Below are 71,546 nucleotides of genomic sequence, written 5' to 3'. Positions count from 1 at the left end.
CATTTTAACACGCATGGAATTAAGATGCAGAGCAAAAAGAAAATTATTATTAAAAACCGTGATGGCCATCTTTGGCTCTAAGATTTTAGCCTAGAAAGTCATTCACTGCTGGTGGAGGTTGAATGGCATCTTGCATATTTTTGATGATGCTGGTAATGTTCTCATATTCATCAGAATGGTTGTCTTCAGTTCTAGAGGTCCGCTTGACCGTCTTAAAATCTACCAGCATGTTAAATTGGGAGCCATGTGGGTCGGGTGACCCATTGACTAAAACTGAGTTGTTTGTGTATACCCGAGCTTGGATATTTAATTCCACACCAATACGTGCCATGGTGTAGTTTGTTGAAACACGTCTAGTTGGCGTTTATTGAGTTGATTCCTTGCGTCGTCCTCTCTGGCGTCTGTGCGTCCTTGCACCGTTCGTTCCTGATGTCATCCATCTTCCTTGGCGTCTGTGCGTCCTTGCACCATTCGTCCTCGTGTTGTTCCTCCTCGGCGTGTGTTCCTCCTTGTCGTTCCGGTTGGCAGCTTGGCTCCTCCGTTGGCTCGGGGATCTTCCTTCAGTGGTTGGCGTGAACCCGCGTCGTTTCTCTGCCATCGTCACAGCGGTATGCGTCATCATAAGGTCCTGGGATGGATCTCGTTACCCTTTGGAATGCCGGTGCTTCCTTCTCAGGCCCTCCACCCCCACTCAGTCGTCAGGCTGGAAGTCATGGCGTGAAGTGGAAGCTGGTGGTGATTTTACCTGCTGACACAGAGAGACAGAATAAGTTTTGCAATATTTTAACATATTTCCTTGTGTGAGTGGAATGGAGTGGCCTGGTTACAAACTCCGTGTGTAAAAGAATTGCAAAAGGTCTTATGTGTATGTTAAATGTTTTCCTTATTCTAATATGCATAAGGACAATAGGCTTTTGTCCCTGGCAGTCCTGTTTCCTCACAACACTACGCTAATTTGATTTTAGAGTGTCATTTTCTGGCAGGGTGTTATAAACAATGTTGTTTGAGGTTAATAGCAAGAAATGTATTAATTTGGGTTATTGCAGAATTGACAAAGTGAGCTGGGAATAATCTCTGTTAGCAGAGCCTTTTTGGTATTTTGCTTGGAATACTTCAATTCAGTTCGACCACATGTCGATCTATTTCTAAGCAATTATTAAATCTATCGTCAGGTGTTCAAATGGTCTGTCTGTGGTGGGTGAGTGGGTGTGATCGTTTTGTTTTACCTGTTATGCGTTGCACAAACCATTCATGATTGATGAAACTTGAAGAAAATCTGAAAATCCTTTAGTGAAAACAGTGTTGGGTTATAGCATCCATTATTCCCCCCTTTTGACACATGGTTCAACCCATGTGTCACTTATGCAAAGTGAGGAAAGAAATGTTCAGGCAGGAAAGATTTATCGTCAGGTCCACACCACACAGCTTCCTTTTCTGTGTGGCACTGGAGCGTCTTTTCCTGTGGTGTGGCGAAGGGCTGTGTTGCTGTAAGAAAGTTGGGAATGGTAACAGGAATTGATACAAATAAAGGATCAGTGTGTTGGAATGTCGCTCTGTTTGCAGCCAGCGGCATCCTCGCCTGCATTTCCTAGAGAGAGACAGGATCTGAATGTTGTTAGTGTGAGAATAGAATATCAACATCAGAATAGACCTGCAAAGTGGGATGCAAATCTTTAGGTCATCAGCATATTGTAACAAAGTAGTGTCTGGAGAGAAAACAAAGGATTCAAGACTGTCTGAGCGCTTCATTGGCTTTCACAGTATTCTTGAAACAGACGTGTGAATGTATGGCCTCGTGTGCTGAAGTTGAAAGCAAACCAGAATTAGCTTCCTGTGTAAACCTGGAGCCTCAAATTAGATGTCTGAAAAAGTTGACCATTGAAACAAATATTGTATTAATTGGCTGCATTACCTGCTTGCAGACCCTGAACAACACGCCACTGTGTTAGCTGATCTTTATCTCTGATCTTCTTATCAGGAAATAAATGTGTGTGTTTTGGAGAATCATCATCCGGGACAATGACTCCTGCTGTCTTAAGAGGCTCAAAGAATTGATGGCTTCTTGTTTAACTGAATTACTAAGTTTAAAGTCTGATTTTGGAGTGATGACAACATTTTCACAAACTTTGAAAAACATCATACTTACCGACAGTCCACAGTGACTTGGAGACCTCCTGTAAGGCTGTTTGAGTACAGTGTTTTCTTTGGACAAACAACAAAAGTTTTTTAGAAGTGCTTTAGTTACCAGCTGGATTTTCCTTTGGGTGTGCACACAGATGTCACTTTTCCTTTTTTTTTTTTTTTTTTCTCTAGTAAACTCTTTGAATTTTGTTCTGTCTTATTATTTCCTGTTCTCTATTCTTCAGTTTTTTTTTTCTAACTTTGATATGTCTTTTAAAATAAAGGATCCCCCTATTGGAAACCCAAACTCATTCGTCCAAACATTTAGATATTTTAAACTTCTTTCCCCACATTTCCTTCTCATAACGTCAACAAGTGGCCCTCCCCGGAGGCTGCGCTCCCTCAACGGGGACCCTGCTTCCCACCCCAACTAGGAAGCGTCGTACGACTGATTATTCTCCAAGTAGAACTTTCCTCTGCTTCGTTTTTCTTAAAGTTTACAAGCAGCAAAAAACTACAAACAAACACATTCACCCTTCTGACAAACACATTCATCTTTCTGCTTCGTTTTTCTTAAAGTTTACAAGCAGCAAAAAACTACAAACAAACACATTCACCCTTCTGACAAACACATTCATCTTTCTGCTTCGTTTTTCTTAAAGTTTACAAGCAGCAAAAAACTACAAACAAACACATTCACCCTTCTGACAAACACATTCATCTTTCTGCTTCGTTTTTCTTAAAGTTTACAAGCAGCAAAAAACTACATTAGACAAACGTTTTACGAACATTTAACACCCTCTGCTTCGTCTGTCTTAAGTTCCCAAGCAGTAAAAAAAACTTTGCCACCTGCTAAGATCATGAGAAATGGAAATGTTAAAACCCAAATTTGAAATAATAATTTAGAAGTCAATATTTCAGTACTCACCAGATGGTTTTTCGCTGATCTATGTTCGTTGGACTTCAGCGGCAACGATTCAGGACAAATACACGGTTAAGCCCTCCCGTCTTAAAAACTAAACAGACGTTCAGAGGCTGAATTATATAATTCAGGACGGCCAATCGCTTCCCGTGTTTTGCCCCGGACGATTGCGCGTGAATCCTGCCGACAACGCCAAATTGTTATGGAATTATTGTCTTAACTCCCTATTAAGATTTTGCTTACCATCCTATAACATCTGATGAGAAGTGAAATATAGACTTTCAATGTTTGTGCCGGCCGGCCACGTGTTTATTTTCTTCTGCAAAAGAGGTCAATCCTCACCAGTCAGCGTTCGTGGTAAGAAGAGACCCAGAACAAAGGAAATCAGAAGCATTTATACAGAAAGAGGAGGGTTTGGACTTTCAGGTGACACCTGAAAGAACACACCGTGTGTATTCTCCAACTGTCTCCTTGCCACACCCCCTGGGGGAAAGTCTCGCACTTTGGGGAGATGCAGAATCCGGAGACAATGGTCATTTGAATGATTATTGTCAATGTGTTAATCAACAGACACATGGTCTGCAGACATTGGGTCTACAACAAAGTGTCTTTTAAGAGACAAAAGGTTAGCAGACATCGAATTTACCATAACATTGACAGCACTATAGTTTCAATGCGTACAGCACTGGACAATGTTGCTCCTCTGAAAAGGAAGGTAATCAGTCAGAAGAGGCTGGCTCCTTGGTATAATTCACAGCTGCGTGCTTTAAAGCAGACTGCAAGAAAGCTGGAGAGACAGTGGCGTTCCTCTAATTTGGAAGAGTCTCAGTTAGTCTGGAAAGATAGTTTAACAATGTATAAGAAAGCCCTTCGTAAAGCTAGAACTGCTTATTATTCATCATTAATAGAAGAGAATAAGAACAATCCCAGGTTTCTCTTCAGCGCTGTAGCCAGTCTGACTAAGAGTCTGAGCTCTGCTGAGCCAGTTATTCCTTTAACTCTCAGCAGTGATGATTTCATGAGCTTCTTTATTAATAAAATTGTTTCTGTCAGAGAGAAGATTGATGGAGTCCTTCCCACTATTATCAGTGATGTATCATCAAGTACAGCAGCTTTAGAAGTATCTTTAGAACCTGATTTGTATTTAGACAGCTTCTGCCCAGTTGATCTCTCTGAACTAACAACAGCAATAGTCTCTTCTAAACCATCAACTTGTGTTTTAGACCCAATCCCAACCAGACTGTTCAAGGAGGTTTTCCCATTAATTGACACTTCCATATTGGATCTGATCAATCTGTCTTTGTTGACAGGATATGTACCTCAGACTTTTAAGGTTGCTGTAATTAAACCTTTACTTAAAAAACCTACTCTTGATTCAGAAGTGTTGGCTCATTATAGACCTATATCCAATCTCCCTTTTATGTCTAAAGTTCTTTATAAAATAGTTGCAGCTCAGCTTTGTGATCACTTACACAGTAATAATCTGTTTGAAGAGTTTCAGTCAGGATTCAGAGTGCATCATAGCACAGAAACAGCACTGCTGAAAGTTACCAATGATCTCCTCTTAGCCTCTGATAGCGGACTTGTGTCTGTGCTTGTCCTGTTGGATCTCAGTGCTGCATTTGATACGGTCGATCACAGTATCTTATTACACAGACTTGAACATGTTATTGGGATTAAAGGAACTGCATTAGGCTGGTTTAAGTCATATTTATCTGATAGATTTCAGTTTGTTCTTGTAAATGAAGAATCTTCCTCACACACCAGAGTAAGTCATGGAGTTCCCCAGGGTTCTGTGCTTGGACCGATTCTTTTCACTTTATACATGCTTCCATTAGGGAACATTATTAGACAGCATGGCATAAATTTCCATTGCTATGCTGATGATACTCAGCTGTACTTATCTATAAAACCAGATGAACCCAATAGGTTGGTCAGACTACAAGCATGTCTTAAAGACATAAAGACCTGGATGACTCAGAACTGTCTGCTTCTAAATTCAGACAAAACTGAAGTCGTTATCTTTGGACCTGAGCGCTTCAGGGAGAAATTGTCTAGCTATATAGTTACTCTAGATCGGGGTGGACAATTATTTTTCTCAAGGGGCCACATGAGAAACCAAAATTATGTCAGAGGGCCACGATAAATTTAGGTGGTAATTTCATTGACCAAGCATAACCATCAGTGGCGGCTGGTAAATAACAATATGTCCGGATTACAAAAAAGGGAAAAAAGAAAAATATTTTGACACACATCCTACATTGGCCCTGAGCAACAAATGGCCCACACACTTAACAACTCTTTTTGAAACTCTTGTTGAAACTCAAACACATTTGTTGGAAAGCTGATGTTTTTTTTTAATAGGCACATTGTTCTTAATGACTATCATTTCAATGCAGCTCTTTGTGAGAAATCTTACAGCAAAGTGTTCTGGAATAAGCACAGGAACTGACCTGTGGTGGGGAGTCTAATATAAAGCTGGGTACCACGGTCACACTTAATTCAATCAATCATTATCCAGCACAGTCCGCCACTAGGGGGCGCCAAATCATTAATTATTTACTACTCTTGTTGAAGAGGGATGGTTGTTCTTCCCTACCTTTTTCACCTTTTATTATTATTAGAATCATTAAGGTTTTTTAATATTCTTTATATTCATATCAATACATCTTTAATATTAGTATTATATTTATTCATAGGCTATGTGGAATTGTGGTGTAGGCTATATATAAAGAAGAAAGCAAAAACAGTCATTGAATCAGTGCAATTTATTTATTATTTATTTACCACTTAATTTCAACTCTTCAGTGAGAATAATCCAGTCTGCTCTGGGCCTGAACAAGAGCATTGAAATCTGGCTGAATGTCTGAGGTTGCTATGCGAAGGACAGCAGACAGGTGCTCATCAGTGATGGAGGATCTGTGTTTGGATTTGTTGAACTTCATCACTAAGAATGTCTGTTCACAGACGTAGGTGGATCCAAACAGGACTAGAATCCTCTGAGTATGCCTCCTCAGATGTGGGAAGCTCTCCTCTTTGAGAGAGGAGTAAAAGTGCAGCAGGGAGACTGACCTAGTAGAGTAGAGTAGAGTAGAGTACTTTTATTAATTCTGAAGGAAATTAAGGTGTCTGTCATCTTACATGAATACACACACACACACACACACACACACACAAGCAGCAGTTATTGAATAATACCTGAAGTGGTCTGAAAGGAGTGAATCAGACTGCAGGTCGATTAGTTCCATCTGAACATCACTTGGTGCTTTTTCCACACTGCAGTTGAAGGGAGAGGAGACCAATAGCATCTCACTCTCAAGATTTTTGAAATCTTGAAATCGCCTCGAAAACTCACAATGCAGTGCATCCAACATCTCTGAGTATTTCTGGAGGTGATCGGCCGACTTTGTCGCTGCTTTCAGTGTTGGCAAGTGAGTCAAAACCTTCTCCTTCACCTGGCTTGAGAGAAGCTCTAACTTTCTCATGAAAGCCTTCGCCGCGCTGTACATCTGATGCACAAACACAAACAGACCCTTGCACTGCAGTTTGGCATTTAGTTCGTTCATCAAAGAAGTCACGTCTACTGTGAATCCGAGGTCTGCCACCCACTCGTCATCTGAAAAGTCGGGAATGTCATGTCCTTTCTTGGCACAGAAATCCTGAATCTGCACTCTCAGATCCCAGACATTTTTCAGGACTTTGCCGAGGCTGAGCCACCTGACAGCGCAGTGGTAGCCTACGTCACCATGCCCGCTCTCGCTGTCCTCCAGAAGAGCCACCAATTGCCTGTGGTTTAGTGCTCTCGCTCTGATGAAATGAACTACTTTCGTTACAACATCCACGACATGGTTCATTTTCAACACCGTCTTACGCAGCACCTCTTGGTGGATTATACAGTGCAAAAATGTCAACTTCTGCTCGGGGTTAATTTCGGTTACTTTATCCTGCATTCTTTTCAACAATCCCACATTTTTTCCCGTCAGATTTGGACAACCGTCTGTTGTTACGCCAGCCAATTTGTCCCACTCAAGTTTTAATTTGTCCAAGCATGCATTTACCTCGGTCATCAAGTCCTTGCCGGTGGTTGTGCCTTTCATTGACTGCATCGATGCCAGCTCCTCTGTGATTTGGAAGTCATTCGTTATGCCTCGCAAGAAGATGAGTAGCTGGGCGGTGTCACGTACGTCGCAGCTCTCATCCAAAGCCAGGGAAAAACAGTCGAATTCGGCAGCTTTTTCCTTCAACTGCAGCTCCAAATTTTCTGCAATATCCTCCACCCGCCTCGTTACAGTGCGCCGGGGGAGCGAGACGTTCTCATAAGCACCCTTTTTTTCAGGGCACATCAGTGCAGCAGCGTCCACTAAACATTCCTTGACGAACTCTCTGTCAGAGAACGGTTTGCTTCTCCAGGCGATTTTATGAGCAATTACAAAACTTGTTTTGACGGTAGCGTCTCTGTTGGCATTGGCTAGCAATGCATCAGCTACTCGTGCACGCTCTTCATCCGACAGATTCTTGTATTTCTCCTCATGCTTGGTCACGAAGTGGCAATTCAGATTATAATCTTTCAGCACAGCAACTTGAGTCCCACAAACTAAGCACACAGCATTACCTTGGATGTCAGTAAATAAATACTTGGCAGTCCATATTTTGTTGAAAACGCGACCTTCGATATCAACTTTCCTCTTTTTAGCTGACATGACGGCGATGTGCTGGGAATGGCTATCCTCACTTGTTGCAGACGTTCACCCCAAAGTTCGACTATGCTAGCACGTTAGAACGTAACCACGTGCGCAACAATTTCAAAATAAAAGTCGCACCATTATATTGCACTTGGAATACGAGGGTTTCCCCCATTTATTTTGGTAATTTATAATAGGCCTCGCGGGGCGTACAGGGATGCACGACGGGCTGGATGTGGCCCGCGGGCCGTAGAATGCCCAGGTCTGCTTTAGAGTATTGCCAATTCTAGAGGCAGTGACACCAGGGGAGGGAACGGAGCATCTGGCCAACATATGAGATAGAAGGGAATCCCAGGAAACTTGGTGACCCACTTCTTCCTGGTTTTTCCTTTTAATGTAATGTTGGGACATCAAAAGACACATGGCTGCCATCTTGAAATGGATCTCACGTGAGATCTGAGAAACTGAGTGGATGAACGCGCATCCATATTCTCTTATTTATGCCTTCTGTAATTTTCCTCTGAGTGATCTTCTACCTACAGTATTTCATTGTTATACATTATTTTACATTTCATCCTTTGTCCCTGCCTTTGCTGTGTTTTTAATCCCCTGCCCCTTCTATTCCTCTGTTTTTCTCTTTCCTGTCTAGATTTACTCCCATTAACAAAGCTATGTCTGCTAGTTAATGTTCCTACTGTCCTTATTACACTTTAGGTTTACATCTTCATGTTATTTGGCAAATGGACTGTATTCTCTAGTCTAGCTTACCACTCAATGTGCTTTTACCCTACAAGCCACATTCACTCACCCTCATACAGCTCTTCTTAGAGAAAAAGTGTTGCCTGTAATACTGTGTTGACTATCACACACATCCACACACCAGGCTCTGCTCATTCTTTCACAATACAATGAATTTTACATAACCATCTCATCTGCATCATCCCCCTGCGCTACATTGTGCTGTATGAATGTGGATTTATGCACAGTGTCACTCATCCGCCTAGTTCATACAACATTATTCATTCCTACACTTGCTAGATATATTATATATAATATTATAAATAAGATGATGATGTATGGTTGAGCAAACTTCTGTGTCTGTTTCCTCTTTTATTGCTCTTCTAACTTGGAGAGATGTCCAACGCATCATTGTAAAGACTTCTAGAGCTGGTTACCTTAGTGCTCCTGACTGGAAGACTAATGCTGCTGGTTACAACGGTACACACACACACACACACACACACACACACACACACACACACACACACACACACACACACACACACACACACACACACTACTTGACACAACACATAACTCAAAGATCTATTGTCAGTGGACGCAGATGGTCCTGCAAAGGCTGCAGGTGACGTAAACCTTGAAACAAAAGCAGAAAAACTCACGATGTTGCATCCAAGCATGTATATGCTCATACCATAATTCCAGTGCGACACAACAGAACTAATCAGCTGGACGTGAAAAGTCATTACTTTAGTTCATTTATGTGGACAGCGTCACAGAAATGAACGTATCCGTATTTAGTCATATTTAAGACAAGTCTGGGTAGAAAAGCTTCAGAGGAGTTTGGTTGCATCATTTTCTCTTTAGTCCGGCAAATGGAATCCTAGGATTGCCACAAAAAAAGGAACACATCTTAAAAAAGATGTGAAAACAAACGAAGAAATCTATACAGAAATGAATGAGGAAATAAAAAGACAAAGGAAAAAATGGATGTGGAAATATTAAGACGGCAAAAGACAAAATAACATTGAAAAGCGTTTTCATCTATTTTCAGTTATTTGTTCATTTATTGGTTGTTCATTTATTCATTGATTTGTTTTAATTTTAGACATGAAATCTCTATTTCTTATATGCGAGTTGCTCTATTTTCTTTCCATGTTTTTTTTCTTTTTTAAATCATGTTTTTCATTTATTTTTATCCCTTTAGTTTCATTTTTCTTTTCCATTTGGATTGATTTTAATTGCTCATTGCTTCATTTCGAGTTAGTTTGAACTTTTTCCATCAAGCTTTCACTCTGAGCCAATCGGGTTCGAGCCACAGTCGGCCTCTGCCTCGTCTTGTCAGCCAATTGGGTTTGATCGAGCACTAAACTCCTTTTCTTTTTTAGGAGTTTTTGCATGAGAAGACCAATTAATCTCTCCCTCATTTATCAAACAAAATCTATTTGATAATTGTTTGAGGTGAGAAATAAATGTTAACTTTTACAGCACAATTTACTGTTTTTGTGAAATAATCTGATGGCCGAATTATTTGGTAACGGTACTGTTAATCTCTCCCTTCAAATGTGGTCATAAATGGATTTTGATATACTGTCAAGGTGAAATGGTGACAGATTAATTAGTCCGATTCAACATGATTGCGCTCGTGCTCAAACCCTATTGGCTCTGTGGACGAGGCAACTGTGGCTCAAACCTGACTGGCCCAGAGTAAAAAGCCTGATGAAAACAGGAAAGACTAACTGGAGTTATTTAACGAAAAAGCAATGAGAAATGTATTTTAAAAAAAAAAGAAAGAAAAGAAGAGCAAAATGGAAAATAATGAGGAAATATAAAGGAATAAGTAAATGACATATTTGAAAGTAAAGGAAAATAGAGCAACTTTCATACGAGGGATAGAAATATTTATCTAAAAAAGATTTGAATGTGTAAATATAAAGGAAAATGAACAAATAAATGTGAAAATAAAAATGAAAATACTTTAATTCTTTTATGTTTCGTCTTTTTCTTTTTAAAATATATTTCCATATTTATTCTTTTAGGTATTTGTCTTCATCTTTCCACATTTATTTGATATATTTCTGTATATGTTTCCTCATTTATTTTCTTATTCTTTTACAGAGTTAGTCTTTTTTGTGGCACTCCTATCATTCCATACGGAGGAGGGGTGATGAGCTGTTTCCAAAAATGTTTAGTTCTTGCTTTCTAACTACTGCGCCGCCAGCTGCCATCTGTCAGGGTCCATGTGGTGGGTGCTATTTTGTAACTTTGAGTGTGTTATAAATGCGTGTGTGTTGTGAGTGTGAGTTGGAGAGAAACCAAGAGAGTGAAAACTAAGGGTCAGCCAGGCTGCAGGCTCAGTGTACCTGGAGATCTTCCAAGTGACAAAGCAGAGAATGGGGGTGGAGAAGTATGAAAAGAATTCATTGTTTATTAGCTGTACCCATAAGATAAGTTGTATGGTTTCCAAACTATATTTTTCATAGTGGAGAGTTAATTTTTCAGAGTAATTTCATAATACGCATAATAAAGAATCTGTTTAAGAAGAACAACTCGATCTGGAGTTTTCCTCATAAAGAAACATTTTTAGCCTGGAATTGTGCTGGAATCGCACCAATGCTTAAACTGACCCTTTCATTCACATGATCGATCGACGTGAGTTTAGTCAGTAAATTTCACAATCTGTCCCAGAGCTCTAACAACGGTAAATCCTCATTGGTCTGCAAAACAGTTGAGTCAGCAAAGGAGTGGTCTGATCAGTTGTGACTTTCCACTGTTTGACCGTTTCTGCAGTACCTGTACCTGTACGGCTTTGGCTTGATGGACGCTGAGGCGATGGTGAAGGAGGCAGAGGGATGGAAGCAAGTCCCAGCTCAGCACATCTGCGTGGAGAGCGCTGACCGACAAATCAGGTACAACACAGGCACAAGCTCAAACAAGCTATCCGACTTTCTGACACGCGAGTCAAAAATGTGCGTAAAGTCTGTTTTAGGATAGATCTGCTGACATCGTGCCTCGATGCGAATGCTGCACATCTCAATACAATAACTTTTGGCACTCGTCCGCTACTACACACTTCAAGGAAGACTTTGGTGGAGACTTGGTGGTGCCTAAATGGGAGCAATCCCATTTAGGCACAAGACAAGTCTTGTAGTCTCTGTTCCCGTCCATCCCAGAGATGACCAATAAAGCTGAGGTCAGGGCTCTGTTAAGGCCAGTTAAGTTCTTCCACACTAGATTTGGAGAATCATTTTTGTTCTGCTGAGAAACTCTGGCTCTTTGCATTCATGTGGATTCTGCTCTCTTATGATCCAAAACATTGTTGTGGCTCGCCCTCATGCTAAAACTAAATAAGAACAGCTCAGTGGACATGAAACCAAATACGCAGACCTGGGCTTCTAACTTCCCCAAAAATGAGGATATAGAAAGAGCAATGTGCTGCTAACGGCCACTCTCTGGAATCTACCACAGCACAACCTCTGGGGTCGCGTGTTTAGAGAGGCATGGGGTGCAGTGTAGTTGCAAGACAGAGGTAATGTATTAAGAAACCTTTAGTTTCTGATCAACTTTATCTTTAAAACAAGCAAATTTTTCAAATTCATCAAGCAAGCTGTTTTATTGTTGAAACTAATCTTCCCTGTGCAGACAAATGTTGATTTCAGTCCTCTCTACATTCCATTAGGATGTTTCTTTTGTTGTTGCTTGATCTCTCTCAGATGACAATTCCAGCTGTAATCAGCCTCCACTTTTTTATATCTAGTTTCATTCAAAGTGAGGGCAGCCAATGAGGAAACTTTCTTCACCTCCTGCACAGCGAGTACAATAAAGATTGATAAAGTATATCTGATGTCAGTTAATAGGTGCACAGTAGTAGATAAACCAGGTGGATGATGTTATCCAGATGACCTGCAGGGCCGAATGAAGTTATTCTTTTTCTGCTTGGACCAGGGATGAGCAGGGTTCAGGAGGAGTAGGGTTCAGGAAACTGGGATTCGGAACTAAGAGTGGGTGGTGTCAGTGGGATACCTGGCAACACAATTATCTTTCTTGACAGAGACTGTCATATCGTCACAAGGTCAGGGTAGTCTATAACGGAGGAAAAGTTTTACTCCCCTGAGTGACAGCCTCTCTTTCTTCTTTGCTCCGTCTGGCAGTGTGAGTCCAAAGTGTCTATTTCTGCTGAGTGAAGTTGTGCGGCTTTCTGTCCCCCGAGAGCTTGGCTCGCCGTTTGTTTGTTAGCGCGAGAGGAGGGGAGACAATCTGTGTGTGTGAGGAAGAGTGACGGCGTTTATTCGGGGGCTGTTTGAATGGTTTCAGCAGAGCTCGGCTGAATGGGAAGCCACTGCCTGTTGTGTTTGTACACAAAGAAGCTCTTTTGTTTTTCAAAGACACAATTGAGCTTTTCACAGAAAGCCAGAGAGCACAGACAACCACGCCGGTGCCTTGAAGGATGCTCTTCCACACACACACACACACACACACACACACACACACACACACACACACGCACACACACACACACACACACACACACACACACACAGCTTCATCCTTAGGCTTGAACCAGTGACTGTCACCTTTGTCTAATACCAAAGTGGGATAGTAGACAATGTTTATGCCTCTTTTGTTATGGCTGTTTCAATGCAGCCAAGTGTAAAGCTGAAGGTTGAAGAGACTTTTGGAAACTCAATTCTCTCTCCACAATGGATAAGATGGGTCAAATTTATTTTCTGTGGGAGCAGAGTTTACCCACTCCTGAAAGAGAAAAACGAATTTGGCGAACAGGATTGTTTTGATACACGAGCAATGAGTACATTTCACTGCTACATAGTGTGGAATGAAAAATTACAAATACACCTGGAGTGTGATAATGTTTTCAATCAGTGCAGTGACTCAACAATTACTCCGCCAGGTGTGGAGATTTCTGGCATCCAAAACTCAATTTCCAGACTGCCCACGCACATTTCAGCATTTTCAGCAGTGGAGGATGTGACCATGGAGCTCGAGGAAAGGTGGTGGATGATCCTGCCGATTTCTGCTCCAATTTGCTTCTCCTTCAGAGGCCTGCTGATGCCGCCATTATCTGGTCACAAAAACTAATCATCAGAAGAAAATGCCTCTTTTGTGGTTTCAGTCTAGATGATTTTGTTTATTGCTAAATTCTTAACCATTTGTCCTCTACCTGTCCTAAAATGACTCCAATGCCCTAGAGAAACAGAAAAAACAAACAAAGGGCCAGCTGCAGCGAGGATTTTAGCCTCTGTACATGGGGCGTCTGCTGTACCCACTACGCCACAGACCGCCCCAGGGTAGCATAAAGTTTATATCAACTGTATTTCTTTGTACGATGAAGGGAAACCCCAGAAATGTGAAGTGAAATGGCAAATGACACAAAAAGCCATGACGAACAAAACTTTCTGCAGTGAGTTACCAAATTATCATCAATTTAAGTTTATGTAAGAATTGAGTTTTTATTTTATTTTGTGCTTGTCAAAGATCATTTCTGGTCTCAAAATGATGATAATCTATTTCATCAACCTTTATCTTAGAACTCATAATGGAAAATAGATCAATTTAAAAAACTCAATAAGTCCATCTGAGTGATAGTTTCAAAAGGGATTTTTGATCTGTGAAATTGATTTGCGCCGAACATGATGACAAGACAGATGAAAGATTTAGTCTTTATTTTGCAGGAGGTGTCAGAAACCAGAGGACAATGAGGTGGGCCTGTTATTAAAGTGAAAACAGTGTGTTGGCTGATTGGTTCAACTGAGCAACATCATAGCATCAAATAGGATCACTCAAGTAGATTAAAAAAAAAAAAAGAATGAGCACAAAGAAAGCCAACCTGGTAAACAAATTAAAAAGGCATGAAGCGACCAAAATGCTACCACACAAAAAGTATGCAGCAGGTATAATGCAGTGTTATTCAGTGTGGCTCTCTGTCAGCAGGAGAGTACCTGAGTAAATCAAGAAAGTGCCACCTGTGTGATGCTACCTGTCTGCAGTGCACAGGTCCAGAGAGTGAGGACTGCACCAGCTGCCCTGCAACAAGGTGACCACCACTGACATGCGAGCATCTACTGAGCAGATTGAATGTTTTCCACATCAAATTGATTTTAAAAAGGTTGTGTTTTTTTGGGTTTTTTTGTACCCTGTCGATCTGGACACAGTACTCAGAGACCATCAGTGCTTGATTGAATTTGGTTAGATACGATCTGTTAATGTAACAGTTGATGATGTATTTCTGAGTGAAAACCAAACCTTGAGATTGATAGATTTGTCAGTGTGTTAGACCAGATAAGTCAAGGCAACTTCTCTGGGAAGGATACCGGGCCATTTCTTCAGTGTTTTAAGGAGCCCAAAAGCACTGTGACCTGAATTGCCCTGAAACAGATTTCTTATGTCTGGGTTCCTAGCCAAGCTTAGTAATCTGGTCGGACAGAAAACAAGGTAATGGTCACTACAAATGCAAGTTCTTTTGTGGAAACGGAGAAAGTCAACCAAGTCTTTATGGTGGTGGTAGACAGAAACTATTATTCACTAAAGGCTCATAAAAACCTGCTGGGAATTTGCCAAAAGACATCTAAACGATTCTGAGGCGATGAGAAGCATTGCCCTGATGAAACAAAGATTGAACTACTTGGCCATAATTCTCAGACGAGAGCAAGGAACTAGACACCTCCGGGACACCGTCCTCCATACACTCTACAACAAGGTCTGGAAGATTAGTGAGAAAAGAGAGCAATTCAAGCATCCCATCACGAAAACACAGGAGAAACTTGAGAAAAACTCTGTGAAGGGGTTGAGTGACCAGATTTTAAACCCAGCAGGGCATTGTTGGGGAGACCTGAAGATGGTTGAGTACAAATGCTCCCCGTACAACCTGATTGACCTTTAAGGATTCTGCCAAGAGAAAGGTTTGCCAAAAGGGGCATTTCAGTTTTTCTATTTAAAGAATTTACAAAACACTCGAGAATCTGCTCTTGCTTTGTCTTTTTGCACTGTTGCGTGTAAATGAACGAGGGAGAAAAACAATCTGAATCCACTTTCGCCTCAAACACAAGAAAATGTGGAACTTTTAAGAGGGTTTGAAAACTTTCCATCTGCGCTGCACATACAAAAGATGTAAAGTAACAGTGCATCTGATTACATTTGGTATAAATTGGGCTCTTAATCCATGCAGAGGTCCAGCTTTTGCAAAATCTTGTTCATTTAGGTAGATTAATCAAACTTGTTGTTCTATATGGTGATATGTACATCAGATGCAGCAGCTCAATCTGATTGTGCTCATCAATTGTGAATCGCACCCTGCAGGTTGTTTGATGAAGGACTCTGTGTTATCCACTGCCAAACTGGTCGTTATGCTATGGGAGGGCAATGCAACCTCTGTCACCACACCTGCCAGGCGTGTACTGATGAGGGACCTGACCAGTGCACCAGCTGTGACACAGGTATGCCAGCCAGCTGCCCCAGTTACAGAGCATGGAGTTTCCCTTTTTTTTTTCTCCCCTAGCTCATAAAACATGAACTCTCTCTGTGTTTGAACTGACACAGGTAGCTTTTTGCAGAGGTTCACTGGTGTTCTCTTAAAAATTAATTTATGTAGCTGTAACTGTAATGAAATGAAATCATGCTCTTGGATCAAGCTAAGGCTCATTTGTGTCAGACACCACCAATCCATCTTCTGAAAGTAATTGGATCTAATTAAGCAGTAATTCAGCTATGAACTGTTGATAGATGTGTTGAAAAGAGGAATTATTCACTCGCATGTTGCATCCTGATCTAGAGATCCCTGAACATCTCAAGATTTTATCTAACATCTCATTTGATCTCAGTTAAAGGACAAACTGTGTCTGTGTGCGATGACCTCTTTTATCTTCTTAAACAAAGATGCACACCCTCATAAAACACCCTCGTATTATTATAAAGCTCTGACGTCATTACTGGATCACAGCTGAAGAAATATCGGCCTGTTAATGTCAAGAACGACTGTGTTTATCACACAGTTACAGACAGTATTATGGCTGTAGGAATGAGAGTATTTACACTGGGGATATACTGTTACACTCCTACCTACACACACATTTGCAGATACCAGACAGCCAAGAGAAAATTAGCACCAGATTTTCTCTTTTCACACACACCTTCATTTGTGCACACACACTTTCATTTAGCTGGAAAGTTTATCAAACTCTGTTTGCAAATGTGGTTCCATTTAATTGCAGCTCTGTCTGAGGCTCAATGAGACATAACAATAATAGCATGAACAGACTCTCTATCTATCTCTCTCTATGCTGTTTCTTTCTCAAAACAACCTCTCTTATCTCAGCCCATCTCTCTCACACACACATATACGTGCAGAAGGTGCCGCCACATACTGAGCAGACAATTCTTGATACTAACCCGTAACGCTTTGCTCTACGTCTGTCACTCAAAAGGAAAAAGTAAAGACGGGAGCATGACAGGGAACAAACTCAGATGAAATAACAAAAAAAGAGATGGTCAATCAAAGAGCATGACAGCATCAGAATACTGACTCACACACACACAACTCCAGGCAGGTATGAAATTAAAGTCGCACACAATATTATAGATCTTTCTGTTTCATTCCTGTGGAAGCAACGATACACACGGAGGCCTGAGTTTAATCAGAAACCGAATCCCCGGCTGTGAAATGCAATCACAACAGTGAGTGCGGATCATTGTATGGAAAGTTTCTTTGTGGACAAGGAGAGTCGAGAGTGTGAGCCTTGTCACCGCAACTGTCGCAGCTGCGGAGGGCCACAATATGATGATTGTGACACCTGCGAAGATGGAGTCACTCTGAAAAACGGGGAGTGCTTAGAGGGCAGACAGCTGGAAGCTTGTCCTGAGAAACACTTCAGAAACAGTATGGCACATGTTAATTTTACTTCGGTAATGAATGCCATCAACACTGACCTTCTGTTTTGATTTGTACACAAAGGCATTTGATTAACTGAAGCATGTCTCTGATTTTGAAATTGTGGAGCTGACCCTGTGCTTTCTTCTCTTAACGATAAACTGAAATAAGAATGTGAATCCAGATGTCCATTCAGACATGTTGCCATGAAATATATATGTACACAATAACACATTGTTGAGTCTGTATTCTGTTCCTCTGATGCTTCTCTTTTTGTTTCCTCCTTCCTGTTATGTAGTTCCTGACATAGTTGTTTGTGCTGTTTTCTGTTGTATTTTTCCTGTAGGTCAGGATGAATGTGAGCTGTGTCACTCATCCTGTGAGACGTGCTTTGCTGCAGGGAAGGAGAACTGCAGCAGCTGCCACACAGGTACGCTTATTCCATCTATAGGTTGTGTTGGAGTGCCTTGGAAACTAGGAAAGGTTTAGTCTTGTCATAAGCTACTGGAAAAAATTCCTTCACAGCACAAATATTTTTATCAGGTGGCGGTGTGTGTAAGGGCGATAAAGATCAGCATCTACCTTGATTGCATGTCATGACATGCTTCAAAGGAAACACAAACCTTCACACGGCAGCCGAGATATTAACTGCTGACAACCTTTTTATCCAGCTATTTTTTTTTCTTGAAACGCTGTTTAGATTCTTTTTTTCTCCCCCCCTTTAGGTCGATTTTTGACTGCTCATCAGACTTGTGTGTCTCACTGTCCATCTGGTACATTTGGCAGCAAGACATCTGGCAAGTGTGAGGACTGCTTGAAGGGGTGTATCACATGTCAGGAGGCCCAAGTCTGTCCGCAGTGTGGCCAAGGACTTTATCTGCAAGAGGGAGCGTGTGTGGTTGAATGTCAGAGGTGCTTCTCGTGTTGTCTCATTTCTTAATTTGTACATAAACACACGCCATGCATTAGCACTGACACCTCTCTCTTCCTCATTCAAAGAGGGTTCCCACGAGATGATGTATGCCAACCGTGTGCCCCAGAGTGTGGATCCTGAAAGGAAAGTCCCTCCCACTGTCTGAGCTGTGAGAAACTGTTGCTGCTGCTGGACCACTCCTGCAAGTCCCAATGTCCAGAGGGCTATTATGCCAGCAACACAGAATGCCATCGCTGCTCAGATCACTGTAGCAAGTGCAATGAGGACGGCCTGTGTAAGAGGAAGTGCACTCAGAAGAGTAGTGAAGGGTAGAATGATGGAGGATGTGAGGATGAAGATTAAAGAGATGCGGACTGGAAATGTGATTTAATTTAGAATTGAAGTGGCTGGCTGAAGAGAGGAGGAACATGAAGAGGAGATGCGCAAGAGAGATAATCAGCAAGGACAGCGAGATCCCTCTCTGCTCCCTGCTCTGCGAGTGGTTCAGCCTAAATTTAACAGCAGAAGGGGGGGCCGGTTGTAGGAACCACAGTAAAAACATAGCAGAAATGATTAACATGAATACAGGATATATAAAACCATCATTTGTTAGGATTAGAGTAGTTTCAGTAGTGACACCTTTGTGTGTATTTTAGGCATATTGAATATCATTATGATTGGATTTCATATAATGCACAAGGCTTTAGTGCGTAGCTTCTGGGAATTGGAAGATTGTTTGACTTGATAAAAGGTCAACTGATTAGCTCAATGGACAGGATTGCTTTGAGCAGTTTAGAAATGATTAACACCGAGACAAACTGAAATCGTTCTTCTTGGCTGCATCGTGTTCCAGAAGTGAATCCTGGATAATATAGACAAACCAGTAAGAGGTTATGGGCTGTTTCTTGTTAGCCCAATCTATTTCCCTCCTTAAACCCAACAAGGTGAGATCGTTTTTAGTCATTATACTGCCATCTCCTGGTATTAGCTCCCGCTGGACCTTTGTTTGCTCATGTCTTCACTTTAACATATTTTGTTTTGAAAATGTCTTTTCCGGTGCTATTTTGATTTGCCTTTGAATACTGAATTTATGAAAATTAATTCTAATTCCCAAATCTTTTTTTTTGCAAAAACGTTTATATTTATCCATGAAATTTGTTTCATAAATTTGTCTTGCTTGGAAAATATTATGGGGAAAATATTCAGTTAAAGTGAGAAACGGCTGGTGAACAGGGTCAAAGTTTAACCTGGCAGGTATCAGGAAGCGTCCTCATCTGTGAGTTGATTTCTAGTTTCTGAAACACAAAGTGTGTGAACTAGAATTTTTTTTTTATCTCTTATTGACAGATTTCAATAGAAAATCCTCTTTACAGGTTTACGGAGAACTGACGTAATGGTAATGGAAGCATTTTTCCAACCGTCAACTGCATGTTTCATGTAACAAAATAAACATAAAAATGTGTATTTTAGAGATTTTCTTTCCAAGTGCCTGAAAATGACGAAAAATGTCTGGACAAAAAGCTAAATGATTACAAAGCTTTTGCTGCATTATGTAGAAATTTTAATTTTCAGTGCGATAACAGATCAAATTTCAGCTTTTCAGCAGTGGAACTTTAGAGTTTAAGAAAAAAGAGTGAGTTGCTTGTATATGACAATAGTCTCAATCATATATGCCAAACTGGTCCTGTAGACCAAGTACATGCATATTATGAAAAGCAATAATCATTTATAAATAGACTTTATTTTTAACTTAAACTACCTAACCAAAATTCAAATTGTTGTATTTTCTCGACAGTAAAATAAACGAAACACAAATAAAAGCCCACACTGAGTCAGCTGAGACTTCAGTACAATGTGACAAACACAACCTCTCCTTTATTATCTTGCATATTCTTTTCTTCTATCTCCCAGAGTGTTCGGAATACTACTTCCTCCATGAGGATAAATGTGTGGATGATTGTCCCACTGGATACTTTGCCAGTGAGAAGCAACAGGAGTGTGTGCGGTGTCACGCTGATTGTGCCTCGTGTGACGGACCGGACATTGATGACTGTGAAGTGTGTCACAACCCGAAAGCTGTGCATTACAACGGAGAGTGTCTGTCTGAGTGTCCAAACAACACGTTCTATGAAAAGAACACCAATGAATGCAGAGGTGTGGAACTCCAAAACTGATATCACAGTAATATTCATGATATTAATGCACCTGTAATGTGTTACAGGTGCTTTCCAAAAAAAAAAATGCCTTCTCATTTTTTCACAGACTGTGACAAGTCATGTCTGACCTGCTCAGGACACGGGCCCTCAAACTGCCTCAGCTGTGATACCAACAGACGGAAAGACGCCAGCGGACACTGTGCGTGGTACAGTCAGTGCGCCCCGGACACATACGTGAATCAGAATGGGGAATGCCAACAGTGCCACGCACTCTGCAATCGCTGCTCCGGGCCTGGAAAAGACCTCTGCCTCAGCTGCAAGGAGCCATGCTTCCTGCTGAGTGAGTCCTCAAAATGCCAGAGTTGTAGTTTGTGCTCATTCAGGTGTGCTTCCAATCTTTTTAACTTTAAAGTTCTTGACTTTGTGTGTGCGTCCATCAGACATCACCTGTGTGAAAGAGTGTCTTGTGGGTTACTATGCTGAGGACAAGGATGAGCGTGTGTGTGAGCGCTGCCACCTAAGCTGTCAGTCCTGTGTTGGTCATCATAGCGTGCAGTGCGTCACCTGTAAACCTGGATTTTTCAAGCTGGGTAGCAGCTGTGTTGAAACCTGCTCAGAGAGGTTAGAGGACACGCGACAGACTGAACGAAAGCCTTCCCACTAGTCTACTGACACCTATCAATTGTTCTTCCTCTCTTTTAGTCACTTTGGCAACATGGCCACCATGGTCTGTGAGCGATATGACCCCTCCTGCAGCCAGTGTTCAGGTAGTAGTAACAGAAACTGCCTGAGTTGCCGGGAGGGCTACGTCTACCTGGGGCAGTGGGGCCAGTACCTGAAGAGCTGCCCTCCAGGCTACTACAAAGGCAGGAGGTCTACTACCTGTCACAAGTGTCACCCTACCTGCAAGACCTGCAGCGGTAAAAGAAGCCCGTTGTGGCTTTCTGTATTATTATTATTATTTACCCAGCTTTTTTGTATTTTTGGGATATGAGATGTGGTGAGAAGTTAACACATGTTGATTATAAAGACGGGGCAAAGACAGGGCAACATACCCATCATATGATATACTTCGGCTGGGCTTTTTGATTCAGTTGTTGTGCTTCTTTGTTTGTAAATTCCAGCTCAGTCATGTGTTTACGCGTTCTTCTTTGTGTTATATCCCTCTCCTAACAGGTGAGGGTGCTCTTGCCTGCCTATCCTGTTATGATGGCTTTGACTTTAAGAGAGGCATCCGTTACAACCCTTGTTTCGTAGGCTTCTATGCTGCCTCACAGGTGACAGACAGCTTTTGTGTTACTTTATGTACAAAAGGGTGTTTTGCTTCATGAAAAAATAAAAACAACATCCTGGCTTTGTGTCAAGATTTGGTGAAGTATCCGCAGGTCAAATTCACTCACAAGAGTGTGGCGCTGCAGTCTAATCTGTATTCTGTTGTTGCTCCAGGATTCAGAGAGTGAGAAACCAAATTGCAAAGCTTGCGACCTGTCTTGCGAGGGCTGCCATGGTCCCAGCATGAGGGACTGCACTCTGTGCCCTGCGAGCCAGATCTTGTCTGATGATGGCCATTGCTTGAGCTGCTGTGGAAATGAGACCCTGCACGATAATAAACCGATACCCAGGGAGTGCTGTGATTGCAAGTCATCAAAAGGTAAACAAGATGAACACTGAAGGTGCAACAAGACATCTTGTGACATTCATTAGTGCAAACTCCTGAGGAAGTTCCAGTATTTGTGCACAAAAACAGTACGCATACTTATTCATGGAAACATGTTGAATATAAGTGAATGTACAAAGAATTGAATCGTCTTTCTTTTTTTTTTTTTTTTGTTAGATAAGTTTACAATAACGACATTTTTTGATATGGGGAACTGGCCGATGAAATTCCCCACATAAGAAGTGCAAAATTAATCAAGGAAGACGGATGTCATGCATACTGATCCAACAACAACAATTTAAGATAAGCTGGTCACACCCAGCAATGTACTGTAAGCTCTTCTTTTTCTTCTTCCCAGTGGAGTGCATGCTCAGTGTCAACTTTGTGATGGTGACGACTGACGATTTGGACGGCACGGCTAAGCTCTTTGTCACTGTTTGTGTTGTGGTCATCCTGTCTTTGGGCGGAGGGATCTTCCTCTTCCTCAGTGCTCGATCTAAAACTGCCGCCATGACTCACAAAACCAGAGCGGGAGGGTATGAGAAACTGGACACCAGTGAAAGACAGGTGCCACAAGCCACCACCTCTATGTTTGGGGAGTACGGTGACAAAATAATTGAGTGTGAAGATAAAGAGGAAGAAGACGATGATGAGGATATTGTGTACATGACAAAAGATGGCATGGTGTATCGTAAATTTAAGTATGGACTGTTGGATGAGGATGACATGGAGCTAGAGTATGACGATGAGAGCTACTCATTTAGGTGAAAAGAAAACAAAAAAGACCTTCAGTGGACGGACACAGTTCTTCGCCTATTTCTGCAGTTGAATTTGTTGTGAATGTATTACTTGTTTGGAAACCAAACATCAATGTAATAAACCGTCTTGATCTTTAATGAATCCTTTTTTTTAACCTGTATTCCTTCCGACTTTTAGCACATTTCTAGGTTAAAGCAGGGCGATTTGTATTCATCTAGGAATTCTGGCTATAACTAACAAGTTAAATGTGTTCCTCACTGAATGTGACCTGAAACTTCATCAGATGATCACACAAGTCTTTGTCATAGCTGTAGAGAACCCAGTACAACAAGAGACACAATTATACACCTTTATTGAGGAAAATTATTCAATTTAACGAGTAGCAGAGTTCCTCGGCGGATGCAGATTGTGAGCCTTGGCTGAAGAACTCTTGAGCAGTTGTTAATACAACTCTGCGATGTTGGTGACTTTCCTCAAATGAATTCCTACTTTATGCCCTGCAACAACATGCCTTTTTGGATCAGGACTTTGACTTGGCCATGTTATTACATTGACTTTATTCTTGTTAAGCTGGTTAGGCTTTGGTAAAACCTCTTGTATGCAGTTCAGATGCCGTAAAAAAACAAAACTAAAAATGCCTGAAGCATGACAGCACCACCACCGCAATGTTTCAAATATACAACAGTGCTTCCTTTCTCCACCAACGTAGTACAGCTAAGTTAGATCAAATTGAATTGAACTTTTCTTTGAATTGAACATTTTGTGAAGTTTTCAGTTCTTTGAATAAAAAAGGTTTGCCAAGTCACACTGAATTTACCTCCTCCTGAAGGCAAAGGTCCCACAAGCTTTTGCCACTAAGATACAGTATGTAACGCCACTTTCCTCAGTAGAGAAACGACTTGTCTAAGTCTAGTCTATGTCTAAATAAATTTAGTGTTTGTTAATCTTTAAAAAGTCTAAAGATCCAGTGGTGTTCCACAACGCATCTTTGCTCAAATGTAGAAAATTTGATAGTATTCACAAAATTTTAAACAACCCTGCTGTTGCATGCCACATATCCATGAACATATTTGAAAGGGACACAGAAAAGAGAGGTTTTTACAGCCCAGACAATATCTGACCCAGAAGTTGGAGTCTGCAAATAAAGTCACTGTGAAAGTCACCGAGTCATCTGAGAAATCCGACATAACGCTGCGAGGTCAAGCTGGACGTGAGCTTACCGATGGCCTTCAGCCTCACAACAAACAATAAAAAGGTTTAGTGTTGGATTAAGCAGACTGGTCCTCTGATTGGGCTTCTTACTTACTTTGTAAATCACAAACATGATATCAAATGCCAGACTTAACCGCAGCTCAGAGTGTTGCAATGTCATCATTTTGCTGGTACCTTTATTAAACTTGACTGTGTATCACACACAAAATGTGAACTTCGAAGCTCTTAATTAAGGATGATTTGTGCAACCTTTTCCTTTAGTTTCACAAGAACAGAAAGTTATGTGAAGCGTCATCACTCCATAATCCCTGCCTCACCCCATTCCCTGGTGAAACACACCCCAACCTGTTTTTTGAGCACATTTCCACCGTTAAAAAAGATTATTTCTTCATTCTTACTTACAGCTGTTGTGGAAATTTTAGTAAGGCACAGAGTCAGTTATTTTCTGAGGAGATAAGATGCTTTTAATAATATCGCAAGAGAGAACAACACAGAACAGAGTTCAGAGTTGCTCTAACTCTTAGATGAAAACAAGTCAGTTAATATACAGGTTAATACGTAGTCACTCCTTTGATATGTTCAAGACTTTGTTATCTATCTTTCCTCCCTTTCTCCAGCCAAGGCGCCTCAGTATCGTGCCATCTTCCCTGTCAAACTCCTTAAAGTTGTTAAATCATAAGAGCACAATACCCTCATTGAAAGAGGGAGAAAAGAGAAAAACAAGTGTCTGAAATGAGTTATTACCGGGTGATACAGAGTAACACTCATACAATGTATATAGGAATTAATTTTTCCCTTACACTCCACCCTTTTGATTATAATAATACCATTATTTTAATCAACCCAAAAGAAGCAAGAAAAATAATAACTTTATCAGTAAACATCAGTCTGCATTCACACACAACGTGAGTTTAAAACGCAGGCATCATAGTGATAAAGGGTCCAATGATGAACAATAAAAACATCAACAATTAAACAGAAACATCGTCATCCATGTCCAAATCAGAGTCACTAAAAGGACAACCTGAAAGCAAAGGAGTTTGCTGAGTCAGTTGAATCATTTGGTAAGACACAGACTTATCAATGGCGCGCACAATGAGGCCTCGCACACAGGGAATAATACAACAGCCACAAAGAGCTAATAGACACAATCCAATAATTAACCCTGTGAGGAGGGAGAGAATAAGAGTCTTCCATTTGCCAAACATTGAATCAAGCCAACCAGTAAGGGAGGTGTCAACGCCAGAGTTTTCAGCCAGTTCTTCTCTAAGGGAGCGGAGGCCATCCAGAGCTCTGGTTACAGAGCCATCCGGAGCCGTATTATTAGGAATAAAAGTGCAACATGAATCACCCATCAAAGCACACACCCCTCCGCGTTCAGCTAGCAACATATCTAAAGCAATTCTGTTTTGCCAAGCCATAAGAGAAGTGGGGCCTAGCTGTTCAGCCAGTCCTTCAATAGCATCATGAGTGTAATTAATAAAACGCTGTTGGTTATAAAAAAGATAATTGATCCAGTCCACATTTTTGTTAATGGTAGGCCATAAGAAAATGGACTCAAAACCAGCAGCTATCTGATTTCTGGCTTTGTATTCATCAGGGACACCTCTGGGAACTCCAATTGCATCAACATAGACACGATCATCAAAACTGCCAGGAATAGAGCGTTTGCGTACTGAGCGGGTGGGTTGAGGAGCAAAAGGATCAACAGCAATACGGACATTATACACCAACATCACATGGGCACACCTACCAGTCCAATTGGCAGGCAAACTAGAATGTAGCTTACTGTGACGGCCACACAGCCAAAACATGTCGGGGACAGGGCGAGTGGAATGCAAAGTATCATTAAAAATCCAATGAGACATGGAGGGAGAATCAAATAGGCAATAAGTAAAAATACAATGAAAAGCTACTGAATTCTGAGTACTACTTCTTCCCCATGTGACAGGGACAGTAACATTACACATGTCAGGTGGGACACTGCCCAGGGCATGTCTGTTGAATTCATTTGCAGGTTCAGGTTGGGATTCATAGCAAACTATATAAGTATTTCGTGCTCTAGATAACTTAAAATGTGGCGGTGGTGGAATAATGCCACCGGTGAGTGGCGGACATTCAGTACTCCAAGGATAATGGTCTCCCTTACTATGATATTTGCCATCCACGCCCTTAAAATAACTTCCTCTCATCAGCCAACAATGTGTCAAACACAGGTGATAAGTACAATTCATACCACGGAATGGAGATGTTGTCATCTCAGGGTCAACTTCAGGCAGGTACAGCGTCACATTACGAATGCCTTTAGAGCAGATGGCATAGGAAGTACAAGTTAAAGGATGAACTTCCCCAGGCACTCCTGTAAAAGCAACAGGCTGTGCATCTTTCATACAAACCACACAAGAAGCATCGGTGACAGATTTAATAATTCGCCAATTGATACCAAACGTTGCGTGTCACCCATGGTTCTTGTAAAACATTTCTGGACTTGCCACCAGGAGAGGCATCTTTAACATGATCTGCATTATTGCTGCCTGTGAAATCAAGATAAAATGTACACATGCTGGTTACAAATAGTAAAATACAAACAACAAACAGTTTCTGCCATTGTTCGCACGTGTGATGATCACGTCGCTTCATCGCAGGTCTCGGTGAGGATGTCTCAATCTTCGGTGTCAGAGGTTACTAGCACTTAACACACCGGTGGAGTACAGCTTTTACTGCTGACTCTTTTCTTTGTCCTTCAGGGCGAGTTGGTTAGGCTGATGTATGTCAGGGTGGAAGTCATCTACTGGTTCTGGCACCTTCTTACAGTGACTGGCGTGAATCCAGGTTGCTCTTTCTGCGACTTTAACAGCTGTGTGAGTGACCAGTAGCACCTGGAACGGGCCTTGCCAGCGTTTGGACTTCCAGTGTTTTCTGCGAAATTCCTTCACCACTATCCAATCACCTGGTTGGAGTGGGTGCAGGGGTGTGTCCGCTGAGGCTGGAAGTGCCGCTTTCACTGTCTGTGAAACTTGAGAGAGGACAGTGGAAAGGTTTTGACAGTAACACAACATTGCATCATCACAAACAGTTGTGGAGGGGAGGGGTCTGGTTACAGGTCCCACTCCCAGGTTAGGAGGTCTGCCAAATAAAACTTCAAATGGGCTGAGGTTCACTCGAGCTCTAATTCTCATCCTCATATAGGTGAGCACAATAGGTAATGCTTTTGTCCATGGCAGACCCGTTTCTTCACAACATTTGGCTAGCTTGGACTTTAAAGTACCATTTTCTCTCTCCACAGCACCTCCGCTCTGTGGATGATAGGCACAATGTGTACGCAAGCTTATTCCCAGGAACTTACCAACCTCGGTCAATGCTGTGTTTACAAAGTGTCTGCCATTATCACTGCTGATCTTCTCTGGAATGCCCCACCTTGGAATGATTTCTGTCAGCAGTGCTTTAGTTACTGCATGACTGTTTGCATGTTTTGCAGGAAAAACTTCAACCCATTTACTAAACATGTCCACCACTAAATCAAATCAAATCAAATCAAATTTATTTGTATAGCACATTTCATGTACAAACAGTTCAAAGTGCTTTACATAAAATAAAAGCATTGCAGCAGGGAGTGCAAGAAGCATTAAAAATACATAAAATAATATAAAGAGAAACAAATAAAATCATTTAAATTAATTTAAAATCAGGCAACAGTCTAGATAAGTTAAAAGATATTTCATGCATAGCCACATGAGAAAAGAAATGTTTTTAACCTGGATTTAAAAATGTCTACATTGGGTGAAAGTTTAATCTCCACTGGCAGTTTGTTCCACTTGTTTGCAGCATAACAGCTAAATGCTGCTTCTCCATGTTTAGTCTGGACTCTGGACTGGACCAGCTGACCTGAGTCCTTGGATCTAAGAGCTCTGCTGGCTTTATATTCTCTGAACAGATCACAGATGTATTTTGGGCCTAAACCATTCTGGGATTTGTAAACCATCAGCAGGCTTTTAAAATCTATTCTGTGACTGACTGGAAGCCAGAGTAAAGATTTTAAAGCTGCTGTGATGTGTTCAGATCTCTTAGTCCGGGTTAAAACTCTAGCAGCAGCGTTCTGGATGAGCTGCAGATGTTTAATGCTCTTTTTGGGAAGTCCAGTTAAAAGAGCGTTACAGTAATCGAGTCTACTGGAGATGAATGCATGGATGAGTTTCTCCTGGTCTGTTTGGGAGAGGAAACCTTTAATTCTGTTGATGTTTCTGAGATGGTAAAAAGCTGCCTTGGTGACAGCTTTGATGTGGCTGCTGAAAGTCAGATCTGAGTCTATCAACACTCCGAGGTTACCAACTTGGTCAGTGATTGTAAGGTCCCGAGTCTCAAGATATTTACCAACGCTGACCCTCTTCTCTTTGCTACCAAACAGAATGATCTCAGTTTTGTCTTCATTTAATTGTAGAAACTTCTCTCTCATCCAGGTGTTTACTTCCTCCAGACACTGACACAGTACGTCTGCTGGGCTGCAGTCGTCCGCTGACAGAGACACATAAAGTTGTGTATCGTCTGCATAACTGTGATAATTGATGTTAAAATTCTGCAATATCTGACCCAAAGGGAGCATATACAAGTTAAACAGAAGAGGTCCAAGAATTGACCCCTGGGGGACTCCACAAGTCATGGCCACTCGCTCAGATTCATAGCTGCCAATATTAACAAAATAACTCCGGCCTTCTAAGTAGGACCTGAACCAGTTAAGGACCGCTCCAGAAAGCCCAAACCAGTTTTCCAGCCTGTGCAACAGGATTCTGTGATCTACAGTATCAAACGCAGCGCTGAGGTCCAACAGAACCAGGACTGAAACATTACCAGAATCAGTATTCAACCTGATGTGGTTTAACACTTTGACCAGAGCTGTTTCAGTGCTGTGATGATGTCTGAAGCCTGATTGAAAGTTATCAAGACTTCCACTTTCATTCAGAAAGTCGTTGAGCTGGTTAAATACAACTTTCTCAATAATCTTGGATATAAAAGAGAGATTAGAGACAGATCTGTAGTTGTTCATCATAGAGGCATCTAGAGTTCTCTTCTTTAGGAGTGGCTTAATGGCAGCTGTCTTTAGTGACTTGGGAAAAATGCCTGATGCCAGTGAGCTGTTAACTATTCGTAGGAGATCACTTTCTACTGAGGTAAAAACAGTTTTTAAAAAGTCGGATGGTATTATGTCCAGAGAACAAGTTGTTGATTTCAGCTGCCGAACTGTTTCCTCTAGGATTTTTAAATCTACAATATTAAATTGTGACATAACATCAGAGTTATTTCTAGGTTTTAGACACAGATTAGTTTTCTTGTTTGTCTGTGTTGCGTTAATGTTTTGTCTAATTGTTTTGATTTTTTGGCTAAAAAAGTTGGCAAATTCATTGCATTTCTCAGTGGAGAGGAGGTCTGGGTTTGACTGTTTAGGAGGATTTGTGAGTTTTTCAACCATAGCAAACAGAGTTCGAGACTTGTTGACATTCTTATTAATCATTTCAGATAAATGCAGCTGTCTGGCCTTGCACAGCTCATTGTTATAACTACGCAGGCTTTCTTTATACAGCTCATAGTGAATCTGAAGCTTTGTTTTCCTCCATTTACATTCAGCTCTCCTGCATTCTCTTTTCAGGTCTTTGACCGTAGTGGTGTTTCTCCATGGGGTTTTCTGTTTGATCAAAGTGCTCTTGATTCTTATCGGTGCAACAGCTTCCATTACGTTAAAAATTTTCAAGTTAAAATGATCCAGCATTCCTTCAACCGACTCTGCGCTCATTGTTGGTAACATAGCTATGGCCTCCCTAAACTGAGCACTTGTTTTCTCATTGATGTAGCTCTTCTTAACTGAGAAGCTGGTTGTTTGAACATTCTGAGTAATATGTAAATCAAATAAAATACAAAAATGGTCAGACAAGGCCAAATCAATAACCACAACAGAAGAAATATCAACACCTTTAGAAATGAGCAGGTCCAGAATGTGACCTCGAAGGTGAGTAGGTTCTGTTACATGTTGCCACAAACCAAACATGTCCAGCACAGAAGAAAATTCTTTGGCAGTACCATCTGTCATATTATCCATGTGAATGTTAAAATCCCCGGTCAAGATAAAATGGTTAAAATCAGTCGAAATAACAGACAATAATTCAGAAAAATCATCAATAAAACTTGCACAGTATCCTGGATCTGTAAATGATTAAAAACAGGATTTTAGGAACACCCTTTAAAATAAAACTCAGATATTCAAAAGAAGTGAATTCCCCAAATGAGATATCTTTACACTGGAATGTATCTTTAAATAAGGCAGCCTCCCCCCCACCTTTCCTCCCATTTCGGCATTTATCCATAAAACTAAAGTTTGGGGGAGCTGCTTCATTAAGAACAGTAGCACTACGAGTGCATATTTCTTTCCTTCAGCTGGTGTGAGTTCAACAAAGTCCATCATTAAATGTTCAAAAGGTCTTTCTGGTGGAGGATGTGCAGCTTGTGAAGTGTGTATTGCTTTCCCTGCATTGTGTGTAGCACAAACCATACATGACTGACAGTGTTTCTGTGCACATGAGCTGAACCCTTTTGTGAACCAATGAGCAGTGAGAGCATTCAGCATCCCCCCTTTTGACACATGGTCCAACCCGTGTGTCAATTTAGCAAAGTGAGGAAAAAAATGTTTAGGAAGACAGGGTTTACCATCAGGTCCCAGCCAAACACCATCTGTATGAGTTGCACCCGCTGAGGACCAAATGCGTTTTTCATCTGCAGAAGCAAAACTTTGCAAAGCATGGAAATCTGTGGGCGTGTCTTCCGCTTGCAAAAAGAGGGAAGTGAAAACAGGAAAATAGTTAGCTGCCTGCTTAGCTGCAGCATCAGCTCTAGCATTGCCACGAGCAACAGGATAATCTGAGTTAGTGTGAGCCGCACACTTACAGACCGAAATTGCTGTAGGCAAAAGGATCGCATCAAGAAGATCAGAAACCTGTGAGGAGTTCAAGATGGGTTTGCCATCTGATTTAAGGAAATGTCTGTGTTTCCACAGCGCACCAAAGTCATGAACAACACCAAAAGCATATCTGGAATCTGTGTAAATGGTGACAGACTTACCAGCTGCCAGCTTACATGCTTCAGTGAGTGCAATGAGTTCAGCAGTTTGGGCAGAGAAGTGTTTAGGAAGGGAGCCAGACAGCAAAGTGTCATGTGAAGAACTTACTGCAAACCCAACACAGTTAGTACCTGTGGCTGGATCACGCAAAGCTGATCCATCTACAGAAAGAATCATGTCAGAGTTGGGAAGAGGAATGTCAGAAAGATCAGGTCTGGGTGTACAAACCTGTTCCAGAACAACTACGCAGTCATGCGGCTCCCCATCATCAGGAGTGGGAAGCAACGTAGCCGGATTCAGAACAGTACAACGTTTAACAGTGACATTTGGCATATCAAGGAGCACAGAGGTGTATCTGAGCCAGCGAGCAGCTGAAAGATGTGAGGTTTTCTGCTCAAGAAGAATAATGGCAACAGAATGAGGAACCAAAACAGTCAAATTACTGTAGCCTACAATATCTCGGGAGGCCAGGACAGCTTTCTCTGCAGCTGCAACAGCACGAAGACAACCAGGCAGACCTGCAGCCACAGGGTCCAACTTTGCGGAGAAATAAGCCACTGGCCTTTGTCTTCCCCCGTGTTCCTGCATAAGAACAGATGTCATACAACCACGCTTCTCATCAACTGCCTGTGTGAAAGGTTTATGAGGATCTGGGATACCAAGTGTAGGAGCTGTTTGAAGAGCCAGCTTAAGCTGAGTGAAGGCTGATTCAGCCTCAGAAGTCCATGGAACACCATCAGCTGACTGGAGGCCTTTCCCGTGGATAAGAGAACCTAAAGGAGCTTCGAGAGAAGAGTAGTTAGGAATGAAGTTCCTGCAGTAAGATGTTATGCCTAAAAAGGACATGAGCTGTTTTTTAGTAACTGGTTTAGGAATGTTCTGAACAGCAGCAACGCGTTTAGGAGAAAGTGAGCGCCCCTCTTTGGAAATCACATGGCCCAAAAAGGTGACTTTGTCCTGAACAAACTGCAATTTAGAAAGGCTGGCTTTGTGGCCACAAGAATGAAGATGCTTGAGCAGGGCCACTGTGTCTTTTTCACACTGTTGCTTGGATGCGCTGCATAAAAGGATGTCATCTACGTACTGCAAAAGAGCAGAGCCTTGGGTTAGTTGGAGTGGTTCCAAACTAGCTTTGAGGGCAGCATTGTAAATAGTGGGACTTTCACAATATCCCTGGCATAACCGGGTAAAAGTCCAAGATTCCCCCTCAAATTCAAAGGCAAACCAAAACTGGCTGTCAGGATGCACAGGGACAGAGAAAAATGCGTTAGACAAGTCAACAACTGAGAAAAACTGTGCATCTGATGGAATTTGAGACAAAATAGTGTGTGGACTGGGCACAGTGGGAGCACGTGGCTGAACTGCAGCATCCACAGCTTGGAGGTCCTGCACAAAACGCCATTCATCTGGCTGGCCAGCATCTCTAATCTTTCTAACAGGAAATAATGGAGTGCGCACAGGTGAATTTTCACAGGGAACAATGACGCCTGTTTTCTGAAAAGATTGAAAAACAGGCTTGATCCCTTTGATTGCTTCAGGCTTCAAAGGGTATTGTTTTTTACACGGGCGAAAGTCCGATTTAGGGGTGACAATTACCGGTTCACAGCCTTTTATCAACCCCACATCATTTTTGCTTTTAGCCCAAAGATCAGTGGGCACTTCAGCCAACATGGGTAACGAAGACAGATCTGTTTCAGATAAAAAACATGCTTCAAAATGTGATTCTGTAGTGGAAACTAGTTCCACAGTTTTTTGACAATGCATTGTGCTCAAAAAGGTTTTCTTGTATGCTGACAATCGTTCAGAAAACAACAAATTTGGATCAGCAGGTGAAACTGTCCAATCAGTTTCTTTTTTACAGGTTGCAAAAAACTCTCCCACACACTGCCAGTGCCAATGTGTAGGTTTGGCCAAGGAGATGTGAGGGCGAGTACCACAAACATTAAAAAACTCTAACTGCTCTGGAGTGAGACACACAGCCAGTGCAGCAGTTTGTGAATTCCAAAATAAAGTAGACGTACATATTTTTTCAAAAGGAGTGCGAAACCACTTCTTCTCATAGTCATAGTCAGGCCCCAAAGAAATGTGTGATGTACAGTGCAGATCAGCAGGTTGCATGAAATCAGAAAGGGGTGAAACTAAAGCTTTTGCTTCCTCCACGAGCTGTTGTGAGGAAGGAGAGCTGGGAAGTTTCCACTCATAAGCATATGTAAGTGCTGATGAGTCAAACTGCACCGCTGTAAAAACCTTCTCAGGCTGCAACATAACCTTAACACCCTCTGGTGTGGAAGTTAAAATAATGCCCAGTTTACACATCAGATCACGGCCCATCAGGTTAATGGGACACAGCTCTGATAACAAAAATGAGTGCTTGAAGGAGAGCCCATCGGGAGTGACACACGCAATGGGCGTTGTCATTTTCTCCTTCACAACCTGACCTGATGCAGACATGGAATAGACGTAGTTTCAACTTAGCTTTGGAGGACGATCAAATTCCCCTGACTTCTCTCCTGATGATGTAGCCCCAGAGTCAACCAGAAATGTTACTTGTTTCCCCAAAATACTAAGCTGAAAAGTTGGAAAAGCCTTGTAGGCTTCAGATGTCAAATGAGCATAAGTTCCTATCACCTGAGGTGAACATCTTTGCTCTAGGACAGAAATAGCATGCAAAACTTTACTATGTGAGTTACAGTCAGCAAGCGTCTCTTCATTGCACAGAGCAGGAAAAGCATGTGTGTGTGTTGTGTTATCACCCATTTGTTGAGGCTCCGCTGGCGTGTGACGTCCGGAACCCGCCTCCCACCCTCAGTCAGCCTTTTGCTTAGTTTTATCTCTTCTCAGCTGTGGACAGTCCTGCTTCCAGTGTCCAGTCTGGCCACAGTAAAAACAAACATTTGAGTCATAGTTCAGGTGTGGTCCACGTCGACCTCCCCTTCCACGTCCACGTCCACGTCCCCGACCTCGTCCTCTGTTTCCGGGGTGACCTGTCACATCACCAACTGCGTAATACATGTTCATGGCTGCCAAATGCAGCTCCTTTTCAGTCTTGTCCTTTCTGGCTATTTGACGGGTCTCAACTTGGTTCTGGGCATGTCGGGCATATCGGCGGACGTCAATTAGACGAGGACCCTCACACCATCCCACGTAGATGTTCTTTACTTCAGAGGCGACATCTGGCATCAGGCCTTTAATTATTGCATCGCATGCAATACTCTCCCATGGTCCTGGTTCATGGCCCAAATCCGTTGGTCTCTGATGACCACTGTGTTTGCTCACCTCCTCGAGGATGCGGTGTATGAAGTCCTCAGTCCCTTCACCGGGTTTCTGTTTACAGGTGTAAATGTGGGACATGTTGATTTTGGTCGGAAACTGAGTGGTGATGGTTTGACACAGTCTCTGGATGGCTGCTTCGTAATGAATGTTGTCATTATGTCCAGGCTTACTGTTAGTAGGTCGCAGATCCGGTTGTGGCAAACCCGCCTCTAATTTGCAGAGGTCGGTTTGTTTAAACTTTCTTGTCAATATGCGACGCAGTTCCACTCCGGTCGGGCGGAATTGTGCGCAGAAGCCTCGCAACTCGTCAGCAAATCAGGGTCCAGAATTCTCTGGATCCGGGAGACTTCGTGATGCTTCGATGATGTCAGTCTCAGTCCAGGGTCGATAGACCAGTAATGGTCCAACTGGACCTGCAACTTCAACCATAGGCATGGTTTGGATCTGGGTTGGTTTTTTCACACGTTGAGATTTCCGACTTCCAGATTGTGGGGAGAGGAGTTTTTTTACTTGCATTAAAAGGTTTTGGGCTGGTACACTGTAGAATTCAACTTCCTCCTTTTCTTCATCTTCAGACTGGTGTGACAGATGTTGTGGGTGAGGAGAGATTTCTCCTGGAGAAGTTTGGAGAATTTCCCTCTTCCCATAAACCGATGTTTGTGGTGTGTCTGGCTGTAGTTGTTGTTGTTGTTGTAGTTGTTGTTGTGGCTGTAGTTGTTGTTGTTGTAGGCGTCGTGGAGGGCAGGAGTCCAGGTCCGGATCCGGCACAGCGAGAGCGCTCAGTGTAGGGTAAAGAGGTGCGGATGAAAAGGGAGAAGAAAAAATGTTACCAGTAGAATATGGTGGTGGCTTAAAAGGAGATTCAGTCTTAGTCAGAGATAAATTATCTTTTCGTCCACATACTGCATTATCATCATCATTCCGTCCTGGCATTTGTTTAGCATTTTTCTTTCTTTCTCTCACTTCACTTTCCTTTTTCCAACACTCTATACCTTTCTTACATTCTTCCAATTTTTCCCACTGTTTAACCTTCACTGTTTTTTTTTTCATATCTTTCTCACATTTGCAAATCTTCTCTTCTAATTTTCTTATTTCAGACATTTTAAAAGAACCTTCAGGGGGAAAACCCCAATTTTTTATCTAATAAGTAGTCCATTTTACACTCTCCGGACCATATTTTTTTATCATTTCATCATACTTGGGTCCCCCGGGAGGGTCAGAAGCCCGAGACTTACTGTTTCCCATTCTCGGACTTGGAATGGGGGAATATATTCCTTCATTCAAAGGACGTCTCCAATGAGGACCTTAATCTGTACTCACACTTCTTCGGAGTACTACTTCAGTCACACTTCCTCGGACTGATTCAGTCACACTTCTTCGGACTGATTTAAGATTCACTTACCCGTGAAATCTCTGTCTCGCTAATGACACAACCGGGAAAACCCTCTTTTCCAAATAATAACAGAAAGCAATCTTACCGCCCCAGATTACTGTGTTTCAAAAGATGACCCCAGCGCTGATATCCAGGAAACGGACCCGTCAGCCCTCTCTCTCCGAAAGGCCTTGGAGGTATGAGGCTGGAGCTTCAGTCCAGGCTGATCAGGCACTGCGGTCCGGTCCAGGTAAACCAGTCGAGGGATCCTGTTGGTGACGCCAAGATTGTTGCGGAAATTTTAGTAAGGCACAGAGTCAGTTATTTTCTGAGGAGATAAGATGCTTTTAATAATATCTTGCAAGAGAGAACAACACAGAACAGAGTTCAGAGTTGCTCTGACTCTTAGGCGAAAACAAGTCAGTTAATATACAGGTTAATACGTAGTCACTCCTTTGATATGTTCAAGACTTTGTTATCTATCTTTCCTCCCTTTCTCCAGCCAAGGCGCCTCGGTACCGTGCCATCTTCCCTGTCAAACTCCTTAAAGTTGTTAAATCATAAGAGCACAATACCCTCATTGAAAGAGGGAGAAAAGAGAAAAACAAGTGTCTTAAATGAGTTATTACCGGGTGATACAGAGTAACACTCAAACAATGTATATAGGAATTAATTTTTCCCTTACACAGCTCAGCAGTAAACCATGGCGTCAAAAAGTGCTGAAACGAGAACTTTAAGGTGAATTTCATGTGGCTTCTGAAATAGTTTTTTCACAAAAGCCTTTCAGATGTTCTCAGACTGCTCTCCTGACTTTGCCACCGTGATAAAGACACTGGAATAAATCAGACCCTTTTAACATCATGTCTTGGTTCACTGAGGTTGTAGGAACTTTAGTCAGTCTAACGGCTTTCTGACTTATTTGAGGAAATGATGCGATTACAACAAAGCAGACGGATCCAAGAAGCCTCCGGGCGGCTACATACAAGTTTGTGAGGCTGTAATGAAATGTCAGTGTTGGGTGTTAATAAATGGGTCTGAGATACTTTTATTTATTCTTTTTTTTTTTTTAATTCCATTCATTCATTTGACAACATAACATTTTAGTAGTGGTTGTTCAAAAACAATATATATATATATATTCAAATATATCATTTAAAGTTGTTTGCCACTTGCACTTATTTGATCACTTTTTCAAACTAGCCTATAACCCTTTGAGATGGTTCATAATTTCGTAGTTTTTATGCTATTTTCTTTCTGTTTGCATTTAATTTCTGCCTTTGTGAACAACTGAATGTTTTATGTAATGACTATATATTTTTTTCAACTGACTTTTTGTTAAGCCGTGCATGTTAAACGTGCATTAATCTCGCTTTGCCAGTTAGAAATACCTGATTTCCAGTAGAACTTGTCGTGTCTGGATTAGAAACATAATACGCAAAATGCACTTCATTGTTTCGCTTGTTTCGACGCACACAGTGGAATCTGTTTTGCTTACAGTGTTCCACTTCACAGTTCCTTTCAGGAGCACAAATAAAAGGGAAGATGACGATCATCTCAATTATATATTCAAAAAAGATAAAAAATAAATCAACTATAATTCGCATCTGTGCAACATGGCAGAAGCTAAAAGAAAGGTCTCAACTGTGGATGCAAAGTCCCAAAACAGCAAGGCCACAAGTATTTTCTATAAGGTTCATTTTTCCTGAAGCATCATTTACATTCTTTTTTTTTTTTTTTTAACATGTAAAAACATCAAAAATGAACTTTGAAATATATTTGATCAAATTTTTCATTTAATAAAATGATGTAAAACACGATGGATTAAAACAGAGCTTTCAGTCAGTGTGCAGCAACCCCGGTCCCTGTGTAAACTACAGCGAATTATTCCAACAAATGGGACCTGGAAACACGAGCCTCACCGCAGTGACAAAGTAAAGTAACACGTTTCAGGGTTACGAGCGCTGCCCTCTTCAAATCTTTGAAAGATTTGACGAAGCGACACATCCGATTACGCCGCTTTCATTTGGCTGGTTAAGAAAGTGATGAAAACAATGTACACGGAGAGCAGAAGAAGAAGAAGAAGAAAAGCCATCGGCCGAAAAACAGGATCGCACCTCCGGTTGCATGATTAAGTCAACATTCAGAAAATGTGGTCACATCTTTCGCTGCCTATTTAACACTTTAATAAACAAAAATAATGAATCCAACAGACTTAAAATCCAATAATCACATATGCAGACTTAAATATTTTATCACCTAAAACTATTTTTTACAGGGGGTTCAAATAACTGTTGAGACTTGTAGTTTTATCTTTGACAATTTCATGTAATCTCTCAAGTATACACACACACACACACACACTATAAAGAGATACTCCTTCAGGGTTTTGCCAGCTGTTTTGGAATATATTTGTTAAGAACTTGAAAAGTCCCTCTGAACAAAACATACGTGTAGTATATTTGCTGTAGAGAGAGTTATTAGGAGTCGTATACATGTTGAACAATTTCCAGTTCTAAGCAACTTTCTAACATTGCTCTTCGTGCAATTAAAAGCCTGTGGTTGTCTAACAGGATTGGTGAGTTGTTGTTTTTTTCTAATTCGTACTACCATCTACCAATGTGTCACTAGAACTGTGAGTGAATAAACCACGAGCAGAAGCACCTGCTTTGTTATTAAGCTTTACTGTGTTCTTTAGATTATCAACGACCAAGTGTCAAGATACTTAAATCCAGCAAATGAATATGCTGAAACAGTGGGAAAAAAGCCTGTCTATCAAAACACATTTGCTTAGCTTTCATTAAAAAAATAACCATGCTGCAAGTTATTGAATTTGTCCTATCTAGCAAGCGTTTATTTTTTATTTTTAATGCCTCAAAACCACAAATAAAATCTCTGGTCCAATGTAGAGGTTTTCAGGGCAAGTGATGAATAAGGCTCTAGAAGAGGGGTGAAAAATGAGAAAACCAGGGGGACAATGTTACACAACATTTTCTGACTTCGAGGCCACAGTACGTTACAGATAATAATGCTGAAACCTTCTCTCAACCACCTTAAGGTAGGAGGACAGCATTCACAGAGTTGAATTTACAGTCTGTTTGGTGCGCTATTACAAAACTGTTTTTTTCTGTTCGATATCTTGCCAAAAATCTGTAATTTACCAGTGTTCTCTCTTATAAAATGCTCAGCAGGACCAATGAGATGCAAAGAGGCAGTCTGGTGTGAAGATGAACAAAAAAAGAGAAGAGAACAGTAATCTAATAATTGACTGCAAAAAAGGAAAAAAAAATAATTCCAGCAAGCTCTTTCAAACAGGAACACTGACAAAGAAAAAAGAAAAATATATCAAAACAGATTGGCTGTTTATGATTATATGCATGTTGCGCCCGCTGACAGGTTTCAGAATAAGGCTGTGCATATAAACAACCTGTCTGTGTCTGCGTGTGTGTGTATATAGACAACTGTGCTCATCTGGTCTGTGTGAGTGCGTGCACAAAGCGCTGCTGTCACTGCCAGCTGTCAGTGACCGTTCGTAATAGTCTGAGACGTGGATGCAGTGGTGGAGGGTGTGACTGAAGTCGAGCTGGTCGTGCTGGTGAAGAAGTTGTCCTCTTTCAGTTTGCGATGTTCTGGGAGCTCCAGCTTCATCTTGGCCTCCTCAATGTCATTGTTGATGGCCACAATGAGAGCCTCTGTTAGGACAGGTAAACATGTGCAGAGGAGAACAAACTTAAGAGTGGGCATTGTGGAGGGAAAAAAAACAAAAGCAAAAACATCTCCAAACACCAACTAAAATACGAAGGTGTGAAAGATAAGAACTTTAAGGCAAGGCGTACCGAGTGAGTCGTAGCTCCTTTCTGGACGGATGTAGCCCACCATGACAACACTGATAATCTCCCCATAAAAGTCCTCTTTGAATTTGTGAATCACATGCATCTCCTAGGGCCAAAAAAAGCATTCGCATCAACTTTCTCAGAGAACAGCAGACGCCAGAATTTACTGCATTTCTCTGGTATTATGAAATCAGAGAGTACAAAGATTAGCTTTGGCATCTGAAGTTAGGGACCAGGAAATTAAGAGGCTGAAAAATGTGTGCGTAGCAACCATGATGGGAAACTCATGTAATAATTCAAAGAGATGGTTATAAAACTGATTAAATCTGCACTGCAGGATAAAAACCTTTGCTCTTTGTACACATACAGAACACAAGGGCTTTTCAACTTGCCCTCAAGTTTGTGGTGTATCTTCAAATGTGTCTCAAATCTTAACTTCAGAAAGTAAGTCTTTTTAAAACAATGCTTTGGCACAAAGTGTGCTCCTATTTCTTATATAATTTTGAAATTAAGCCACCTCCAAGGCTCTTGTTTTGTCTGTCACAGATGCTTTCTCATCCTTCAACTGTGATAACAGCACAGCTGCCGAGCGTGGTTTGTAACAAAAAAGGTTCAACATTGTCCAAAAGAAATCTGTTTGCAGACAGTCATTCCTCACGTTTCTTGATACATGTTGCAAGTGTAAATTTGCAGAGGCCCTTCCCACTAAAGAGACAAATTAATCTAAACCGCGCCAGCAAAAATGACCCCAAACACATATTACCACCATCACGTCGCCTCGCTGCTTTCACCTCTTCGTGTCTGTATGCTTTTCAGTTTGTCCTTTGAACAATTTTTAGCTGCACGTTTAGTGAAAGGGGTTCAACAAAGGTGAGCCGAGATAAAAACTTAACCGTAGTCAGGCGCGTAACTATAGCAGGTTCAGCCGCACCGGGGCCCGTGGCCGTTGCAGGGCCCGTTTATTCTCCACTGAGCTGTCATTCGGTGGAATTTCAGTGCAACGAAATTCGGCACCCCCCTAATTCACGATGCAGGATTTATTCTACGCTCACCCGTCATCCGCTGAGCTCTCAGTCAGTGGCACTTCAGTACCCTGGCCAGCGACGGTCACCTTGCCCGTCGCAAGCAAATCTTAAAGGATAAGAGCGTTTTTTTGACATTGGGCCCTTGATTTCACATGATGTTCTACTCACCCCTGCTTGTTGTTGAACATTTGGAGCTGTTCCGAAGATATTCGCGAGGCGTCTGGCTGCTCTCTTGAGATATTCGGCCATGAAACGGTTTCCTATGGGCAAGCTTATACAGGCACAAACTATGCTGTTTATAATTTATTAATTACTGTACACTAGCACTGATAACGTGGAGGTGCGTCGCTTACTTAAAAAAATCCGGGTTATTGTAATTTTGATTTTTTTGTCGTAAAGTGGGTGTTACTGACGTCATCGTGGTGCTACTGCCACAGACAGCCCACAGACCTGCTGCCTATTTATTCATTCGGCTAAAATTCAAAATTAGTAACCCGGATTTTTTTAAGTAAGCGACGCACCTCCACGTTATTAGTGCTGGTGTAGAGTAATTAATAAATTATAAACAGCATAGTTTATAATTTATTATAAACTATGCTTTATTTATTATAAACATCATGTTATAATGTGAAATCAAGGGCCCAATGTCAAAAAACCGGTCTTATCCTTTAAGCTTCTCCGCACGTCCCGCGGACCCCGTGCAGCACTTCATGATCTGTCAGCCGCTCGGACGGCTCTCTTCGCGAGAACCGCACGATCACGAGAAGCCGGCTGCCGCCGGGCCGTTCTCTACAAGAACGAAGATGTAAGCATAGGCCTACATGTTTATCCAAATTTCAGATCGTGAACCGGTGAAATAAAATGAAATGGTCACCATTGTTTGTTGTCATTATCTTTCTCAAAAGTCCTTCAAACACAAAAGCGGCTCCCAGAAGCGACAGGAGCGCAGGGAGGAACAGGACAGGGTGGTAAAACTGCCAAAACTGGACAAATTCGGGTTTACCACCAAGAGCAGTGAGAAGAACAGAACAACATCTACACCTAGCGGCGACTGTGAAGAACCATGCAACAGGTGTGAGCTCAGGATCAAACATGTTGGATTTTACCTACAACAACATAGAAAGGGTATTCATTGTAGAATGTAGAATCCACCGAGATACATATAATCACACAGATCTGAAAATATGATCGCTGCTAGTAGAATCACAAGATAAGCTAAGTGTTAGCTATTTGAACGTTAGCATGTTACAGTGTAGCCTACCGACAGAACTATGAGGCTTCGGGAGGGAGGTTTACTAACGTTCTACGCCAAACTCTAGTTGGTAGTTGTCATCCGTTACACTAGCGCTTGTTAGCCTAGACCTATAGTAAACTGGATGCTCATTCTAAATTTCGATTCGTATAATCTTTGTTGCAGCTCTCAACAGAAAGAACCAGAAACTAGCGATGAAGTCAGTGGCGCAGGTGACCTGTCTGCAGACGAAACTGTGGTAAACAGGCGTCAGGCAGTGACAGTACAGAACAGGAGCTGGACAGGACAGGAGCGGGGGAAGAACGTTATCCTACAGACAGGGGACACTTTCAAGAACATGTCTTGGACGCTTCTGTTAAAGCTGCCGTCGGCAGGTTTTCAAAATTGCGAGTCTAAAGTCGGAAAATTTGAACTGATACAACTCTCAGGTCCCTCCCCCAACCTCTAACAAGCTCCGAATCGCCCCCCAAACCCCTCCCCCTCTGTGGACGAGGTTGTGCACGTGAGTTCACACCAGGGTACGCGCACACAAGCTGGGGCAGACTCACGCTCAGCAGCGTGTGCACAAGCTGTGATTGACAGGTAGGATTCCTCCACCCTAACGTGATTGGTTAAAAACAGCCGGGAGCGCTCGGTTTTTGCAAGCACGATTACAGGCTTCAGAGGGAGCTACAGATTTCGTTATTTTTCCTAAACAGCCTATTTAATATTCTACTTCCAGAATCCCATGACAGTTCAAGCTAATATGACTAAAAAAAAGTTGCCCACCGCAGCTTTAAAAACTACATTTCAACAATGGGTTCATGTAAACTTAGCGGCCTTTTTCCTAAAAATAAACACAATCGCTCTTTTTCTGATGTGTTTTATCATACCCAAACAAAGGCAGGTGTCAAATTGCCACGGATGTGGCTTTGCTATTCACCAAAATTGGATTGTGCTTACTGTGAACCATGCTGGCTATTTGGAGATCGCCGTTCATCGCATTATAATAACGCATGGGTGAATGGAGTAAATGATTGGGGCCATTTGTCTTAAAAAATTGAATGTCACGAGTCCTCTCAGCCACATGTAAATCAAATCAAATCAAATTTATTTGTATAGCACATTTCATGTACAAACAGTTCAAAGTGCTTTACATAAAATAAAAGCATTGCAGCAGGGAGTGCAAGAAGCATTAAAAATACATAAAATAATATAAAGAGAAACAAATAAAATCATTTAAATTAATTTAAAATCAGGCAACAGTCTAGATAAGTTAAAAGATATTTCATGCATAGCCACATGAGAACAGAAATGTTTTTAACCTGGATTTAAAAATGTCTCCATTTGGTGAAAGTTTAATCTCCACTGGCAGTTTGTTCCACTTGTTTGCAGCATAACAGCTAAATGCTGCTTCTCCATGTTTAGTCTGGACTCTGGACTGGACCAGCTGACCTGAGTCCTTGGATCTAAGAGCTCTGCTGGCTTTATATTCTCTGAACAGATCACAGATGTATTTTGGGCCTAAACCATTCTGGGATTTGTAAACCATCAGCAGGCTTTTAAAATCTATTCTGTGACTGACTGGAAGCCAGTGTAAAGGTTTTAAAACTGGTGTGATGTGTTCAGATCTCTTAGTCCGGGTTAAAACTCCAGCAGCAGTGTTCTGGATGAGCTGCAGATGTTTAATGCTCTTTTTGGGAAGTCCAGTTAAAAGAGCGTTACAGTAATCGAGTCTACTGGAGATGAATGCATGGATGAGTTTCTCCTGGTCTTTTTGGGAGAGGAAACCTTTAATTCTGTTGATGTTTCTGAGATGGTAAAAAGCTGCCTTGGTGACAGCTTTGATGTGGCTGCTGAAAGTCAGATCTGAGTCTATCAACACTCCGAGGTTACCAACTTGGTCAGTGATTGTAAGGTCCCGAGTCTCAAGATATTTACCAACGCTGACCCTCTTCTCTTTGCTACCAAACAGAATGATCTCAGTTTTGTCTTCATTTAATTGTAGAAACTTCTCTCTCATCCAGGTGTTTACTTCCTCCAGACACTGACACAGTACGTCTGCTGGGCTGCAGTCGTCCGCTGACAGAGACACATAAAGTTGTGTATCGTCTGCATAACTGTGATAATTGATGTTAAAATTCTGCAATATCTGACCCAAAGGGAGCATATACAAGTTAAACAGAAGAGGTCCAAGAATTGACCCCTGGGGGACTCCACAAGTCATGGCCACTCGCTCAGATTCATAGCTGCCAATAGTAACAAAATAACTCCGGCCTTCTAAGTAGGACCTGAACCAGTTAAGGACCGCTCCAGAAAGTCCAACCCAGTTTTCCAGCCTGTGCAACAGGATTCTGTGATCTACAGTATCAAACGCAGCGCTGAGGTCCAACAGAACCAGGACTGAAACATTACCAGAATCAGTATTCAACCTGATGTCGTTTAACACTTTGACCAGAGCTGTTTCAGTGCTGTGATGACGTCTGAAGCCTGATTGAAAGTTATCAAGACTTCCACTTTCATTCAGAAAGTCGTTGAGCTGGTTAAATACAACTTTCTCAATAATCTTAGATATAAAAGAGAGATTAGAGACAGATCTGTAGTTGTTCATCATAGAGGCGTCTAGAGTTCTCTTCTTTAGGAGTGGCTTAATGGCAGCTGTCTTTAGTGACTTGGGAAAAATGCCTGGTGCCAGTGAGCTGTTAACTATTTGTAGGAGATCACTTTCTACTGAGGTAAAAACAGTTTTTAAAAAGTCGGATGGTATTATGTCCAGAGAACAAGTTGTTGATTTCAGCTGCCGAACTGTTTCCTCTAGGATTTTTAAATCTACAATATTAAATTGTGACATAACGTCAGAGTTATTTCTAGGTTTTAGACACAGATTAGTTTTCTTGTTTGTCTGTGTTGCGTTAATGTTTTGTCTAATTGTTTTGATTTTTTGGCTAAAAAAGTTGGCAAATTCATTGCATTTCTCAGTGGAGAGGAGGTCTGGGTTTGTCTGTTTAGGAGGATTTGTGAGTTTTTCAACCATAGCAAACAGAGTTCGAGACTTGTTGACATTCTTATTAATCATTTCAGATAAATGCAGCTGTCTGGCCTTGCACAGCTCATTGTTATAACTACGCAGGCTTTCTTTATACAGCTCATAGTGAATCTGAAGCTTTGTTTTGTTTTGTAGCAGCCTGTGTTGTGTTTGAGCAATGGAAGCTCCATGGTACCATTGACAAAGATTTGGAGAGGGATGTGCGTAATGCCGCACTTTTTTGGCGAGGAGTGCTGGAGCGCATAGTCAATGTTACACTTACTCTGGCGTCTTGTAACCTTGCATTCAGGGCTCATCAGGAGGTACTGGGACAGCCCAATAGTGGGAATTTTCTTTCTATAATTGAGCTGCTCGCGGGTTACGACCCTTTACTGAAAGAGCTCATAAGCCGACCACAGGGTTCCATTAAATACCTAAGTCCAGCTATCGAAAAAGGGTTACGACGGAGCCGCAAATATGAGTGGCATTTACTCAGGGGTGCAGGCCAGACTACGGGAGAGTGAGCCGCTTGCTACATATGTTCACTGTGCAGCGCACAATTTGAATTTGGTTTTGAATGATGCAGTGAAAAACATCCCAGAGATTGACCGGTTTTATGACACCATAGAACACATCTACACATTCTTTGGAACCAGCATTAAAAGATGGAACATGCTCAGTGGCATAATAACAGCAGATGGCTCAGATCACCCAGATGTGACTCTGAAGCGATTATGCCCCACTCGCTGGTCCTCCAGATTCGATTCCCTCAGTGCTATACGGTACAGGTATGTGGATGTAATGCGGGTGCTGACAAAAATAGCTCTGACAAGCGACAAAAGGGATGAGCGAAACGAAGCCGCTGGGCTTACGAAATTGATGGAAAAATTTCATTTCATTTTTTTGCTCGTTGTGCAGACAAAAGTGTTGGAGACTGTCAATGCTGTGTCAAAAACACTTCAAAAGACAGACACAGATTTGCAGACCACAATTCAGTTACTAGAAAACTCGATACAAGTCATCTCTGAGTACTGGGGTGCATTTGACCAGGCCAAGACTACAGCGCAGATGCTCGCAAGTAAATGGGGGGTTCAGAGTGCATTTGAAAATGTTAGGGCAAGGAGAGTGAAGCGTCACTTTGACGAACTGTCTGAAGATGAGCGTTTTACCGACGCAGAGAGTTACTTCAGAGTGCATATATTTAATGGCACTCTGGACATAATAAACGCCCAACTCACACAAAGATTTAAAAGTATGCGGGAAACGTGTCGTTAGTTTGAAGCTTTGCGTCCTACCACCCTTCTGCTCGCAGGTGATGATGACGACCTGTTTGCAAAAGCGAAGCGTTTATCTGATTATTACGCCAGGGACATCGCACCAACGTTTCCAAGTCAACTCCTCTCATTTAGGTCGTGTTTCAAATCAGAGATTGCGCAAAAAACATCCATTTTACAACTGGCCAAAATGCTTGTGGTGGATTGTGATACGGTAACATCCACATTCGGTGAAGTGTGCACTGCGCTCATGCTGTTTCTCATACTACCTGTGACTGTGGCAACAGCTGAGCGATCTTTTTCAAAACTAAAACTTATAAAGACATACCTAAGGAGCAGCATGGGGCAGGACAGACTCAGTGGGTTAGCTATACTATCCATTGAAAACAGGAGAGCCAGAGCATTAAATATTGGTGACATCGTTGATGATTTTGCACAACGCAAGGCTCGTAAAATGGCATTCTAGTGATGATTAATGTACAGTGATGGTCGTATGATTTTTTCTTTGTTTCTGCACAGTTGTATGAATATTTTTTTTCTTTGTTTCTGCACAGTTGTATGAATATTTTTTTTCTTTGTTCCTGCACCGTTGTAAAGCCCAAGTTCAGTTTCTGCGCAGTTCATATTTAGGGCAACCATACTGTAAGAGCTTGCTGTTTCAGCAGAAGGCGAGGTTTCAGCGCTTTGAGCCTACTTCCATGGCATGCGCTAATGTCAATGCTGTATATATTTGATTACCGTATAGGCCTATTAATAAAAATGATTTGTAAAGTTTTCCCATATTATTGACTCAATGTTGTGGAGTATGTTTTTATGTACAACAATATAAACTACTTCTATAGGCTATCTTTGATCCTTGAGGATTAGGCACCCTTATGTTAAGTCCTCCCTTAAAGCTGCGGTCGGCAACTTTTTTTTTTGTCATATTAGCTTGAACTGTCATGGGATTCTGGAAGTAGAATATTAAATAGGCTGTTTAGGAAAAATAATGAAATCTGTAGCTCCCTCTGAAGCCTGTAATCATGCTTGCAAAAACCGAGCGCTCCCGGCTGTTTTTAACCAATCACGTTAGGGTGGAGGAATCCTACCTGTCAATCACAGCTTGTGCACACGCTGCTGAGCGTGAGTCTGCCCCAGCTTGTGTGCGCTCACACTGGTGTGAACTCACGTGCACAACCTCGTCCACAGAGGGGGAGGGGTTTTGGGGGCGATTCGGAGCTTGTTAGAGGCTGGGGGAGGGACCTGAAAGTTGTATCAGTTCGAATTTTCCGACTTTAGACTCGCAATTTTGAAAACCTGCCGACGGCAGCTTTAAATGTCACTATGACCACTAGAGGGCCCGTATTCCGCATGTCGCACCGGGGCCCGCAGCCAGCTTCTTACGCGACTGACCGTAGTCCAACTTTATACGATGCATTCAATGAGCAATAAATACAACCATTGATTTCATGTTGGTTCATTAGGAGCTGACAACCAAAGTACTCTCAGACACACGCACACAAAAATGGCCATTTTTTTAATGATTTGTGGGGTTTTCCTGGTTTTATTCTGATCAGTAGAGGTTTTTTTTATATATAAAAGGAACTTTATCTAATATATCAAATCAAAATGGTTCCAATATCTTTCTTCCCATTAGAGTCCAGAAAGACTCCAATGCTCAGTTAAACTGACATATATAATCGGATGTGTAGTCATGTAATATATGGGTTCCAATAAGCTTGAGACCGTGGACTATCGAACATACTGGAAACATATTTAAAATGTGCACACCGTTTTTCAGACCGAGCTGATTGTAATGAATACTTTTTTAAAAAAAATCTTATACTTACCATGGATTTCTTGGTATTTTTGTAGTAAGGGTTCCAGCCAATGCTCATCACCATTTTGTACAGATCACCGTTACCGACGCAGGCCCAGCCATAATAGATCCCTGTACTGATATCTGATGGAAGATTGTCCACCACCGAGTCTGGGAAGTTGGCTGGAAAACAGAGACAAGAGTCAGAAGAAGTACAAAGAAAGGTAAGAAGCAGGGGCATGTAACAAGGAGTAGCGACCCACCTACAATGGTTTTCAATAGTTGATGCAGACTACTTCCAGATCAGGACAGTTTTAAAGCGATACTCCAGAGTAGATTCACCCTGGGGTCATTTGAACCGTGATATCCAGCCAAGTAGCCCACCCGCAGTTTTTTCGATATTGGCTGAACATCAGCTGAGTTACTGAGTTATCCCGAATAGCTTCATACAAGGGTTAACGGACCCTGGCAGTATCTCCAAAATTACCACACTAAAATCACATGCCATGACACCAAACTTCTACAGTAGTACAAATATGGTCTGTACTCACAAAACGATGCATTTGGAAGTTTGTACATAGTCCAGGAGTTTATTATTATCAACACAAGCCTGATAGCTTCTCTGCAGCTAAAGCTGCGTCGACGTCACTTCTGGGAGCTGGGAGCTTCAAAGTAAGATGAAGGTTGATCTACTACTGTAGACAACAAAGCAAGACTGCTCAATTTCTCCATTAATAAAATAAATTCACTACTCTACAACATAAAAAAACATGTAGAATATAGCATATACTTTGTTGTCTACAGTAGTAGATCAACCCTCATCTTACTTTGAAGCTCCCAGCTCCCAGAAGTGACGTCGGCGCAGCTTTAGCTGCAGAGAAGCTATCAGGCTTGTGTTGATAATAATAAACTCCTGGACTATGTACAAACTTCCAAATGCATCGTTTGGTGAGTACAGACCATATTTGTACTACTGTAGAAGTTTGGTGTCATGGCATGTGATTTTAGTGTGGTAATTTTGGAGATACAGACCAGGATCCATTAACCCTTGTATGAAGCTATTCGGGATAACTCAGTAACTCAGCTGATGTTCAGCCAAGATCGAAAAAACTGCGGGTGGGCTACTTGGCTGGATATCACGGTTCAAATGACCCCAGGGTGAATTTACTACGGAGTATCGCTTTAATAATATAATGTCATACTTTGGTATTATTTCCCTTCTGATTAAACAAAGCTTGAACCACCTCAAACAAATATTCACTTCCCCGTTGTCTGCATTGTCACTTTGCCAAATATGATGTCCTGAACTCAGAATTCCCATGACAAAATGAAATTGTACGTCTTAAACATTCGCAGTTATTTTCAGGCTGAATGTTAGAGAAATAACGAACATTAAGAGTGCATGTTTGTCACAAAATTCAATTTTCCCTACATTCGACGCTCATAAATTGCTTAACTAATTCAGTATCCAAGAGCACATTTTTATCCACCTACAACAGGTTTATGGAAACATCCATAGCGACAAACCAGGTAGAAAACAGGGCAAGTTCCGTTACGTGAAAGAGTGTCGTAACCAGTGTAGCTAACGCTCATGTATCCAGTGTGCATGAACAACCACGAAGTATCTGATAAGTCACCTGAGAAGAAGTGATTGTCGTGATAAGAATACTCACACATGGTTTATTCCTTGATATTGCTCTGGTTTGGTAGAAAAACGATGTACACTGGGTTTACGTTGTCTGCGTAAGCACTGCGTTACATATTAGCCAACTGAAAAGCCCAAAGAGATATAGGCTAAACTATTTTCTTACCAGTGGGAATCCCAAGTTCTTTGCTTCCTCTTCCAAAGCCTCGAATAACCTCTCCTCGACAGAAATACGGAAGGCTCTTCATGACTAGTTTCCCAAGAGCAGCTGGCTTAGATGAAAGCGACAGAATGACCTACACAAGGAAGTCGGACCCTGGCTATTCAACCAGAAATACCCTGCTAGCTAATAACGCAACGAACACCGTTATCAAGATTGAAGTCTGTCTCTTTAATTGCTCATTCCAGCGTTATCGTTTGTTTCACCTGTGGGCGGTACACGACGCTGAAGTTGGCATCCGATTCGCCAGCCTCCGATTCGCGCATTAAAGGGGTGGGCATAAAGGGCCATTTCACTGCTTTTTTGCATTTTGATCGACCAAAACAAGGTCCTGTATGGAAACTACAATAGTTACACTGCTCAAATCTGGATGGAATTATTCTAAAGAGGTTGTAGATTCATTAAAATCTTGTTTCGGATTCATGAAACCTTTTTCTGATTTGTGAAAATGCAGAAAAGGGCCATTTTACTGCTTTTTTGGAATTCTGATCACCATAAACTGGGTCCTGTATGGAAACTACATTACTTAGACTGCTCAAATCTGGATAGAATTATTCTAAAGAGGCTATAGATTCATTAAAACCTTGTTTGGGATTTGTGAAACCTTTTTCTGATTTGTGAAAATGCAGAACAGGGCCATTTTACTGCATTTTTGGAATTCTGATCACCCTAAACTGGGTCCTTTATGGAAACTACATTACTTATTTATTTTGAATTCATTATGAAAGTAATTAAACATGAATATTTAAAAACGTTCAGTTAATTTTTATCTGCTCACACACAGTGGTGCTGTGAGGCATCGCCGTGTCTCAGCCTATTTCATTAGTTCCATTCACAGCAAGAGGCCAGAATACCCCAAATAGTGGCTTTCTTTCCACAGTAGACATATGTGTCTTTAAATCTCTGCAATGAAACTTGCTTTACTGTAAAACTAATTGACTTAACTACTATGGTATTGTGGTGAATTCTGAGAGAGGTCCCTCAAAAACCGGTGCAGAAAATGAGTGATGAAGAAAGCTGCTGAAACGGACGTAGTCGAACAAAAGAAATCTTTATTTCTGTCGTCAGGTCCATCTCAATTACAGAAAATGCATTTTCTGGGAGAGCCGGTTGTCAAATGGAAAAACTCTCTGCCCGGGGAGAGAAAGTCCCTTACTTTTAAAGAAGATTCAAGGCGACTGGTCCAGGCGTACAGCCAAAAGATATGGTCTGACTGTAAGAATGTCTCATATCAAATCTACATTTGGTAAGAAAAAGGGGTTTATTCTTCAGTGTATCTTAGTGTCTTGCACGGAGACGTGCGGAGGCGCGCGCAACCATTATGAACTTAATGAACTTATAGAGCTGTGGACTCAATGAACTCAAATAAGGCCTGTTTCCTCCATTTTGTCTGTGGGTACATACACCTCAGTATCTGAATGTGCTGGTATAAAGTGCAGTCTAGTGCAGTCCATGTAAGGAGAACGGTGTTCTTGGCAGAAGCGAACAAGCCACAAGCAGTTACAGATGTTTCTTCACTGAACTAATTGCACATTCGCCATTAAGTTAGTAATTGGTTAATGGGTGTTTAATATATCACATTTTATCACAGGGTGATACATTATAAATGGATCAGGTTAGGTGTTGCTCTGTAATTTCATAGCTTTTTTTAGTAAAATTGCTCCATATGGGAAAGTTATGACATGTTAGACGTACCCTCAGCTTTCCATCAGCTCCATTGTGGTCCACAATGAATGTAACAAGCTGTTCATTGTCCTGCCGCCTGGCTTCAACAGCTTCTGTTGCTTTGTCCTAAAGCAAGAGGAAAACAAATAATTTTTTATGAAGAGATTATGTAAGAGGACTATCACCTATTTTCTCCAGAAAGGATTGTCACCTGAATGTGAAAGACAAGTAAGTCTGATTAATACGTTTAGTTATTACTGTGATTAATTTCAATTTCTTATTTGTGAACCAAAAGACATGAATATTTTTGTTATCTGTTGAAATGTCATATATTAAGGAAAACTAGTTTTAGAAGTCAAGACAGTGTTATGCCATAATTAATGTCCATACTTACCCTGACCATGACAATGTGGCTAACTTTACTCTTAGCCTTAAGTTTCTTTTTCCTTAATGTGTCAGTGATGACAACATCACCCTTGCCAGGGTTGAGCATTTCCTCAAGGCCATCGTAAAAATGCCAGTCTTTGTCAGCGCCCAGTTTGTGGAATGCCACAAAGTGATTCTTTGTGCCCAGGTGGTATGTTACTGCAGCTGGCTCGTACCTTTGTGGATGCTGACAATATAGCAGAAAAATGTAATGAACACTCACAAATTAATTCATACTATATTAGAATAGCAACGTAAACAAATAAAAACAGTTCCAAAAACATGTATAAGTGTGATACAGTTAAGTGTTAAGTTATTTCTTACTTTCCACCAAGAATTGTCACCCGGTGTGGCAAGGCTGTAGGATGCAGCTTGTCACTGAGATTGGCTTGGTGTATCACTGAGATCACACATAGTATATTTGTGCAGGTGTGTGGAGTGTTATCTTGTTACATTAATCAGCACATGTGTTTTATTCTCATAGACCGGTACATGCAGTCGTACGTGGATGTACTGAAGGAACTCCCAAGATGTAGCAGAATTAGTGTCCAAGGCCAGCCGAACCAAAGTGTTCGTAAAGTTCATGATGGTCGGCTGGCCTTCGGTCAAGTTCTGGACTTGGGAGTTCCTGGATAACATCCCGCTGGTCAAATTGTAAGTAGTGAACTTTGAAAGACAGAACATAGTAAGTACTGAAAACAAATGAACGATAAAGACTAAATGCAGACTGCTCTTTCCACAGATGGACCCTGCTCTCCTCCGGTCCTTTGGCCTGGCCCCGACGACCATCTCCCTGTACGTGGGCCAGGCTATAGCATTTGTGGAGTACGTTCGGGACGTCACCCCGAAGTACTCCCGAATGCCCGCACGGAAGTTGGCACTGCTGTTCAGAGAGCTCAAGAAGCTCTGCAAGGATCTTGGCCGGACCATCCTGGGTCACCAGCACCTGCTCAAACAGGAGAAAATGAAGAGGCTGGTGACCCGGGAAGACCTGGCCAAATGCCAGGTCTTGGCCTTGGCCAAGATTCCTTCGCTTCTTGGTAAGTCTGTGCTGCCTCTCTCTGTCACTCTCTCTCTCACACACACACACACACACACTACACTTTTTGTCACTCATTATTCTCTTCTCTCTCTTAAACTCATTTCAGACGACATCGAGGAGGCACCGCCCAAGGACCCAAAGACGAGGTATCGCTTCTTTGGGTACCTCGCAGCTTTCCTGTGCTCTATTTATGGGCACAGGGCAGGCGTCCTCACCCGGATGCGGGCGTCCGAGGTGAAGGAGGCCGTTGGGGGACGCCCAGAGTGGATACCTCGTTAATGTAAGTTTCAGTGTAATTTCAAACAGTGTCATGATGTGATCACTTTGAAAATCAGGTTAAATTGGGTTTTCATAGGTTCATCACATTGACTGCTCTTTCTGCTTTCTGTCATTTCTATTTGTTGCAGGTGCTGGATCACAAGACGGTCAGGAAGTTTGGTGTGGCACAAATCTTCCTGGACGCGCAGGAGTATGGTTGGTGCACACGTTGGCTCGCCCTCTGCCAACGTGCTGTGCCAACAAATACGTACTTCTTCGCGTCCCTTGGGCGGGGGGAGGCGAACAACCTGGTCAGGTACCTTCGCCAGGTCTGGTCCGAGATGGGCCTGACCGGTTCCCCCAGCCTCCTCGACCTAAGGACAGCAGTGTCGACTTATGTGAGTATAACAGACACCTGATGTTTGATTTTTACAGCCTAACCATAATCCATACTGACTCTAGCATGAATTTGTCTTTTGTAGAACTTCCAGAAGAACGATGAGGCCATGAGGGGGAAGTTGGCCACCTTCAAGTGCCACAGCGCGGAGACGCAGGAGCGTTTCTACGCACTCCACAAAAATGTGGGGAGAGCCAGAGACATCTGTAAGGTGTTTGTCTGGCTCTCTCTCACAGAGGAACCTTCTGCTGCTGTGGCCGCTTCCTCCGCCTCCGCTGCTGTGGCCTCAACCTCCGCTGTGGCCGCTTCCCCCTCCTCCTCTGACCATGGAGGACAGCAGATCCAGAAAGAACCTGCAACGTCATCATCCTCACCCCAAGATAAGGAGTCTTCACCAGCCCCGGCAGTCCAACAGGCGGAGTCTCCCCCAGCCCCAGTGGGAAACCCCCAGCTTTCGCCCCCCCGGACCCCACCCAGCCCCCAGCAGTCTCCACTCACTCTGGACTCCTTACTTCTAGATTTCCCGGACAGGATGAAGAGCTTTCTCAATATTGGAATACAATTGACACCACGCCAAAATCCCATATTCTTCCCCCCTAACATCCCACCTCATCCAGCCCCTCCCATTCCACCACGTCCATCACGTTGGAAACAACCCTCAAACAGAAGTGACCAAGCCCCCCCACCTCCTCTGAATCATCATATCTGTGAGTCTGACTGATATGTGCCGGGTCCAGGCTGTAATACTGATATCAAGAATGCTCTTCCCCAGATAAAGTCAGGGCCCTATGGAGTTCAGACAGCCTTTTCAATCCCTGTGATGACAGGTAACAGAAAAGTGGTCAAACTGGTGAGAAATAAAAAAGGTTCAGTTAAATCTACCAATCTATTGAATATAGTGTGTCAACCCCGAAACACACCAGTATCACCTGTTGTCTCCACGAGATTAGCCCTACTCAATATCAGATCACTAGCCAACAAATCCCTCTTAGTAAATGACATGATCATGACCTATAATCTAGACTTTTTATTTCTTAGTGAAACATGGCTGACTGAATGTAGCTGTGATACCATTCTCAATGAGGCCGCACCAACAAATTTCAGTTTTATCAATAAGTGTGGAAGTGGTAAGAAGGGCGGGGGAGTTGCTGCCATTTTTAAATCAGTCTTTCAGTGCAAAGAAATTTTACTTGGTGATTTTAGCTCTTTTGAATATTTCTGTTTTTTAGTAAAGGGGGATCCAAAAGTTATCTTCCTAATCATTTATAGACCACCAAGATACCCAGGAACTTTCTTTGATGAGTTTGCTGAACTGCTGTCAGTGATCTGCACTGACTATAACTTTTTTATCATAACTGGGGATTTTAACATTCACATGGACAATAACATGGACACTAATGCCAAAGAACTCTGCTCTCTACTTGACACTTTTGGCCTCCTTCAACATGTGAATGGACCCACACATACTCGAGGCCACACACTGGATCTGGTTATCTCTAAAGGTGTTGACATTTCTTCTGTTGATATCAAGGACTTGGCGCTCTCTGATCATTTCTGTGTGTTCTCTGGCTTACAGTTAACTCCAAACATTCAGTTAACCCGTGTGTCTGTTAGAAAAAGGTACATAAATGAGAATACCAGTGCTAAGTTTATGGACGTTATAGCTATGTCATCAACTGCGAGTGCAGAGACAGTTGATGAACTCTTAGATAACTTTAACTTGAAAATCTCAAATGTCATGGATACTGTTGCACCTGTTAAAAATAAGATGATCTTGAGCGGAAAGCGAACACCATGGCGGAACACTATTATGGTAAAGCCCTTGAAAACAGAATGCAGGAAAGCAGAGCGTAAATGGCGAAAAACTAAACTTCAAATTCACCATGACCTCGACAAACAAAGTCTTTGTAATTTTGAAATGAAATGAAATTTTGAAATGATTAATAAGAACATCAACAACACTCGTGCTCTGTTTGCTATGGTTAATAAGCTGACAACCCCCCCAAAACAGATAGTTTCAGAACTCTGTTCCACAGAAAAATGCAATGAATTTGCTTGTTTTTTCAATGAAAAAAATCAAATCTAAAAGGCTAAATATCAACATAAATCAGCAAAATAATAAAATGACACAAACCTTAAAACCACCTAGGAATCAATCAACTATGATGTCAGAATTCAATACAGTTGACCAAAAAACCATAGAAGAAACAGTCCAGCATCTTAAACCATCAACATCCTGTCTTGACACAATGCCATCTGACTTCTTTAAAACTATTGTAAGCTCTGTCCAAACAGATTTGCAGCAAATAATAAACTGCTCACTTCAATCAGGCACGTTTCCTAAACCCTTAAAAGTAGCTGCCATCAAGCCACTCCTAAAAAAGACAACATTGGATGCTTCCATTTTAACCAACTACAGACCCACCTCAAATCTTCCTTTTATAGCCAAGATTGTTGAGAAAGTGGTTTTTAATCAACTCAGTAACTTCTTGAACTCCAGTGGACTCCTTGACAAATTTCAGTCAGGCTTCCGACTTCACCACAGTACAGAAACGGCTCTTATTAAAGTGGTGAATGACATAAGGTTGAACACTGACTCAGGCAAGGTGTCAGTTCTGGTATTGTTGGATCTCAGTGCTGCATTTGACACTGTGGATCACAGTATACTGCTGAACAGGTTGGAAACCTGGGCAGGACTCAGCGGGACAGTCCTAGAATGGTTCAGGTCCTACTTGGAGGAGCGGAGTTATTTTGTGACCATTGGAAGTAATCAATCTGATTGAGTGGCTTTGACATGTGGAGTTCCTCAGAGGTCAGTTCTTGGACCCCTTCTGTTCACTCTATACATGCTGGCTCTGGGTCAAATTCTGAAGAACTCTAAAGTCAACTACCACAGCTATGCAGATGACACACAGATAAATCTCGCACTGTCTCCGGATGACTGCAGTCCTATAGAGTCATTGTGCGACTGCTTAGAGCAAGTCAAAAAGTGGATGAACCAAAATTTCCTTCAGTTAAATCAAGAAAAAACTGAGGTCATTGTGTTTGGCAACAAAGAGAAGAGGTTTGCTGTCAGTAAACATCTTGAGTCACTGTCTCTAGAAACTAAAAAACCAAGTCCAGAACCTTGGCGTGCTGATAGACTCAGACCTGACCTTCTACAATCATATCAAATCAGTCACCAAATCAGCCTTTGGCCATCATCAGACAAGATCTGGCTCGCAGGGCACAGAGTGCAGTCCCTCATGCTGGGACCATGGCAGCCCTCGCAAGACAGGTCGCAAGCTTTGCAATTTGGTTTCTCACTCTCTGAATCCTGGAGCAACAACAGAATACAGATTAGACTGCAGCGCCACACTCTTGTGAGTGAATTTGACCTGCGGATACTTCACCAAATCTTGACACAAAGCCAGGATGTTGTTTTTATTTTTTCATGAAGCAAAACACCCTTTTGTACATAAAGTAACACAAAAGCTGTCTGTCACCTGTGAGGCAGCATAGAAGCCTACGAAACAAGGGTTGTAACGGATGCCTCTCTTAAAGTCAAAGCCATCATAACAGGATAGGCAGGCAAGAGCACCCTCACCTGTTAGGAGAGGGATATAACACAAAGAAGAACGCGTAAACACATGACTGAGCTGGAATTTACAAACAAAGAAGCACAACAACTGAATCAAAAAGCCCAGCCGAAGTATATCATATGATGGGTATGTTGCCCTGTCTTTGCCCCGTCTTTATAATCAACATGTGTTAACTTCTCACCACATCTCATATCCCAAAAATACAAAAAAGCTGGGTAAATAATAATAATAATACAGAAAGCCACAACGGGCTTCTTTTACCGCTGCAGGTCTTGCAGGTAGGGTGACACTTGTGACAGGTAGTAGACCTCCTGCCTTTGTAGTAGCCTGGAGGGCAGCTCTTCAGGTACTGGCCCCACTGCCCCAGGTAGACGTAGCCCTCCCGGCAACTCAGGCAGTTTCTGTTACTACTACCTGAACACTGGCTGCAGGAGGGGTCATATCGCTCACAGACCATGGTGGCCATGTTGCCAAAGTGACTAAAAGAGAGGAAGAACAATTGATAGGTGTCAGTAGACTAGTGGGAAGGCTTTCGTTCAGTCTGTCGCGTGTCCTCTAACCTCTCTGAGCAGGTTTCAACACAGCTGCTACCCAGCTTGAAAAATCCAGGTTTACAGGTGACGCACTGCACGCTATGATGACCAACACAGGACTGACAGCTTAGGTGGCAGCGCTCACACACACGCTCATCCTTGTCCTCAGCATAGTAACCCACAAGACACTCTTTCACACAGGTGATGTCTGATGGACGCACACACAAAGTCAAGAACTTTAAAGTTAAAAAGATTGGAAGCACACCTGAATGAGCACAAACTACAACTCTGGCATTTTGAGGACTCACTCAGCAGGAAGCATGGCTCCTTGCAGCTGAGGCAGAGGTCTTTTCCAGGCCCGGAGCAGCGATTGCAGAGTGCGTGGCACTGTTGGCATTCCCCATTCTGATTCACGTATGTGTCCGGGGCGCACTGACTGTACCACGCACAGTGTCCGCTGGCGTCTTTCCGTCTGTTGGTATCACAGCTGAGGCAGTTTGAGGGCCCGTGTCCTGAGCAGGTCAGACATGACTTGTCACAGTCTGTGAAAAAATGAGAAGGCATTTTTTTTTTTGGAAAGCACCTGTAACACATTACAGGTGCATTAATATCATGAATATTACTGTGATATCAGTTTTGGAGTTCCACACCTCTGCATTCATTGGTGTTCTTTTCATAGAACGTGTTGTTTGGACACTCAGACAGACACTCTCCGTTGTAATGCACAGCTTTCGGGTTGTGACACACTTCACAGTCATCAATGTCCGGTCCGTCACACGAGGCACAATCAGCGTGACACCGCACACACTCCTGTTGCTTCTCACTGGCAAAGTATCCAGTGGGACAATCATCCACACATTTATCCTCATGGAGGAAGTAGTATTCCGAACACTCTGGGAGATAGAAGAAAAGAATATGCAAGATAATAAAGGAGAGGTTGTGTTTGTCACATTGTACTGAAGTCTCAGCTGACTCAGTGTGGGCTTTTATTTGTGTTTCGTTTATTTTACTGTCGAGAAAATACAACAATTTGAATTTTGGTTAGGTAGTTTAAGTTAAAAATAAAGTCTATTTATAAATGATTATTGCTTTTCATAATATGCATGTACTTGGTCTACAGGACCAGTTTGGCATATATGATTGAGACTATTGTCATATACAAGCAACTCACTCTTTTTTCTTAAACTCTAAAGTTCCACTGCTGAAAAGCTGAAATTTGATCTGTTATCGCACTGAAAATTAAAATTTCTACATAATGCAGCAAAAGCTTTGTAATCATTTAGCTTTTTGTCCAGACATTTTTCGTCATTTTCAGGCACTTGGAAAGAAAATCTCTAAAATACACATTTTTATGTTTATTTTGTTACATGAAACATGCAGTTGACGGTTGGAAAAATGCTTCCATTACCATTACGTCAGTTCTCCGTAAACCTGTAAAGAGGATTTTCTATTGAAATCTGTCAATAAGAGATAAAAAAAAAATTCTAGTTCACACACTTTGTGTTTCAGAAACTAGAAATCAACTCACAGATGAGGACGCTTCCTGATACCTGCCAGGTTAAACTTTGACCCTGTTCACCAGCCGTTTCTCACTTTAACTGAATATTTTCCCCATAATATTTTCCAAGCAAGACAAATTTATGAAACAAATTTCATGGATAAATATAAACGTTTTTGCAAAAAAAAAGATTTGGGAATTAGAATTAATTTTCATAAATTCAGTATTCAAAGGCAAATCAAAATAGCACCGGAAAAGACATTTTCAAAACAAAATATGTTAAAGTGAAGACATGAGCAAACAAAGGTCCAGCGGGAGCTAATACCAGGAGATGGCAGTATAATGACTAAAAACGATCTCACCTTGTTGGGTTTAAGGAGGGAAATAGATTGGGCTAACAAGAAACAGCCCATAACCTCTTACTGGTTTGTCTATATTATCCAGGATTCACTTCTGGAACACGATGCAGCCAAGAAGAACGATTTCAGTTTGTCTCGGTGTTAATCATTTCTAAACTGCTCAAAGCAATCCTGTCCATTGAGCTAATCAGTTGACCTTTTATCAAGTCAAACAATCTTCCAATTCCCAGAAGCTACGCACTAAAGCCTTGTGCATTATATGAAATCCAATCATAATGATATTCAATATGCCTAAAATACACACAAAGGTGTCACTACTGAAACTACTCTAATCCTAACAAATGATGGTTTTATATATCCTGTATTCATGTTAATCATTTCTGCTATGTTTTTACTGTGGTTCCTACAACCGGCCCCCCCTTCTGCTGTTAAATTTAGGCTGAACCACTCGCAGAGCAGGGAGCAGAGAGGGATCTCGCTGTCCTTGCTGATTATCTCTCTTGCGCATCTCCTCTTCATGTTCCTCCTCTCTTCAGCCAGCCACTTCAATTCTAAATTAAATCACATTTCCAGTCCGCATCTCTTTAATCTTCATCCTCACATCCTCCATCATTCTACCCTTCACTACTCTTCTGAGTGCACTTCCTCTTACACAGGCCGTCCTCATTGCACTTGCTACAGTGATCTGAGCAGCGATGGCATTCTGTGTTGCTGGCATAATAGCCCTCTGGACATTGGGACTTGCAGGAGTGGTCCAGCAGCAGCAACAGTTTCTCACAGCTCAGACAGTGGGAGGGACTTTCCTTTCAGGATCCACACTCTGGGGCACACGGTTGGCATACATCATCTCGTGGGAACCCTCTTTGAATGAGGAAGAGAGAGGTGTCAGTGCTAATGCATGGCGTGTGTTTATGTACAAATTAAGAAATGAGACAACACGAGAAGCACCTCTGACATTCAACCACACACGCTCCCTCTTGCAGATAAAGTCCTTGGCCACACTGCGGACAGACTTGGGCCTCCTGACATGTGATACACCCCTTCAAGCAGTCCTCACACTTGCCAGATGTCTTGCTGCCAAATGTACCAGATGGACAGTGAGACACACAAGTCTGATGAGCAGTCAAAAATCGACCTAAAGGGGGGGAGAAAAAAAGAATCTAAACAGCGTTTCAAGAAAAAAAAATAGCTGGATAAAAAGGTTGTCAGCAGTTAATATCTCGGCTGCCGTGTGAAGGTTTGTGTTTCCTTTGAAGCATGTCATGACATGCAATCAAGGTAGATGCTGATCTTTATCGCCCTTACACACACCGCCACCTGATAAAAATATTTGTGCTGTGAAGGAATTTTTTCCAGTAGCTTATGACAAGACTAAACCTTTCCTAGTTTCCAAGGCACTCCAACACAACCTATAGATGGAATAAGCGTACCTGTGTGGCAGCTGCTGCAGTTCTCCTTCCCTGCAGCAAAGCACGTCTCACAGGATGAGTGACACAGCTCACATTCATCCTGACCTACAGGAAAAATACAACAGAAAACAGCACAAACAACTATGTCAGGAACTACATAACAGGAAGGAGGAAACAAAAAGAGAAGCATCAGAGGAACAGAATACAGACTCAACAATGTGTTATTGTGTACATATATATTTCATGGCAACATGTCTGAATGGACATCTGGATTCACATTCTTATTTCAGTTTATCGTTAAGAGAAGAAAGCACAGGGTCAGCTCCACAATTTCAAAATCAGAGACATGCTTCAGTTAATCAAATGCCTTTGTGTACAAATCAAAACAGAAGGTCAGTGTTGATGGCATTCATTACCGAAGTAAAATTAACATGTGCCATACTGTTTCTGAAGTGTTTCTCAGGACAAGCTTCCAGCTGTCTGCCCTCTAAGCACTCCCCGTTTTTCAGAGTGACTCCACCCTAAACCCTTAAAATTAGCTGCCATCAAGCCACTCCTAAAAAAGACAACATTGGATGCTTCCATTTTAACCAACTACAGACCCACCTCAAATCTTCCTTTTATAGCCAAGATTGTTGAGAAAGTGGTTTTTAATCAACTCAGTAACTTCTTGAACTCCAGTGGACTCCTTGACAAATTTCAGTCAGGCTTCCGACCTCACCACAGTACAGAAACGGCTCTTATTAAAGTGTTAAATGACATAAGGTTGAACACTGACTCAGGCAAGGTGTCAGTTCTGGTATTGTTGGATCTCAGTGCTGCATTTGACACTGTGGATCACAGTATACTGCTGAACAGGTTGGAAACCTGGGCAGGACTCAGCGGGACAGTCCTAGAATGGTTCAGGTCCTACTTGGAGGAGCGGAGTTATTTTGTGACCATTGGAAGTAATCAATCTGATTGAGTGGCTTTGACATGTGGAGTTCCTCAGAGGTCAGTTCTTGGACCCCTTCTGTTCACCCTATACATGCTGCCTCTGGGTCAAATTCTGAAGAACTCTAAAGTCAACTACCACAGCTATGCAGATGACACACAGATATATCTCACACTGTCTCCAGATGACTGCAGTCCTATAGAGTCATTGTGCGACTGCTTAGAGCAAGTCAAAAAGTGGATGAACCAAAATTTCCTTCAGTTAAATCAAGAAAAAACTGAGGTCATTGTGTTTGGCAACAAAGAGAAGAGGTTTGCTGTCAGTAAACATCTTGAGTCACTGTCTCTAGAAACTAAAGACCAAGTCCGGAACCTCGGCGTGCTGATAGACTCAGACCTGACCTTCAACAATCATATGAAATCAGTCACCAAATCAGCCTTTTATCAACTTAAGAACATATCCAGAATGAAGGGTTTCATGTCCCAAACAGTTCAGGAGAAGCTGATTCATGCTTTCATCTCCAGCAGACTGGACTACTGTAACGGTCTTCTGACTGGACTCCCCCAAAAGAGTCTCAAACAGCTGCAGCTCATTCAGAACGCTGCAGCTCGAGTTTTAACCAGAACAAAGAGATCACATCACATCACCCCAGTTCTCAAGTCTTTACATTGGCTCCCGGTCAGATACAGAATAGATTTTAAAGTTCTGCTGCTCGTCTACAAATCACGGAATGGTTTAGGTCCAGAATACATGAATGACATGCTAGCAGAGTATAAACCCAGCAGAGCTCTGAGATCTGCTGACTCAGGTCAGATAGTGGAGCCCAGAGTTCAAACTAGACCCGGTGAAGCAGCTTTTAGCTGTTATGCTGCACACAACTGGAACAAACTACCAGCAGAACTGAAATCAGCCACAACTGTAAGCACTTTTAAATCCAGGTTAAAACATTTCTCTTTCAGTGTGCTTATGGTTGAGTTTATATATTTCTTTTTCCCCTCTTCTTTGATTGCTTTAATTTTTATTCTATTTTTTTTTCTCTTTAAATTGCTTGTTTTTATGCTGCTTTATGCTGTTCTTTTAAATGCCTTGTCTTTATGTAAAGCACATTGAGTTGCCTGTGGTATGAAATGCGCTATATAAATAATGATGCCTTGCCTTGCCTTGCCTTGCCTTGCCTTGCCTTGCCTTGCCTTGCCTTGCCTTGCCTTGCCTTGCCTTGCCTTGCCTTGCCTTGCCTTGCCTTGCCTTGCCTTGCCTTGCCTTGCCTTGCCTCCTCGTCCTCCACCCAGGAAACAGGGGTATTTTTACCTGTGAGGCTCATTAAGAAGGCCTGATGCTGCACTGAGGACCTGCTGCAGCTTCAGCTGACACAGTGGGACCTCCTCTCTCCCCATGAAAATCATCTTCACAGCTAAATAACACAGTGAAGCGCTCATTAATGTAGTTAGCACAAAACGTGTCATTGTTACAGCTGTCTCAGCTATGAAGGATTCACAAGAGAGGAAGGCCTACAGAAAAACAATGGAACTGTGAATTAGATACTGGGATCTGTGATATGAAAGAATGGATTCATAAGAATGATATCAACAGATGAATAAACACAGCATACTCAGAGGAATGAAGTGAATGTTTGTCTTTCCAAAGAGAAGATCTCCACTCTACCTTCTGTCAGCTGAGAAGAACCCTGGTCACTGGCAGGAGGAAGACATGTCTCTGTATGAGGCAGCAGGGCTGAGTTCCCTGTTGCTGGTGGTCTGAGGCAGCATGATTGGTTTTTTTTCTCAGGGTCAGCCAGGTGGTCAGGTGAGGGTTAACAGGGGCCATTGTATCGTAGTGTGTGTTTTTTTGCTGGAGTTGGTGCTGGAGGATGTTGTCATGGAGGATACAGGAGAACATGTCTCCTGTCTGGAGGAAACAGATCTAAACAGTTTTAGTTGTTGTAGAGTTACAGTTCTTTGACTGCCCAACCCACCTTTCCCCCCACCCCAGTGGGGTATCAGCTGGTATGTGTTATACCTATGGTACATCAGAAAGCATGAGTTCTAGGTGTAGCTCATGCTTTCTGATGTTGCTTCTATGTTCTGGTAAATGTAGCAGCTTTTATAGAGCTGCTCAGACAGTTGTGGCCTGTGCATTTATCAATCCTGACCCAACCCACCCAGATAAATGCACAGGCCACAACGTTTTGAAGGTAGAGGATGATGATGATGATAATATATTAAATGATAATATATTATCATTTAATTTATTATCTTTTAATATATTAAATGATAATATATTATCATTTAATATATTATCATCATTTCATTTATAATCAATTATATTTGTCATATTATTTATATTATAAGTATTATATCAAAGTCAAAGTTGCTTTATTGTCAATTTCTTCACATGCCAAAACATCCAAAGGAATCGAGAGGACATTTCACACACTCTCACGGTGACATATAAAGTGCACAGGCACAACAGATAGGACAGGACATATCAATACAAAGTAAACATTCAGGGCACACAGGTAAGACATATACTAAGCTAAAACTAAAAGAGCCAATGGAAAATGTATATAAAAAAAATATGCAGTGTGGTTGGTACATAAGTTATGTACAAGTTAAGCTGTCAATAATATTTTATGACAAGACTGAGGAGCATCTGTTAACTGGATTATCTTTATCAGAAGCTGAGCTTTAATGTCATCTGTAAATCAATTTAGAGAAATGTCATATATAAATAGAAAAAAATTGTTTTTTACAGCAGCAGGTCCTCTAAAATGAATGAACTCCAGTCTCTGCTGACTACATTGACATGCCTAGAAATCAGCTTTGACCCGATTATAAACCAGATATCCAGATGAGATGGCTTAAAAAATCATCATTTTTCATTATTGTGTTGGTTTGTTGACATTGCACTTGAAACCCACACTTAAGATTGAAAAAAGTACTTGAAAAGAACCATTTTCTCCACGTATGAAGTCTTATGCAGTGTAGTGTATTGAGAAGTGCAGGAGACATATGCAGATGAGATTCTAGAGGCAGGCCAGAGCAAAATAAAATAACAAACTGAAAAAAACAACAGAGCATTTGGCACAAGACTGGACATAGCAAGGTGAGAAACACAACCATAACAAGACAAGGACCTGACAGAGGACCAAGGAAACATTTACTCAGAAGGTGTTGAGGAGGTACAAAAGGCAGGTGTGATGTAATTGACAAACTGAAAACGGTTTGGAAGAGCAGAAAGCAGGACTGACTGAAACAACCCAATGAAAAGACAAAGGGAATATTAAAAGAACACTAAAACAACGAACGAATTAAACAGAATTAGAAAGATTAACAAAATGTAATGCAGAATTTCTAAAATGACAAAACCTGGAAATGAGAAAAAACAAGATACAAACAGAATAAAAAACATAAGAAAAACCCGAGACCATGACAGAAACTATGCATTCAGTTGGTGTTTTCTTTACACACTGTAGTCCACAGATCTGCCCCACATTATGTTGTCATGTTAACTGAATGCATTTCTGCTGAATACTAACCTGGTTGTAAGTAATACAGCTCAGGCTTGTGGTTAGTTCACCAGCCAATTTGTGGATACAAGGCTGCAATCAGCCTGACATATTCCCTTTATTATGCATGACAAAAGGGAAAAAAGAAGTACACACACACCATAGATCAGCCTTCAGTGTATTTTACACTCCTCTTCACTGAGGGGCTGGTCTTTCTCTGTTAACTGATTCAGGATGAAATTTTGTCAGACAAAGAGTAAGTTTAAGATGTACTGTGTAAATATCTTGACTGCTGACCACAGAAAACCTGCTGGTGCTTCATAGTCTTTGGCACAATGAGACCTCAACTGTACTCAACTGTACAGCTGTCACCAAGGCAGCTTTTTTACCACCTCAGAAACATCAACAGAATTAAAGGTTTCCAGGAGAAACTCATCCATGCATTCATCTCCAGCAGACTCCATCACTGTAACGCTCTTTTAACTGGACTTCCCACAAAGAGCATTAAACATCTGCAGCTCATCCAGAACGCTGCTGCTGGAGTTTTAACCCGGACTAAGAGATCTGAACACATCACAGCAGCTTTAAAATCTTTACACTGGCTTCCAGTCAGTCACAGAATAGATTTTAAAAGCCTGCTGATGGTTTACAATCTGTGATCTGTTCAGAGAATATAAAGCCAGCAGAGCTCTGAGATCCAAGGACTCAGGTCAGCTGGTCCAGTCCAGAGTCCAGACTAAACATGGAGAAGCAGCATTTAGCTGTTATGCTGCTAACAAGTGGAACAAACTGCCAGTGGAGATTAAACTTTCACCAAATGTAGACATTTTTAAATCCAGGTTAAAAACATTTCTGTTCTCATGTGTCTATGCATGAAATCTGCACGATATCTTTTAACTTATCCAGACTGTTGCTTGTTTTTAAATTCATTTAAATTATCTTATTTGTTTCTCTTTATATTCTTTTATGTATTTTTAAGGCTTCTTCCACTCCCTGCTGCAATGCTTTTATTTTATGTAAAGCACTTTGAATTGTTTGTACATGAAATGTGCTATACAAATAAATTTGATTTGATTTGATTTGTTCCCTAAAGACAGCAGCCTGACAGTGTTGAGAGCAGTGAGAGTAACCAAAGTTATCAAGTATGGGCTGGCAAAGCAAAACAGAGAGTGAAAATGTAACATATATAACAATAAGATAAATATAAAGCAGTGTTACCACGTTATAAAGTGTAAATGTAACAAATAGTTAAATCTTTGTGAGTTAATCGCAATGAGGGACCCGTTCATATTCACTTTGATTTTCATAGTTAGCATAAGAAAATTGATTATTTGTTGCGTTACATCTTTAAGGGCTCAAACAGTGCACACAGTAACCCTCGTCCTCACCATGCTGAATGATTCCATGCTCAAGAAGCCGTCGTCCAAGCCGCTCAGTCTCCTCCCTGGTTGGCATCTCCCCCTCCTGCAGCAGCCAGTCGACGAACTCAGACGCCACCAGCGTCCGCTCAAACGACTCGCCTTCCTCCTCTCGAGTCTGTATTAACTTGTTCTCCATGTTCATCATCCTGTAGAGAGAAAAAGTCAAACTCAATGTCCATCTGATGTTGTAACCTTGTGGAGACTGTAAAGCAGGACCAAGTAGAACATTTGGTTTTGAATTCATGTTGCATCTTCAGCACAACATTTATTCAAGTATGAGAGAAGGGTGCATATGATCATTCATTCATTCATTTTGCAGCTGCCTCTGGCAAATGTTGCTACACTTTGCTCTAGCAGCAATGTCCACAGCTCACAGCAGCCGACAGAATACAGATGGTTTTTCAAGAATGCTCCAACATTCATAATTGATAGCCACAATATAACCCATACTCCTGTTTTACCATCTGAGATAAGAAACTTGGCGTACCACAGAATACAGCAAGGGAAGAAAAACTCCTAGATCTCCTTTACTGATGATTAATGTAGGATAGATTTCTTCTTTTACTGCTAAAAAATAAAAAGCATAACAACTTCAATGAATGTTTCACTTCTGGTGTTTTAGTGCTGTGGTGCATGTGATGCGTGTTTCAATCTGTATACCGTCTCAAGTTGGTGGTCTGGTCTCTTCTGTATGACACTGGTGACAGAGTCACAGAAACAAAATAACCTACAAGTTTTAACGATACAAAGAGCCCTGCAAGCCATATCAGAGACAATGTCCGTTGAGAGAGAGAGAGAGAGAGAGAGAGAGAGAGAGAGAGAGAGAGAGAGAGAGAGAGAGAGAGAGAGAGAGAGAGAGAGAGCGAGAGAGAGAGAGAGAGACACTAATACACTCTATTTAAACTATTGTTATTCACTGACCTGTCCATTCCAAAACTCAAACAGTGCACTTCAGACAGGTTTCAGGTATAAAAGTAATAGCTGGAACATTTGAAATAAGGCTCTGAATATTTATTCAACTGAAATAGCAGAAAAATGAAAGCTATCCGGTAGGTACACATTGTAAAAATGAAGGTATCAGACTTTAGGCTGTGAAACCTTAACAACTGCTCACATAATTAGATCGGTCCAAACCAAACGGAAGAACAAGTGCTGCCTGCCTGTCTGACAGTGAACAGATCATCCTTAAAACTACATTAACTTCAGTAGAGATGAGACCAGATCAGCAGAGGCCTGGAGTTTCCATTGACTGCTCTGCTGTCTGCCAGGAAATCCAGTCATACTGTCTTTGTACATTTCTGACTGGTTTAGATGGTTAGCTGTTCTCAAAGGGTTTCTATGGAAAGTGAAAACATTCTCTTTACCTAACATTCAATAACAACATAAATACATGCATTTACCAAAAAGACGGCTTGCTCTGTCCATGTTGGTAATCAAAAGCATGAATGTCATTAATAAATGTATGCAGCAATAATTTTAGCTTGGCACAGGACATTAGAGGCAAAACCATTACGGCCAATAAAGGCCTGCATCTGCAATGGTTGAGCTGAATTGAGATCTTAATAAATCAAATCAAACTATATTAGACTTAAATCAGGTGCAGCATGTAAAAAGTCTTTCCCCTAAAAAAAATGAAAAAAATACAGCCTTCAGTTATCATGCATGCTGTGACTAAAATCTCAAAGAAAGCCAGAGCCTCATAAGTCAAGAGAGAAACTATACACTCTAAACACTGAGCGACGGCCGCCTAAAGAGTATAAATATTATATCAAATAATGAATAATAAATATAATTGCATTGGCCGGGAGTCGAACCCGTGCCCTTCCGCGTGGCGGGCGGGCGTCCACCCTCTGGACCACCAATGCTGACATACAAAATTGTGAAAATGACTCGATAAATAGGAACACAAATAATTGCCCTCTTCAAGTTCTGCGTTGTCTATCGATTTATATTTATTTATACAGTTTTAGGTTTAAGACATTTCTGTTTAAGAAAGATATTTATTTTATTCAGTTTATTGTTATTTTTTAAGAAAGTACATTTCTGGTAAAACATTTGTTTTGCATGTGTTTATATCACTCAAAAATATGCATTTAATTCAATTCAGGTTCAAGTCAAATAGTTAAAAAATCATTTCACTTACAAAAAAAGACCCCAAAAAAAATCACCATGCATGGAAGGATGAAGGCAATCGGGTCGGCCGTTCCTGCCAATGAGGTGTCCCTTATTTTTTTATCAAGGAGTTGGCAACCCATAGTTCTACAGTGAGGAACCTTGGAGTTATATCTTACCAGGATCTGTCCTCTGACTCGCATATAAAACAGGTTTCCAGGACTGCCTTCTCTCACCTTGGTAATATTGTTAAAATCAGGAAAAAGTTTAGGTTAAGTCTTTCTTTAAAAGGATTTGCTTACATTTGAAGATGGCGCCACATGTTCTGGGAAGTGGTACAGGCTAACTTTTGCTCTCTCATCGAAAACTTTAAATGTGGCGATATTGTTGTGTGCTCGCCGAGGCAGCTGTAGCCTAATTATAGAAGCTGGAAATTGCCCCTATTCTTTACTGAACAGTGACAAAGTTATCCCATTTGTCTTATCATCTGTTGACACACATACCCAAACGCAGGCAGCCAATGTCCTTGGTGGCGTCTGCGATGTACAGCTAACAAAGCTGTCCTGCTTTGTGTTACCGGTCAGAATAAGATTGTGAAAAGTGCTCAACTGTCATCATAACATTTCCAAAAATAAGTAGCTTCTTGGAATTTGAATAAGCCTTATTCCACTGTTATACTACTGCATTGTATGAATGTCAAAGGGATCAGGATATCAATAGATATGAATTATCGTGATTCTTGTCTTTAATTTTAGTTTAGAGACTTTTTTGTTTGTTTGTTTGTTTGTTTTTAGCTCAAAGCATTTTTTGGAGACGCTTACATGCACACAAGAGGAAACAGGCTCATATCACAAGAGTGGCATAAAGCTGTTGTCATAAGCAAATCAAATTGTAAAACCTTCCAGCTCTCGTAGCTTTCAGTATGGTCAAAGACGTTGATGATTTAGTTGTTAGGGATTATCCGAACATGCAGCAGCGATGGGCTCTCCTCAGCAGCTGCCCTATTTTTCTAAAATTAAAGTGATTAATATCCACAAAGCAGATAGAGGTCATAAGACGGAAGCACAGAAATTTCCCAGAACTTTTTCCTTTATTTCTTTATGTAGTAGAGTATGGCTGTTAATGGCAATGTGGAAGTCAACTTGAAGTCTGCAAGGCCAATAAAACAGCTCCTAAGATTGATAGAGATGTAAATCTAAAGCCCATGTTTGACATAACAAAAAAAAAGAATAAATTGCTGATTTAAAAAAAACAATTTAAAAAAACCACCACTCTGTGGTCTGTACAAACAAAAAAAAGCTAAATATAAAAAGAGGAAAGCTTTGATTTTTTACAGTGATCCTAACTACATGTAACAAAAATCCAAAATGGACCACCTCAAAAGGTGAAAGTTGAAGGTTTTCCCATGGCCCTCACTGTCTTTAAAAAGTAATCACATATCTGTGGACAGACCTCAAAACAGTGCATGTAAGATGACCTGAGAATCTCACAGAATGAGAAGCCTTTTCTAGGAAGAATGCAAGAAAATTCTCCAAAAAAGAAAAAGGACTCTTCACTGCTACTGAAAGCTCTCACACACAGTGATCACGCCGGGTCAGAGATTGTGTTAAAAGTTCAGACTATGTAGCTTGTCCGAACAAAGTGTCATCTTTAACCTAGTGACTTTTGGAAATGATGTCATTGTTTTTATTTATTTATTTATTTTTACATGCAGACATTTTTTATATTTTGACCAGAGTTTTGCATGTCACTCCTAAAGTTCCAATGTGCAACATTAGTAAGATGGTCTTTGAATATTTGTTAAGGTAAAGGCTCTATGTTAGCACTCAACTGCTCATTGACCTGCATATTATTTAGTGCAATGCCTCTCTCTCCCTCTTGTCTCAGTGGTCGGAGCCCGGCGGAGCAGCATGAGCAGCAGCAGTCCACCTGTCCTCTGCAACCCTAAATCTGGTATGATCACATGGATGATCTTTGACTTATCTAATACAAGAAATATTAAAAGTGAAAGTTAAAAAGACATGGGATTTATGCATTTAAGGATATGTACATAAATGGTTTTGACAACCTATCCCTAAAAGTCAGCCTTCCTCGGTCTAACTTATTCCGCCATTTCCAAGTCCATCATTTTCTGAAATGTCATGACCCGAACTTCCCGTACATATCAATGTCTACCTTGGGTAATCTGTTAGAAATTCCTTTAGACTCAAGGAGACTCATTTCAAGAACAAATGTCTTTATAACCTATTAAAAACATCTCCCTTGCAAAGATCAGGGCTGAATGGGAGAATGAATTAGGGGAGGAATTGTTTTGAGGATATTTGGAACAGCGCTCTACGAAGAGTAAATAACAGTACTTCTTGTGCAAAACCCGGCATAATACAATTTGCTGTGACAGGTGTCATGGCACTCCTGCCAACCGAACTCATATGTTTTGGGCATGTCCCTCCCTGACAACCTACTGGTCGGTGATCTTTAAAACACTGTCAGAATGGTTGAATATTAATCTACAACCCAGTGCCGCTATGGCTATATTTGGTGTCACAGATAGGAACTGCTTTACAATT

At 41.5% G+C, this 71,546-nt stretch overlaps 4 protein-coding genes across 4 annotated transcripts; 1 reads left to right on the top strand and 3 right to left on the bottom strand.

The window, feature by feature from the left end:
- Positions 1–5,847: 5,847 nt before the first annotated feature.
- LOC142391153 (general transcription factor II-I repeat domain-containing protein 2A-like) lies at positions 5,848–7,743 on the bottom strand. Its single transcript, XM_075476930.1, has 2 exons — positions 6,242–7,743; positions 5,848–6,115 (listed from the first exon to the last, which is right to left on the bottom strand). Exons 1-2 carry the CDS (start codon positions 7,741–7,743, stop codon positions 5,848–5,850), a joined length of 1,770 nt encoding a protein of 589 aa, XP_075333045.1.
- A 12,607-nt stretch (positions 7,744–20,350) lies between these two features.
- LOC142391152 (proprotein convertase subtilisin/kexin type 5-like) lies at positions 20,351–22,875 on the top strand. Its single transcript, XM_075476929.1, has 6 exons — positions 20,351–20,414; positions 20,523–20,756; positions 21,119–21,336; positions 21,593–21,693; positions 21,863–22,067; positions 22,432–22,875. The coding sequence occupies exons 2-6, from the start codon at positions 20,668–20,670 to the stop codon at positions 22,839–22,841; spliced, it is 1,023 nt and encodes a 340-aa protein (XP_075333044.1). The 5' UTR covers positions 20,351–20,414; positions 20,523–20,667; the 3' UTR covers positions 22,842–22,875.
- Positions 22,876–36,317: 13,442 nt separating this feature from the next.
- LOC142391465 (riboflavin kinase-like) lies at positions 36,318–50,036 on the bottom strand. The gene is made up of 4 exons (XM_075477220.1): positions 49,786–50,036; positions 48,006–48,157; positions 39,625–39,727; positions 36,318–39,480 (listed from the first exon to the last, which is right to left on the bottom strand). Exons 1-4 carry the CDS (start codon positions 49,865–49,867, stop codon positions 39,308–39,310), a joined length of 510 nt encoding a protein of 169 aa, XP_075333335.1. The 5' UTR covers positions 49,868–50,036; the 3' UTR covers positions 36,318–39,307.
- A 6,769-nt stretch (positions 50,037–56,805) lies between these two features.
- LOC142391151 (proprotein convertase subtilisin/kexin type 5-like) lies at positions 56,806–58,455 on the bottom strand. Its single transcript, XM_075476928.1, has 5 exons — positions 58,392–58,455; positions 58,050–58,283; positions 57,470–57,687; positions 57,113–57,213; positions 56,806–56,943 (listed from the first exon to the last, which is right to left on the bottom strand). The coding sequence occupies exons 2-5, from the start codon at positions 58,136–58,138 to the stop codon at positions 56,806–56,808; spliced, it is 546 nt and encodes a 181-aa protein (XP_075333043.1). The 5' UTR covers positions 58,139–58,283; positions 58,392–58,455.
- Between the last annotated feature and the right edge of the window lie 13,091 nt (positions 58,456–71,546).

The sequence above is a fragment of the Odontesthes bonariensis genome, chromosome 11 (genome assembly GCF_027942865.1).
Source record: "Odontesthes bonariensis isolate fOdoBon6 chromosome 11, fOdoBon6.hap1, whole genome shotgun sequence".
Lineage (NCBI taxonomy): Eukaryota > Metazoa > Chordata > Actinopteri > Atheriniformes > Atherinopsidae > Odontesthes > Odontesthes bonariensis.
Note: the sequence above shows the minus strand (reverse complement) of the source record. Positions and strands in the feature narration are given on the sequence as shown.

Excerpts from the sequence above, each read along its gene's own strand:
- LOC142391153 (XM_075476930.1), bottom strand. The coding sequence starts at position 7,743 with ATGTCAGCTAAAAAGAGGAAAGTTGATATCGAAGGTCGCGTTTTCAAC. Across the intron at positions 6,116-6,241 it reads CTCCTTTCAGACCACTTCAG|GTCAGTCTCCCTGCTGCACT; the intron begins GTATTATTCAAT and ends CTACTCTACTAG.
- LOC142391152 (XM_075476929.1), top strand. The coding sequence starts at position 20,668 with ATGCCAACAGTGCCACGCACTCTGCAATCGCTGCTCCGGGCCTGGAAA. Across the intron at positions 21,337-21,592 it reads TACCTGCAAGACCTGCAGCG|GTGAGGGTGCTCTTGCCTGC; the intron begins GTAAAAGAAGCC and ends CTCTCCTAACAG. Across the intron at positions 21,694-21,862 it reads GCTTCTATGCTGCCTCACAG|GATTCAGAGAGTGAGAAACC; the intron begins GTGACAGACAGC and ends TTGTTGCTCCAG.
- LOC142391465 (XM_075477220.1), bottom strand. The coding sequence starts at position 49,867 with ATGAAGAGCCTTCCGTATTTCTGTCGAGGAGAGGTTATTCGAGGCTTT. Across the intron at positions 39,728-48,005 it reads AAAATACCAAGAAATCCATG|GAGATGCATGTGATTCACAA; the intron begins GTAAGTATAAGA and ends TTTTGGCCCTAG. Across the intron at positions 39,481-39,624 it reads AAGGAGCTACGACTCACTCG|AGGCTCTCATTGTGGCCATC; the intron begins GTACGCCTTGCC and ends CTGTCCTAACAG.
- LOC142391151 (XM_075476928.1), bottom strand. The coding sequence starts at position 58,138 with ATGCCAACAGTGCCACGCACTCTGCAATCGCTGCTCCGGGCCTGGAAA. Across the intron at positions 57,688-58,049 it reads GGAGCCATGCTTCCTGCTGA|TCACTTTGGCAACATGGCCA; the intron begins GTGAGTCCTCAA and ends CCTCTCTTTTAG. Across the intron at positions 57,214-57,469 it reads TACCTGCAAGACCTGCAGCG|GTGAGGGTGCTCTTGCCTGC; the intron begins GTAAAAGAAGCC and ends CTCTCCTAACAG.